General features: G+C 47.0%; 1 protein-coding gene across 1 annotated transcript; it reads left to right on the top strand.

The window, feature by feature from the left end:
* The first annotated feature begins 27,310 nt into the window (after window positions 1-27,310).
* On the top strand, window positions 27,311-50,496 carry LOC146782935 (C-type natriuretic peptide-like). Its single transcript, XM_085638260.1, has 3 exons — window positions 27,311-27,955; window positions 46,676-47,001; window positions 50,291-50,496. Exons 1-2 carry the CDS (start codon window positions 27,860-27,862, stop codon window positions 46,979-46,981), a joined length of 402 nt encoding a protein of 133 aa, XP_085494386.1. The 5' UTR covers window positions 27,311-27,859; the 3' UTR covers window positions 46,982-47,001; window positions 50,291-50,496.
* The last annotated feature ends 21,593 nt before the right edge of the window (window positions 50,497-72,089 follow it).

Genomic DNA, 72,089 nt, shown 5'->3' with positions numbered 1-72,089 from the left:
AGTGTCAGATACCTTATTGTGTTCAAGATATTCTGAGATGGCCTCCGTAATCCTTTTTTATCTTCAGGGTCCGATAGGACATCATTGTTAAACCGCCACCGTTTGGGAGTTTGTTCTCTGTGGCTACCTGTCAGGGTCAGAGAGATGCATGAGTGGTCGAAAATCAATCGTGGAGCAATATTAGAGGACTCAATGAGGTTGGTGTATGCACCGGAGATAAGGATATAGTCGATCCTGGAATAAGAGTTGTGGGGGGGCGAATAGAAAGTATAATCCCTTGAATCTGGGTGTTGGAGTCTCCAGGGATCTTTAAGGTTAAATTTTGAGCAAATAGAGGTGAGCTCAGCATGCGCGCTTGTGGGGTGATATTGGCAAGTGGACTGTCTGTCAATTATCGGGTCCAGGGGAAGATTGAAATCGCCTGCCATTATTATCAAATCTTCTCGAGGGAGACCATCTAGCTTGTCGGAGACGCCTGACCAAAAGGTGGGATCATCTGTGTTGGGCCCGTAAATATTGATCACGTGGAATACGTCTTCGCCCCTTCTCAAGTGAGTAAGCAAGAAACGGCCCTCATCATCGTGTTGGGAGGATTCTAGCGTGATGTTAGCAGATCTCGAGATTAAGGTTAAAACCCCTCGCTTCTTCTTAACTGCCGATGAGCATGCCAATTGCGAAATCCAGCTGCCCTTTACCAGATTATTGTCTACATCGGAGAGCTTAGTCTCCTGTAGGAGAACTATATCACTTTTGGTTTTGGCTAAGTACTCCAGAACCTTACGTCTCTTCACAGGGTGGTTAAGGCCCTTGACATTCAGGGAAGCTATCTTCAGATCATTCAGAAGGATCCCCTGCTTGTTATTGGTCATGCGTAATGTGTCTATATGGTGAATTCAACAAGTATGGATCGTAACATAAGAACAAATGTGAAGGTTCTAATGACACCGGCGCAGGCCCAATGTAGACGCCAATATAAACATACAACCATGACTGTATTCCACATCTGGAGAACGGACATCCCCAACCCGAGCAAAGCATACGGTACATAGGCCACTTGTCATAACTATAGAGTAGGAGGCGCCAGGCAGAAAGAGGAGACAGGCGGAAGGAGAAAAGGGAAGAGAAAAGAAGACAACAGAAAAGTAGAAGGAGAGCAATTGAGGAAGCAACTGTGGAGACCAACAAAATGGTCGTATAAACATGGGCGCTCTCAACCCCATTTCCCCCCACACCCACCCACCCCACCCCACCCTCAAAACCTAGCATGTGGGAGGTGCGACGACAGAAGCGTCCACTCGCCCCCCAGGGGAAACAACATGTCGAAATATATACATAAACATAAACATACCTTCCCAGTATCCCACTTACAAAGAGCCGTTGGTAAGAATGCAGCTCAAGTACAAATAACTATTGACCTATCAGCATGGCAAATCCCACAAAGAAAGATCCATACCACCCATAGGACACAAATACCAAAAGAGCAAATATATCCCTTCGGACCGTCTGGATCAGGCAAGAGGAACAGAGGAGACAGTACATGCGTCACGCCGGGCCCGGTGAGGATTTTCTCTTGCTGGCCATAAGTTGCGACGAGTCCATGTCCTGAGTAGGAGGGACTTCCAAGTAGGAGGCCAGAGCACCAGGGTCAGTGAAAAAGAGGTGTCTCCCCCCCTCGGTGATCTTGAACCTAGCTGGGCCTACAAAGGAGAACAGAATGCCTCTGGATTTTAGTTTGTCTCTCAAGCTTAGGAACCCCCTACGAGTGTCTACAGTAGGTTTCGAAAAGTCTTGGGTGAAGATGATTTTGTTACCCTTCCAGCTGAGGTTGTGATTTTTCCTGGCATGGGCAAGTAATGCTTCTACGTGGCAAAAACGGAGAGGCTTACAAATAATTGGGCGGACACCCTGCCGAGAGGAAGATTTGAATGCAGGGATTCTGTGTGCTCTGTCCAATTCAAAGGGCTGGTCGAACGATATGCCAGTGAACTTAGGAATCCAGTCTTCCAGAAAGGCTAAACAGGAGCCCAGAGGATCCTCTGAACCTTCCGGAATCCCAAGAATTCGAATATTACCCCTACGATTGCGATCCTCCAACTCGGCCGTCTGTCTCAGGAGCATGGAAGATGTGTTCGAGAAGGCTTTCATCTCCTTACTTGATTTGGAAACAATGTCCTCAACATCACTGATTCTCTGTTCAGCAGCGGAAAGTCTGTTATTTACTGCGTTCATGTCTGCTCTGATGGCTGTTATCTCCAGTTGTATAGTGTCAGTAGTTTGTTTGGTCGACTTGGCTAAGTCATGGACGTCGGCCAGCTTTTTCAGAATTAGTTCCAAGGTGCTATTAATATCTGGTTTCATTTTGACAGGAGAGTCTGACTGAGAAGGTTCACCTTTGTTTCTCTTATGCACCAGTTTAGATTCGCGGTCAGCCATTCTGGAGGCCGTGGCAACAAGTGGAGGAGAAACTGTGTAGCTGGCTTGTGAACCCGGTCTGCAATATAGCAATATTGACAGTGTTGGCTATTTTGACAAAGGTGACTGTCGACTTCCAACAGCGCCAAGCACTGGAGAATAGAAAGGCTGATTTTAAGGAAGACGCATGCTATCCGTGAAACCTGCAGACCAAATGACCACAACTCTGCAGACGGTCAACCAGAGACAGGAGCGTTGGAGGGTAAGCTACCAAAAGGCCGTATGACGACGCCTCTGAGGCAGCAGGAGCCTTAATGAGGTGGCCAACTACCCTTAGCAACAGGGCCAAAGTCGCACCCAGTCCGGTGACCCGATCCTACCCTCCGATGTAGTGTGATTGAGTCTCCCCCAGCGCGCATTGGACACGGGACCCAGCGCTGCAAAGGCCGACTCACAGATCCTGCACTCCCCCAGTCTCCAGCCTAAGAGCGTTTCCCAGCTCATGAAACCAGGAGTGGGAGCAGTTGGAGTCTACTTCCGTTGTTGTGCACTGCTGTCTGAAAGCAAAACTGGACAGACAGACATCGATCGTGGTCTGGGATAGACTGGCACCGGGGTCACACTGGCAATTCTGTGAGCAACCCTCTCTATGGCAGGTTTTGTCAGGATAACATTGGCTGAGGTGGTAAAATCCATGCTAGGACTGCTTGTGGTTATTGGGATCGCTCCGTCTCGTCGTCACATCTGCCGCCATTTTAAGGTCAGGCATGTCGACTAGAGACGATCCGCCGTAGAGACAAAGGCGCCTATAAAATCGTGCCAGCAAGGCACCAGCAGTGAGAGCACACAGCCATACAGTCAAAGAAACAAGCAGGGTACTTGCGGCAGACCACGAGTCTATGATCGAGGAGATTTCGCTCGGTTCAGCGGGGAGGCGCCATCTTGTTTGCTTCCCCTCGGCTTTCACCGCGAGGCAGGATGATCCACAACTCGCCAATGCAGGGACCGCGGCTGGCGTCAAAGGGCTCCTCTTGTGCCCGGCATCATGCGCGGCGGGATAAGCTCAACCTGAGCCACAAACAATCCCCACAGGATACGGGAAGGGCAGCATCTTCCCCCGGACCAACGGAGCGTCGGAATCAGGCGGCCATCCCGACTGCCGTCCAAGCCACGCCCCCATAAATACTTTTTTTTTATAAATACCTTGTGTGGTTCTTTTTCACTTAATCTATACTATAAGATTGCATTCTGGTGGAACAAGCTGCTTCACACTCCTTCTGGACTAAGCCTGAAGGCTGCTCTCCACAGTTACCACTTAGAGAGCATTCTAAGGTTGTCTAAGACCTCTTAAATCACCATGAGGGTTGTCTGGACTGGTACAAGGTACCCACTTACATTAGTGGACATCATATACCAGGCCAGCTTCTCACATGTTGTAATTGCATCTATGTAGCACTTACTACGTCTGGGGGAGACGTCGAATTGCTTTTTCGGTGAGTAGCACACTACTCCTGAACCCATAAAGGAATCGTGGTGAATTAGTATAGTGAAATATGAAAGTAATTTGGGTGGAGTTTATGTTAGTCAGTTATGTGGCTTGAGAAGGACAGTGGAGGGATAGAAGCAGAAAAAAAGTTTGCATTTATATATCTGCCAGTTATATGTGAAGTTGTTTGTAGAAACATTTAGTTGAGTCTCTCATCACACCCAAACAATCCTCTGGCAGGACCATTTGCACAACAGTGCACTTTCAGGACTTCAAGTGTACCTATGTCTTTGTGTTCCTAGGATCGTTGCACAGTGCCACATTTCTTCTCCCCAAATGCAATCATGAAAAATGGGCAGGTGGCACTTTTTCCATCACAGGGCCCAAATTATGGAATTTGCTCCCTTTGTCTATGCGCACTGATCCCAATAGTCCAAGCTTTAGAAAACTGCTAAAGACCTTTCTGATTCCAACTAATCCTCCTACCTGACTCATTTAAGATATAAGGTGACTAGAGACTCAATTGATCTCAATTCAATACTTTATTCAACAATTAAGTTGTAAAAGTGACAAAAACAATATACACAAAATTTCAACACATTTTTACATTTAAAAATCGCAATATAAAAAAGCATATGATAAAATAACAGTATGCATGGGTACATTGACGAACCAACCTATAAATATAGCAATCCGGTCAATTTCCACTAAAAATTACTTTGACATTTGATCAATTTAGACCGGATGGCCCACGCCCACTTAATGTATTTTGCCATTGCAATAGAGATTGTCGGGCTTGGATCAGTTGACAAAATTCTCATGGCTACCTCGTATCTTCGGGTTCCCAACAATCGGCAAACAGGTAATACCCATTTCTTACGTGGAACGGTATAGAGCGGACAAAAGAGGACAAAATGGCTCATAGATTCGTGCTTGTCTAAACATTTTGGGCATCTGCTTTCTGACCCCACTACCCAATGAGATGTAAATGATCGCACCGGAAGTGAGCCTATCCTGAACTGGAAAAAAAATTTGCGATCAGAAGGAACTTCTATTAGGCCCCAATACAATTCCAGTCTGGTGTCGGGTTTGAATTCCAGAAATCTGCCAGTTAAAGTAGATGAGCACCCCTTAATATATGATTCTAAGCCAATCATCTCCCAATAGCTATTTTTCAAAAAGTCTTTTGAAGGGAAGTCTGCATTAGAGTGGTCATCCCAAAGATCTCTCAGTCCCATACGATATAATAATGATTTTAGAGATTTCAACCATTCGATCCTATGAGAGGAATCTTTTTCTATGATTTCCTTTAGGCCCATTGCATAATGGCTAAGCTCATCGGTTGTCCATACCCTGCGCCAATATAGCAAAGGACGCAGATAAGCTACGTCCTGCAAGGATTTTAAACCAAGATCGCGAAAAAGTGGTAACAAGGGGGTGCTCTGGGGAACACCAACAGCTTTCCGAATATACTCCTTTTCCATGGTATTCAAACGCTGTGGGTTTTTGCCATACCCCCACAGCTCAGACCCGTATAGAGCCGAACTGCGGATCTTCATCGTATATATTTCTAAAAATGGCTCCATTGGCTGTGACTGCGAGGCTTTAAACCGTTTCATTAGAATACCAGACTGTTGTTGGTGTTTTAGTATCGAGAGTTCTATATGGTTATTCCAGTGCATATTTTTCTGCAATGTTACTCCCAAATATGTAAATGCATCGACCTGTTCTAGTGGGGATCCATTCATAAGGATTGCACCTTTGAATGGTCTATACATTTTATTGGGTCTAGGACCGTTGAGCACCATGAACTTGGTCTTTGCGACATTGATTTCCAGTCCACGCGATAGACAAAACTCTTCAAAGCGCCGCAAGGTTAGCTGGAGGCCAATCGGAGTTTTCGAAACCAACAAAGTGTCATCCGCAAACATGAGGACCGGGACACGAGCCCCAGCCAGAGCTGGGGCATCCGTGGGGACCCTGGAGAGGAACTCTGCCACCCCATTGACGAAGAGTGAGAACAGGGTAGGTGCCAAGACACAACCCTGCCGCACACCCCTCCCAACGGGGAAAGGTTCGGTAACCTCTCCGGGTTTACCCCAGCGTACCCGAGCAAAATTGTCCTCATGTAAGCGGACGACAAGTGCCAGCAACTCCGGCGCCATACCCAGCTCCTTGAGTACTTGCCACAGTTTGCCACGCGGGACCAAATTAAATGCCGCCCGCAGGTCGACAAATACTGCGTACAAGACACCTTTATCTAAAACCACTGTCCTCCAATACAGCATTAGAAATCTAAAAACCTGATCGATAGTACTGGTCTTGGGGCGAAAACCAGCCTGTAGAGGACTCAGGATATTTGCATCCTCCATCCAGGACTGGATTTTCCCCAACACCAGCCGTCCAATAATTTTTTGTATGGCGTCTATTAAGCTAATAGGCATGTAGTTGCTAGCCAAAGACTTGTCCCCTTTTTTATATATAGGGACTATTTCAGCGCCTTTCCAAGATTGTGGTATTGCCATACCCTGAGCGATGGCATTGGCCAGGTAGGCAATATAAAGGCGCCATCTCTGTCTATCATATACAAACACGTCTACAGGGATTAGGTCCATACCTGGAGCCCGGCCTAAGTTTACAGTATCGAGAGCTCTGTCAACCTCTTTAACACTAAAAGGTGATTCGCTATAAAAAATGGGTTCATATACAAACTGACTATCGTCAGTATCCTTAGCATACTGGCTTTTAAAAAACTTTATCCAAGCGTCCTGGGGAACAGAATTATGTGGGCTTTCTATAACTTCCCCCCTTTTCCACTTAAAAATGTCCCAGAACTTCTTTTGATTCTTTCCGCTACACGCGATCTTAAGGTCTTGCCATTCACTCTCCTCCCACTCCTTTCTGGCATTCCATAGTACCCTCTTATAGTTACTTCGTGCCTGCTTTATTTTGCTCAAATCTTTAGATTTGAGCGCAGTTCCTAGTTCTTTCCGTGCTTGCTGACAATTAGTATTAAACCAATTCTCTTGTTTTTTTTTGTAGGACCGTTTTGCAAAAGTTTTTTCGCAGAAATAGTTTTTAAGTTTGGCAAAAAACGTAGTGTATATATTCTCTACAGTTATATCAGATTGGCTAATATTACAATCCGTCCCTATTAGTGACAACACCTCATCCAAACTACTTTTTATTTTGTCGACAAGATCGGGTTGCTGTACAACTTTTTCCCACTTCAGGTGACGTTCGTCATTTGTAAGCCGAACAGGCATACCTTCCATAACACTTACATTTACCATACTTTCTCCCATGCCTGATCTAAAGTAGGCTACTAGTGGGTTATGGTCACTTTCGATTCGAGGTTTTACCATCATATCCTCGAGACCATACCACATCCCAAGATGGACCAAGATATAGTCTATAGTGCTAGACCTAACACCATTATCAAAGGTTTTACACCTCGTTCTGTCAGAGGGTGTCCTGCCATTTGCCGCCCTCAGTTGGTTGGTCAGGCAGAACCCCTTTAGGTATAGGGCAGCCTCAGTCCATTTACTTACTATTTTAGTCTCGAGCTGCGGGATACCCCATCTTATATCCTCCTCTTCCGATAAATGCAAGTCATGGTGACCCAACGGTTCGAAGGTCGTATTGAAGTCACCTGCTACTAGTGGGAATATATTATTAGATCTTGATTCAACAAGAAAGTTAAGTGTAGTTACCACCTCCGACTTTTTACCCCCCGGCAATCCTCTAGCATACACATTATAAATGTCTATGCACGAGTTTGGTGGAAAATTTAATCTTATGCCTAGGATATCGTTATGCTGGTTTTGGAAAGGATGTGTTTTGCACTTTAGAGATTGTTTAATCCATATGACCAAGCCTCCTACTGGACGGCCCTTTGGCCTTTTGACTGCAGGGACATAGAAGTTCAAATAACCTATCCTGAACACTGGCTCTACCGACCATGTCTCCTGGAAGAGGCAAATGTCATGGTCATCGATGAAATCAGTCCATAGAGGTGACGCTAATTTGGATCCTATACCAGCCACATTCCAGGATAAAAATGTTGTATATCCTGCAGCACCAAGGGTTCCTTTAGATTGACCTATATTCGTAACAGATGGCATTACAGCTGGTATGTCCTGTCCAGACACAAGGCATGGGACTTGCTCTACATCTCTAGTAATATCACTTGTTGTAGCAATCATATTTAAATCGCTGTCAGCTCTAGGGTTCACCATTCTCAACATCTCAACCATTTTATTTCTATGGGCTATCTCAGGGGCCACATACTCCTTTACAAGACTAGAGCAACCACTGTTACACTTCTGTCAATCACAATCAGACAGACCAGACAACACATCATATCGATTAAAGGACCTAATGTCCCCCATTGATTGACCCATGCGCATATCTTTCCTTCCAAATGACCTTAACAAAGGTTGGGATGATGGAGCGTAAAAGTAAGACAGTGGCACTGTTCTAACTGGGGATGAAATATCAACGATCTGGGACCATCCACAAATATAATCAACACAGTGTTTATCCCTAAAATTGATAATGACACAGTCGCCCTTAGTTGTCTTAGGTTTGCTGCCCACCCAATTTACCCTCCTGGCGAATAGAATTTCGGCTCGCATATTGTCCGGCAGTGGCCGTTTAGTGTTGAGCCAAAATATACATTTGTTTTTTAAGGCCCAATATGTTTCCCTAATGCCATTTGCCAAAGGTGGGACACCGGTCAGAACGACTACATATGGGGCAGCCTCGGGGGGGAGATGTATATCAATCAAATCTGAGGGGGACTGGGCCAGAGATTGTGCCTGCACGGACTGTTCGACATTGTTTGTTAGGGTGGATAAAGTTCTATTTGTTCCACCATCAGCTGAGTTAGATTTTGGATTAATTTTTCCATTTTGGTGGTTGACTTCTTCCACTGTGTCGCATTGTTCTGTTGGCCTCTGTGTTTCGGTATTTGCAACATCATTGACTTTAACTTGGGTATTCTTAGTGCAATTGGATTTGTTGCATCCAGTTTGGTCATTGACACATCCCAGTTGGCTATTCAAGCCACTTCCGTCAACCCGTTGCCGCGCCGAAGACCATGCCAGTTCCATGCACATGCGTTTTTTAAAATTGTGTCCAGTTTTTTCCAAAAAGCTTTGTCTCCCTGATTCACGGGGGTACCCCCCTCAAGTGACGGGGAATTTTGTCTTCCTTCTCTTATAATAGTTTGAGGACATAAAACAGAATCTGATCCTGAGCTGGCCATAGGACCGGGATTCGCCTTTTTAGCTGCCATAGACTGTTGGCCGCCTCTGCGCTTGTTTTTCCCGGTTAGGCCTGTATACTGTTTAGCACAACCCCCGTTGGCGCTACTTGCGGAGCGGGTCTTAATAGTTGTTAAAGGCTTAGATTGTGATACGGCAATATCTGCAGCTGACCCTTCCGCCGTGACACCCGACGTTTCAGGTAGGGGGGGAGTGGATACTATGGTTACGCTGTTACACACTTCCGTCGCAGGGGATGTTAGCCCCACAGATGTCGGTGTGGCATGCGTGTGACACGGTGGAGATCTGGAGCTCGCGATGGTTCCCAATGATGATCTCTTGTCACATAAAACATCAAGAGACAGTCTTTTTTCTGTTAGCTCTATGTCCTTAGCCAGAACTGACTGTACACGTACGAGAAAGTTATCAAGGGTTCCCATTAAGGCTCCCCCTGTTGAACCCAAAGGCATGCCTTCTCTATTTCCAGTCTTGCTCATTGTATGCTGAGCAAGAATCTACAACAAGGCCAACTGGTTATACAAATCAAGGGACCCCAGCAAGCACGGTCTCACCTTTCAGATCTTCTTCCTCAGATGTTAGGGGGTGGGCCCGGCCCGGCCTCGATCGGTCACGGACGGGCTCAGACGGGCCCGCCCTTGGCCCGGGCTTCGCGCCGGGCTTCGTTCCGCGCGCGTTCCGCTAGCGCGGCGTGAGTGGATGGTATGTATCCAATTAGGTGCAACAGGGGGGAGGGGCCAGGGAAGAGGACCCAGCTGCGCCGATGTGACTCCAGGCGCTGAGGGAGCTGGTCCTCGCAGTCCCACCCTCCTCTGATTCCGATGGTTAGGTGCAGCGTAATGGCAGCAGCAGCGGACAGGTCAGTATTCAAAGCATTTTAGACTAGAGACTCTAAAATGAGTGACTGTTGCGCTTTACAAGTACCTTTAAATAAATGCATAAAAGAGAGAACTTAACTTGTTCTCCTGATGCCTTGGATGGACCTCTTCTCTGTGTGAGTGTAGCTTGTGCTTGTGAAGTCCTGGATCTACCTCTTGTCTGTGTGAGTGAAGCTTGTGCTTGTGATACCTTGGATGTATCTATTCTCTCTATGAGTGAGGTTTGCACTGCTGTTGCCCTGGATGGACCTCTTCTTATGAGTGAAGCTTGCTCTACTGACTCCTTGGATAGACATCTTCTCTGAATGAGTGAAGCTTGTGGTGCTGATGCCCTGGATGGACCTCTTCTCTGTATTAGTGAAGCTTGCGCTGCTGATTACTTGCATGCATCTCTTCTTTGTATGAGTGAAGCTTGCGCTTGTGATGCCTTGGATGCACCTCTTCTCTGAATGAGTGAAGCTTGCACTGCTGATGCCCTGGATGTACCTCTTCTCTGTATGAGTTAGGCTTGCACTGCTGATGCCTTGCATGTACCTCTTGCCTGTATGAGTGAAGCTTGCACTTGTGATGCCTTGGATGCACCTCTTGTCAGTATGAGTGAAGCATGTGCTGCTGGTGCCTTGGATGTACCTCTTCTTTGTATGAGTGAAGCTTGTGCTGCTGATGCCCTGGATGCACCTCTTTTCTGTATGAGTGAAACTTGTGCATGTGATGCCTTGGATGTACCTCTTCTCTGCATGAGTGATGCTTGCACGCTTCTCTGTATGGGAAAAGCTTGCACTTGTGATACCTTGGATTGACCACTTCTCTGTATGAGTGAAGCTTGTGCATGTGATGTGCTGGATCTACCTCTTCTCTGTATGAGTGAAGCTTGCGCATGGGATGCATTGGATGGACCTCTTCTCTTTATGAGTGAAGCTTGTGCTTGTGATACCTTGGATATAACTATTCTTTCTATGAGTGAGGTTTGCACTGCTGTTGCCCCGAAGGACCCATACTGTATCTGTTCTGCATGAGAGGTAAAACTGCATATTAGTATCCCCGGGTGGGTAACTCCGCTCCGCCAGTGCAGGTTGCAGATTTTTGCCTACTCCGCTCTCCGTTGCAAATGCGAAGTTTAGGCAAAACTCCCCTCCATGGCGGAGCGGAGTTAGCCAGCCCCTCCACCCTCCCACATTAATTAAAACTTTAAAAAGAAGGTACTTACCTGCGTGGCTGCCTCCTCTGCCTGACTGCTCTCCTTCCTGCTCCTCGCACACGCAAGACGTACAATGAAAGAGTTTTTTTTTATAGAAGAAGGACGCCGTGGAGCAGGAAGGAGAGCGGACAGGCAGAGGAGGAGGCAGCCACGCAGGTAGGTACCTTCTTTTTAAATTTTAAATTTATATAGGGGAGGGAGGGAGTGGTGCGTATTTCCACTGAGTTGTTTTCAAACTCTGTGGAACTACGCGTAGAGGCACTACGCCAGCTCCACCCGCCCTTACATTTTAGTCAATTTCAGGAGCCACGCAGCTACCCTACCCGAGCCTTATAAGGCCCTGGAGACCCTATCTCACAGGGCAGAGTGATTACTAAAGGGAGGATGGCTCACAGAACCCCTTTCTGAGCCTAATTAGGTGACAGGACCCCATACCTGGGGCCGGCATGTAAGTAAAAAGGGAGGGTGCTGCGTTGCCTCCCTTTCTAAGCCTTTATTGGCCCTGGGGACACCATCCCTTGGGGCCATACCTTTTTAGAAGGGGAGAGGGTCTGCGTGACCCCCAAGCCTATTTTGGCCCCGCGGACCACATCCTCCCGGGCCCATATCAATTATAGGTGGGTGCTCCAGAGCACAACCATGGCACCCACCAACCAACATGTTGAGGGCCACAAAAGAAGCCCCAGGGCCTCTGCTTCCCCAGCTGGTCCTTGCATGGTGCGGGAGCCGGCATTGCTCCCGTCAGGAGGGAGCAGCTATCCATGCTCCCTCTGGAAAGGAGCAATATCGATTCTGTTTCCCTGCCTGCATCAGTGCGGGCAAGGAAGCAGAACACAAGTCTGCTCAAAACTGATGGGAGCATTTTTAAATCTCCTGCCGGCTGGGAGCTGACTTTGTGTTTGTTCCTGTTTGATGTGAGATCTAACAATGCTTCTGCCAGGCGGAAGCAAACACATGCTTCCCTGCCCGTGCTAGTGCAGGCAGGTAAACGACTGTGTCCTGGGGATAGGCTCCCCAGGACACAGTAAGTAAGTCGGCCCCCCGGGATGGGGTCATTGGCCATTAAAGGTTTAGGGAGGTGGGGCCCGAGTGCCCCCTCCCTTTTTCATGTAGGTTACAGGCTTGAGGGGTGGGGTCCCCAGGGCCTTAATGTTAGATTTGAAATTTCATTTCTGTGTTGCTTAGGCCTGAAATGCTTCCCCCTTTGTACTTATAAGCTGTGTACTTTATTATGTTAGCATTGATGGCGCCATTTTTATTGGTGCCATACTGAAGATCGCGCTCTCTGTCTCATGGTGCTTGCCTCAGCGGAGCCGCTGCTCCTGTGCCTTCCTCCACCTCCTGTTCCCAGTGCTGAAATCTTGCTGCCCTAGTCAATGTATTATCTGTTTTGCATACCTTTGCCATTGGATATGTTCGTTCCCACATCTTAGAATGGTAGACCCCAGCAGAGTGGCCTTGGGGTCGAGATAGCCCGTACCCGTCTCTGTTACATGACTCATCCTTGTGGGCCTCTTTTGTTCATACTGGCCTGAACTGGGATTGTCCTGCCTGGGCGGACCCTTGAAGGTGCAGGTTTGGTCTAATTGTTACTCCCAAGTTGGGGGGAGTCAGTCTCTCGGCTGTCCTCCCAGGAGACAGGTCAGATTGGGCTCCATTGCAACGCAATTACCAATAAACTAGTGGTTTGTATTCTCCTCTGTCTGACCGACTCTTCATTATTTGGGATGGCATAGAGGGGGGCCTGAGTGACCTGAATGACCTGTTTTTCTGGTCATTTCCTTCATTAATAAGGCTCTGGAGTGGGGCCGTGCAGCCCCCTCTCCCCTTCATTTTAAGTAATCGGTACCGGAGGATGGGGTCCTAGTGACCATTGAAGGATCAGAGAGGACGTCCACCCCCTCCGCTTTATCGCTTATTTTGGCCCCAGGATGGGCTCCCCCAGGCCTATAATGGCCCAGAGAGGGGGGCACATTCCCCATCACCTTAAATAAAGAAAACAGCCCTGGTCCGCCATTTCTTTTTTTGCTGCGAATCTACAGGAGTTTTGCGGAATCACAGCACAAATTGGCTAATTTGTTCAATTATGGCTTCACGAGGTCCCTCTGGGTCCCCTTCTCTGATACCCTGCCCCCTTAAATTTTGTTTTAAAAAACTCTTTAGGAAATGGGACTAAGTCCCCGAGTCCTGAAACGGCTGCCAGCATCATTTTTCACATGTTGCTGGTAGCCAATCAGAACGCTCTCTCCCATGAAAGTCCGACCCCCACAGGAGTGAATTGGCCCAAAAAAGGATACCTGGGTCAAGTAGAACGTTCTAATAGACCCTCGCAAGCCTCTCGCGGACCTAACCGCTCAGATATACAAATATGTTTTCAAAAACTACAGAATAGATTTACTTCAAATTACAAAAATCACAATCTGCCGACCAAGATCTAGCTTCCTGTAGAATTTGGTGAAATTGCGTTCAGCAGTTTTTGCTGTAGCCCTTCTTGAAGAAGTCTATGGAAAATACATCGGGATTTAGCACTTTGGGGCCCTCTTTTTTTCTTGAACCCCACTTGACTGATCACCTTGAAACTTTCCATGCAGAATTTAGTCAACACACACATATTCACTGAAAAAATACAAAGGCTACAGGGACATTATAGTTAGGAAATAGAATTAAAAAAAATCTTAGAAATTCACTGCAAAAACCAAAGGTTACAGGGACGTTATAGTTAGGCTCAGATTTCACTCAAACAAAACCATAGAAATTCAGCAATTATAGTTACCTGAGCTAACTATAACTTATGCCCTCCCAATGCACTTCTTATGACCTTCACATGTTACATGGTCAGTGACATCACTGATGACATCACTGATGGCATCTCAAATGGCATCACTGATGACATCATCCAGTGAGTGTACGTGTTTGGTAGACGTGTCTGGGACTTAAAGATAGATACTAAGCTACTGCATAAGTTAAATTACTATCTTTCTGTACTACTAATGAGAGTTACTATTTCTAACATATGTCATCTGAGTGGCTGTGTGACTGTCTGTATCAGTGTGTGAGGGGGTGTTTGAGTGGCTGTATGGCTGTGTGATTGGGTTTGTGAGTGGCTCTATGGATCTGTCAGTGGGTGTATGCATGGCTGTATATGTCTGTCAGTGGGTATGTAAGTGGCTGAATGGGTCTGTGAATAGGGTTGTGAGTTGTTTTCTGGGGGTGTGAGTGGCTGTGTGACTGCTTGAATGGGTGTGTGCGTGGTTCTATGGCTTTGTCAGTGGTTATAGGGGTGGGTGTGTGAGTGGTTGTATAGATGTGTGAGTGGATGTCTGAGTGGGTGTTTGGCTGAGTGAGTTGGTGTGTGAGTGGCTGTATTGGAGAGTGAGTGTCTGTGTGAGTGGCTGTATGGGTGAGTGAGTGGCTGTATGAGTGGTTGTATGGATGTGTGAATGGGTATGTAAGTGGTTGTGTGGGTGTATGAATAATCGTATGGGTGAATAGGAAGCTGTGTGAGAGGCTGTATGGATGAGTGAGTGGTTGTATGAGTGAATGAGTGAGTGTAAGTCACCGTATGGATAAGCGAGTGGGTGTGTGAGTAGTTGTAGGGGTCTGTGAATGGGTCTGTCAGTTGTTGGTGGGTGTGTGAGTGTGTGTCTGAGAGGCAGTATGGCGGTGTGAATGAGTGTGTGAGGGGTTCTGTTGATGTTTTCAGTGATGTCATCAGTGATGTCATTTGAGATGTCATCAGTTATCTCATCAGCGGGCTGAAAATAATGACAGAATTGCTCCAACATGCAGGAAGCAGCATTCTTTGCTGCTCTCTATGTGTGGGAGCAATGCCAGCTCCCACTGGAGGCAGGGAGCAGGCAGGGAAACAGATGAAAAGTCCGCTCCCAGTGAGCGGGAGCAGTTTCCTGCTCCCAACCCGCTGGGAGCGGAGTTACTGTATGCTCTCGCTTGGTGGGAGCTGTCAACGCTCCTGCCAAACGAGAGCAAACTGCATGCAATTTTCTCATCCGTTGGATGAAAAGCATCTCTCTACCCAAAAGTCAGGTTAACAAAATTCTAAAAGTGAGGGGTCACTTTGCTTTCTAACTGCCATAATACAAAGAATAGAACCACATACATTTGTGGTAATTATCAGCCTTCTATGATACCAAGTTTAAAACCGTATAGGGTCGCGAGCCACCACCTAGCGTACAGGGATATAGATTTCAGACTTCCATCAGGGAAGTTTGGAATAAGTTATATTTTGCAAACTGAAACTATGCAAAGTCATTTGCAACTGATAAAAATGATTAATATAAAGTGGACTTTTAAATCAATTTTGTATCGTAAAACTGTTTTTTTTTTATTAGAGAATAAAATATGATTATCTTTCATGTACAATGTGAAAACTAGCAATTTTTGCTACTCAAAGCAAAGACTTTTGTTTTTCATATGTGAGAGAAGCTTTCACTGCTGATCTCTGTGGTGGGTTCCCTCTGGATTTGTGTCTATGAGTGTTTTCAGGGTGTATATGTTCTTGTACTGTTTGTGACCAGAACTTACACTGGTTTACTGCAAGGGAAGTGTGTGCTTCTGTTTGCATTATACTAGTGTTGTGTTTGAAGTAAGCTTGCACTGCTGTCACCTGTCTTTTCCTTGTTTAATTGTGAGTGTGAATGAAGCATGCACAGCAGCTCCATATGCTATACTTGTTCTTTGTGTGTGAGGGAAGCCTGCTTTGTTGCTGTGTTAAACTTGTCCGGTATTTTAGAAGCATGCAGTGATAATTCCTATGGATGTATCTGTTCTTACTGCCTGAGTGAGGTTTGAACATCTTCAGTCTGTTTTTGTGGGTGAGAAAAAGAGCAAGTCTGTTTTGTTTATGTAAGCGAAAAGTGATGTACTTATGTTCAAGCATATTTTGTATGAGGGAAGCTTGCACTGCTACAGGTGCTGTACATATTGTTTGTGTGTGATGGATGACTGCACCCTGCTTTTTGTGTTCTGTGTTTCAGGGGAGCTTGCTCTGCGGCTGACTGCTCTTGTTACCTGTATCAGGGAGCCTTGCTCTGCTGCTGGCTGTGTAAGTTACCCATGTGAGGGAAGCTCGCACTGCTACCGGTGCTCTACATATTGTTTGGGTGTAGTTGATGACTGCACCCTGCTGTTTGTGTTCTGTGTTTTAGAGAACCTTGCTCTGCTCCTGGATGCTCTTATTTCCTGTGTGAGGGAAGATTGCACTGCTGCTGGTGCTGTACAAATTGTGTGTAATGGATGCCCGCACCCTGCTGTTTGTGCTTTGTGTTTCAGGGACGTTTGCTCTGCTGCTGGCTGCACTTGCTTCCTGTGTGAGGGAAGCTTGCTTTTCTTCTGGCTGCTCTTGTTTCCTGTGTGAGGAAAGCTTGCTTTGCTGCTGGTTGCCCTTGTTTCCTGTGTGAGGGAAGCTTGCTCTGCTGCTGGTGCTCATGTTTCCTGTCTTAGGGACGCTTGCACTGCTGCAGGTGCTGTAAATATCATTTGTGTGTAATGGATGACTGCACCCTGCTGTTTGTGTTCTGTGTTTCAGGGAAGCTTTCCCTGCTGCTGGTGATCTTATTTCCTGTATAAGGGAAGCGTGCACTGCTGCCGGTGCTGTACATATTGTTTGTGTGTAATGGATGACTGCACCCTGCTGTTTGTGTTTCAGGGAATCTTGCTCTGCTGCTGGCTGCACTTGTTTCCTGTGTGAAGAAAGCTTGCTCCGCTGCTGGTTGCATTTGTGTCCTGTGTGAGGGAAGCTTGCTCTGCTGCTGGTGCTCTTGTTTATTATGTGGGAGAACCTTGCACTGCTGCAGGAGCAGTACATATTGTTTGTGTGTAATGGATGACTGCACCCTGCTGTTTGTGTTCTGCGTCATTCAGGGAAGCATGCTCTGCTGCTGGCTGCCCGTGTTTCCTGTGTGAGGGAAGCTTGCTTTGCTGCTGGCTGCCCTTGTTTCCTGTGTGAGGGAAGCTTGCTTTCCTGCTGGCTGCCCTTGTTTCCTGTGAGAAGGGATGCTTGCTCTGTTGCTGGCTGCTCTTGTTTCCCGTGTGAGAGAAGCTTGCTCTGCTGCTGGTGCTCTTGTTTATTGTGTGAGGGAAGCTTGCTCTGCTGCTGGAGCAGTACATATTGTTAGCGTGTAATGGATGACTGCACCCTGCTGTTTGTGTTCTGGGTCTTTCAGGAAAGCTTGCTCTGCTGCTGGATGCACTTGTTTCCTGTGTGAGAGAAGCTTGCCTTGCTGCTGGCTGCACTTGTTTCCTGTGAGAAGGAAGCTTGCTTTGCTGCTCGCTGCACTTGTTTCGTGTGTGAGGAAACCTTGCTCTGCTGCTGGCTGCACTGGTTTCCTGCGTGAGGGAAGTTTACACTGCTGCAGGTGCTGTACATATTCTTTGTGTGGAATGGATGATTGCACTCTGCTGCTTGTGCTCTACTTGTTCTGTGTTTTTGGGAAGCTTGCTCTGATGCTGGCTGTGTAACTTACCTGTGTGAGGCAAGCTTGCTTTATAGCTGTCTGCCTGTACCTGCCCAGTGTATGAGGGAAGCTTGCTTTGTAGCTGGCTGCCTGTGCTTGTCCATTGCATGAGGGAAGCTTGCTCTGATGCTGGCTGCACTTGTTACCTGTGTGAGGGAAGCTTGCTCCACTGCTGGCTGCACTTGTGCCCTGTGTAAGACAAGCTTGCTTTGCAGCTGTCAGCCAGTACTTGTCCAGTGTGTGAGGAAAGCTTTCTTAGTAGCTGGCTGCCTGGGCTTGTCCACTGTGTGAGAGAAGCTTGCTCTGCTGCTGGCTACCTGTGCTTGTCCATTGTGTGAGGGAAGCTTGTTCTGCTGTTGGCTAAATTGATACATGTGTGAGGGAAGTTTGCTTTGCAGGTGGTTGCCTATGCTTGTGTCATGTCTGGGGGAAGCTTGCTTTGCATGTGGCTGCCTGTATTTGTCCAGTGTCTGATGGAAGTGTGATTTGCAGGCGACTAGTTGTGCTTGTTACCTGTGTGAGGGAAGCTTGCTTTGCAGGTGGGTGGCTGTGCTTGTTTCCAGTGTGAGGGAAGCTTACTCTGATCCTGGCTGTGCTTGCTCCCTCTGTGAGGGAAGCATGCTTTGCAGACAGCTGTCTGCATTTGTTCAGTGTGAGGGAAGCTTGCTTTGTATCTGTCTGCCTGTGCTTGTCCACTGTGTGAGGGAAGCTTGCTCTGCTGCTGGCTGCACTTGTTCCCTGTGTGAGGCAAGCTGGCTTTGCTGATGGCTACCTGTGTGGGTTTCATGTCTGAATTAAGCTTGCTTTGCTGGTGGCTACCTGTGCTTGTGTCATGTCTGCAGATAGCTTGCTTTGCAGGTGGCTGACTGTATTTGTCCAGTGTCTCAGGGAAGATTGTGTTGCAGCTGGCTCCCTGTATTTGTCCATTATCTGAGGGAAGCTGGCTTTGCAGGTGGCTGGCTGTGCTTGTCCAGTGTTTGAGGGAAGATTGCTTTGTACTGGCTGCCTGTGCTTGTCCGCTGTGTGAATGAAGCTTGCTCTGCTGCTGGCTGCCTGTGCTTGTCCATTGTGTGGGGTAAGCCTGCTGTGCTGCTAGCTAAACTTGTTACATGTGTGAAGAAAACTTGCTTTGCTGATGGCTCCCTGTGTGGGTTTCCTGTCTGAAGGAAGCTTGCTTTGCTGGTGGCTACCTGTGCTTGTGTCATGTCTGAAGATAGCTTGCTTTGCAGGTGGCTGACTGTATTTGTCCAGTGTCTCAGGGAAGATTGTGTTGTAGGTGGCTGCCTGTATTTTTCCATTATCTGAGGGAAGCTTGCTTTGCAGGTGGCTGGCTGTGCTTGGCCAGTGTTTGAGGGAAGATTGCTTTGTACTGGCTGCTTGTGCTTGTCCGCTGTGTGAAGGAAGCTTGCTCTGCTGCTGGCTGCCTGTGCTTGTCCATTGTGTGGGGTAAGCTTGCTGTGCTGCTAGCTAAACTTGTTACCTGTGTGAGGAAAACTTGCTTTGCTGATGGCTACCTGTGTGGGTTTCATGTCTGAAGAAAGCTTGCTTTGCTGCTAGCTACCTGTGCTTGTGTCATATCTGAAGATAGCTTGCTTTGCAGGTGGCTGACTGTATTTGTCCAGTGTTTCAGGGAAGATTGTGTTGCAGGTGGCTGCCTGTATTTGTCCATTATCTGAGGGAAGCTTGCTTTGCAGGTGGCTGGCTGTGCTTGTTCCCTGTGCGAGGGAAGCTAGCTTTGAAGACGGCTGCTTATATTAGTCCAGTGTGAGGGAACAATTTGTAGCTGGCTGCCTGTGCTTGTGTCACGTCTGAGGGCAGCTTGCTTTGCAGGTGGTGGCATGTTTTTGTCCAGTGTCTGGAGCAAGCTTACTTTGCAGGTTAATGGCTGTGATTGTTCCCTGTGTGAGGAAAGCTTACTCTGATGCTGGCTGTACCCGTTACCTGTGTTTGGGAAGCTTGCTTTGCAGATGGCTGTCTGTATTTGTCCAGTGTGAGGGCAGTTTGCTTTGTAGCTGTCTGCCTGTGCTTGTTTCCTGTGTGAGGAAAGCTTGCTGGTTGTGCGTATTCCCTGTGCGAGGGACGCTTGCTCTGCTGCTGGCTAGACCTTTTACCTGTGTTGTAGTGTAGTTCCTATATCCCTGATAGGCTCTGCACATTGGAATAACATACACTATGGATTTGACATAGGACTAAGGTCAGTATGTCTCTATCGAGTATATGAAACTTAATTACTTGCATGTGCCAGCTAACTCAGAGGTCACTAGAAACTTCTTGAATATACAAGAAGGGATTAGTCTCTGACAACCGCATAAACATGACAACTTTGTTTCCTTTTAGAATCGGAACAGTCTCAGAATCGTGGAAACAATAGATAACAGTTTCACTCAGTCAATCGTGCATGCTTCGTTTCTACAGAGTTGCACAGAAATAGAGAGACGGGCGTTTCAATAAAAGGGTTTACTGAACAGTCTTATTTCCCATGCAAGAGATATGAATTGCTACAATCGTAAGACAGACTGCGAAGTACAATATGTACAAGGTTAGCAGTAAGATAAAATAATACTACAATAGCATGGTTTGTAGCTATGATATATATTAATCAAAATACATACATAAATAACGTACGCTAAAATGTGATCCTCATCTGATGCTTCTAAATTGTTCGACCCCAGTGTACCTAACCTAAGTACAGTACGAGGTTTGAAGTAGGTGCTATTTCTAAAGTATAGCTAGCTATATTTTAGTTTAGCCAAGAGTTGCCAAAAGTTTCTCTAAGTTCTAGTCAGCTCCATACCTGAGAATGAGAGAGGTTGGAATCTCTTTTCTGGACTCGATAGTCTAACCCCCCATAAGGGAAGTCAGAGAGCACTGGAGCTGGATTCTCTGCGAGGAGGATGACAGCGTCTGGTCAGTGCATCAGGCGGGAACTCGATCTCCTTCCGAACTTGTCGTGGCGAACAGCGTAGTCTGGGTTGGATCGAATCCTCTGGGAACCGCAATTTGCCAGGACAAGTGCTGGTATATTTATACCTTGAAGGTGTCTAGGAATGCCAGTATTGATGTAAAAGTCGGGCATCGGAATGTCATGAATGAACCCCTAAGGAACAGATATTCATGCATACTTAATGAGTTCTTGGAGAAATCAATATTCAAGCTGAGGGAAATTCCTAAAGACTTAAGGGTCTGGTTTTCCAAGAATTCGTTGTGACGTGGATGGACGGATGTAGGTGGCCATGCCTGTATTTGGTTTGTACGGACAATGTCTAAATAAGGGCCAGATTTCTATGTCCAAATAAGGGCAATGTGAATTGTACCTATATAAGGGCATAAATCGGGAAACCTATATACGGAATCTAAATCTGCACACAACAGTGTGAAGGAAGTTTGCTTTGCAGGTGGCTGCCTGTGCTTGTGTCATGTCTACCGGAAGCTGTTTTGCAGGCGGCTGCCTGTATTTGTTCAGTGTCTGAGGGAAGCGTGCTTTGCAGGTGACTGGTTGTGCTTGTGCCCTGTGTGAGTGAAGCTTGCTTTGCAGGTGTGTGGCTGTTTTTGTTCCCCGTGTGAGGGAAGCTTACTCTGATGCTGGTTGTGCTTGTTCCCTGCGAGAGGGAAGCTTATTCTGATGCTGGCTGTACTTATTCCTTCTGTGAGGGAAGCTTGCTCTGCTGCTGGCTGCCTGTGCTTGTCCATTGTGTGAGGGAAGCTTGCTCTGCTGCTGCCTGTGCTCCTTCCCTGAATGAGGGAAACTTGCTCTGCTGCTGCCTGTGCTTGTTCCCTGTGTGAAGGACGCTTGACCTGCTGCTGGCTGTACTTGTTTCATGTGCGAGGGAAGCTTGCTCTGTTGCTGGCTGTGCTTATTACCTGTGTGAGGGACGCTTGCTCTTCTGCTGGCTGTGCTTGTTCCCTATGTGAGGGAAGCTTGCTCTGCTGCTGCCTGTTTGTTCCCTATGTGAGGGATGCTTGCTCTGCTTTTTGCCTGTGCTTGTTCCCTACGTGAGGGAAGCTTGCTGTGTTGCTAGTTACCTGCACTCGCTGCGTGCGAGGCAAGCGAGCTCTTTCACTGCAGTGAACAGAGCTCATCTGATTGACACTGATTTGGAATTTATTTTTTCCAGTAAATCCCAAAGAAAGAAAGAAGGTCACCGCCACCTGCACGTACCACGGAGCCCAAGTACCCCACCGAAATCCTTATGTTGAATAGGAAAGTAAGAAAGGGCTGAGGGACGGAGAGACCCAGTCCCCAGGCAACACCTGTTCGGTCTCGCAACCCTTCCGGCGCCTTCCGGGCCCTGGGATGCTTCTCTGGCCCCCGGCGTTGCCCCTCGTGACGGCGGCGGGAGCGGGTGCAGGTGGACAAAGGCAGACTCTACGGTAGAGGGCCCAGGAGGGGCCCGCTGGGGCGCCACACTCAGGGGAAGGAGGCTGATGGGAAAAGAGGGGCTTCAGGGGGCGCAGGGTGGGGCTGGAGCCCCGCCAGCCCTCGTAAAACACGTGCTGTAAAAAGTGACACATTCCCGGAGCACTTACCCCGGCATAAAGGCGGAGCGAACAAAGGCGCTGGCTCTAGTGAGCAAGGAAGATAGCTGAGGCGGTGAATACACCTGCTACGGAGACTTAAGTGCTGGTTCTAGTGTGTCTAGTGTGCAAGGAAGAGAGCTGAGGAGGTGAGTGCACATGCTGCGGAGGCAAAGGCGCTGGCTCTAGTGACTAAGTAAGATAGCTGAGGCGGCGAATGTGTATGCCGAGGAGACAAAGGCGCTGGCTCTAGTGAGCAAGAAAGATAGCTGAGGCGGCAAATGCACCTGCTGCTGAAACGAAGGCGCTGGCTCTAGTAAGCAAGAAACATAGCTGAGGCGGTGAATGCGCATGCTGCGGAGACAAAGGCGCTGGCTCTAGTGAGCAAGGAAGATAGCTGAGGCGGTGAATGCTCATGCTGCGGAGACAAAGGCGCTGGCTCTAGTGAGTAAGGAAGATAGCCGAAGCGGTGAATGCACCTGCTGCGGACACAGCCAAGGACCTTCCAGGCATCGGGTTCGAATGCTGCTAGGCCTGGATCTAATCTCCCAAGAGCCAGATAATAGCGGCTATGGTTCCAACGTTTGTGGTGTGCGCCTCACAAGTGTTCAGTGTGCAGCGAGTCTGAGGCGGGGAGAATCTGGCAGAAGGTTGCCGTGAAAGTTGACTAAAAATCATGGGCGACCTGTGGAGAAATGCATTATATAGGCTGGATCAAGGCCAGGCTTTCAGGCTAACCACTGGCAAAGGTACTGGAACAGTTGTCGGAGTGGGGGGTGATGTCATCAGTGTTACATCACTAAAGGCGTACGAACTGAGAAAACTCCGAGCGCCACGCAAGGAGCGAGTGTCGCAAATGAAGGATGTACAGGCACATGCATCAAAAGAAAAAGCGGTATTTTTGCATTTGGGATGAATCTTCTCAAATGCAAAAGTCGCAATTTAAGTAATCTCTAAATTGCGATTACTTAAATTGCGATTGTATTTAAGGAATCCCAAATTGAGATTCCTTAAATGCAATGCATTAAAGTTAAAAAAATAGCGATTTCGCTAATAGGGTGCGCAAATTACCACGAAGTTGAACTTCACGGTAATTTGCAAAACATTTGAAAAAAAAACTTTTGTGCATTTTTCAAAGTTTCATGTTGCGCACACATGGGACATGTGTGTGCGCAACATATGTACACAGGTCAATTCCAGGGGTGCTACAGGGTGTCCTTTTGGCACCCTTGCACCCTGATATTGCATGCGCAATTTGCGAGTACCTATTGGTACTCGCAAATTGCGCATGCAATTCCTATTCATTCCTATGGACCTGTAGGCCCATAGGAATGAATGGGAATCTATTCCTTATTTGCGACTCGCAATTTGCGAGTCGCAAATATTGAATGTATAGGAATCGCTATTATTATAGCGATTCCTACATGCATAGGATTTTGTGAGTCCTTAATTGCGAATCCTTAATATTCGGTATTAAGGACTCGCAAAATCCTAGCTTGATGCATGTGCCAGGTAGTTCAGTGACATGAGGAAACCTTGAGTGCCCCCCTGCAAGGGATGGTGAGGGGGCCCCGGGCAGAACCCATGCACTCGAGCTGACAGGCTGAGGGGGCCCCCTTTATGCATAGAAGACTCCCCTCCCCGCACCGAGGGCACTGCATGGGTGTCCCTTACGCCCCTGGTGCTGTATGTAGCCGGGGGTGCAGTTTGAGGCACACTGTCACAAATATATTACTAAAGCATGGTGTGGGGGTGCGCTCACAGTCATTCACAGACAGCAGCTTTTCCATTGAAAGGGCCACTAGATTTGTACAAACATGCAGCTGTGCGGATCAAACTACACACAGCACAAAAGGTAACGCGTGGAAATTGGGTTTCAGCAAAGAGTTATCATTTGGGCGTCAACAAGTAAAGGGTCCAGGTTTGTTTTGACTCTATTGAACTCTTGGGGTCCATCACAGTTCAGAATTACAAAAAAACGCGCTTCATATGTGCTTTCCTAACTGCTAATATATTTTGAAGTGCGTGTAGTTATTTGCAGATATTTACAATTTGTTGCGTGTGAAAAAAATGAAAATGACCATTCTCAGTCTGTCCTTTCAGGGTCCCTGTACACCAGCAAGATTGTCCGATACAGTTCAGGTTACAAACGCCTCTCAATTTGCAGTCAGAGAAAGGAAAGTATATTAAAGATAAGCAGCAACTGACATCAATCTTTGAATAACAAGGCATCTTCATTGCTGACTCACCCTCTGAACCTCAGCATGATTATTTTGGGGGTGCTGCAGCACCCTTAGCACCCCTGCTTCCAGCGCCTGTGACAGCTGGCACTGACTGTGAAAGCCTTTAGGTTCATTGTATGGCAATTTTATCCTACGTGACATACTGAAAATTTAGCTGGTAAAAATCCATCTTTTGAGGACCAGGTAGATACCGCAACAGGGTTTTTGTCTGTCGCTATGGAGAGTGACTGCTGCTTAATATTTTTATTTTTTTTATGAAAACAACAACAAAACCTGTCAGGGCCCAGGATAATTCTGAGACGCCTCCTACAGCTGGCACCATTCACTGCCCTGGCAGTGCCACGAGATGCCACTACTGATGCTACCTGCAAACCATCACACTCCTGTGAAAGTGACAATTTGGTTTATTCCAGGTCACCCCATACTGTTAGAACAGCCTGGGCGCGCTGCTGTTGTTATTATTATTTTTTTTAACATATATTGAATTGCTAAAGATGCTGCTGATTTACTGTTTAAAATCAGACAGTGCCACCATTTGATGGAATGACTGCCATAAAATGGGCATGTGTTAAAGACCAAGGGCAGGTGCTGAGGCCCGGAAAACACCGGCACAAATTAAGCACTGAGAATAACACAGAGAATAACCCTATTTACCACTACGCACTATCTGCTTGCCTGCCTGTCTATTTTTTGTGCTCCCACAGGACAATTTAAGGACTCATAGATTGCAATGGGCCCAGGTGCACGCATGACTTTTTCCCAGTGTCCTATAGAAGATTTTTGTGCCCCAGCGAAGACATATTTTGGGGTCCTCAGTTCAGAAGGACTTTGAATTTTATTATGCGTTTTCTGCTAATTCAAATCCACATGATGCCAAACAAGTGTTCAGTAATGAGGTCACACAAAAACAGCAAAAAAAAAGTCCTTTTGCAGGCCCCGAAAATCACAAGGACCCTGGGCAAAGAGAAACGGAGTCAGAGCTGGAGGTGAGCAGAGGATGTAGCCTAACAGCTAGAACGGTTGACCCCGAAGCTGGGGAACTAAGGGGCATATTTACAAGCTGGCGATAAAAAATTATCGCCGCTTTTGCGGGCGTTTTCGGCCGAAAAGCGGCGATAATTTTATCGCCTAATTAGCAAGGCCACGCTAACGCGTGAAACCTTGCTTTAGCGTTGGGATTCCTAACGCCCAGCTTTGCATCTCTAATGAGATGCAAAGTGGGCGTTCCTGACCTGACATGACAGGAGAAATGTCGCTAAGCGACATTTCTCCTATCATCAAGCCCCACGCTATGAAGCATAGTGACAGGAAAAGTAGCGATAACCCCTGTTATCGCTACTTTCCTTACGCCAGCTTCAGGACTGACTTAGCCATGATATCCTATGGAAGGTGAATATCATGGCTAAGTTTGTGAGTCCCTATCAGCAAGCTAACGCCACACTACGTGAGGTTATCGCTGGGTTTCCAGCGATAATCTCACGTTAGGCAGTTAGCGTGAGGCTTTTTATCGCTGAGGAGATAAGCGTTGCTAATAGCACGCTATCTCAGCGATAAAATTCCACGTTACCCGGCGATAATTATCCTCACGCTAAGAGCGCTGAGCGATAATTATCGCCGGGTGTTGCTGATATGCCCCCTGGTTCAAGTCTCAGCAACGACGCTTAACATCCTGTGATTCTGGGCAAATCACTGAATCTCCCCGTGCCTTTCAAAAATGAATGTGTCCATTTGTAGCGAAACTGGTGCTGGTGTAAAGCGCTCTGATACCTGATTTCTTCAGCTCGAGTTTGCGCTATATAAAACTCTAAACACTTTTTTTTTAAGCAGAAAGAGCGAGAGATGTTGAGATATTGAAAAAGACAGAGAGAAAGTTGACTTTCTCAGGGGGCCCATGGAAGATGGAGGCTTTGGGCAAGTGCCCACCTTGCCCATGCTTTACACCTTCAAGCTGTGGCATTTCAAAAACTAGGCCTATTCCATGCAATGTTTTTAGGTGGGAAAGGGAATTTAGTAGGATTTCTGTGTCAAATGTGTTATTAGGAGATCAGGAATCAAAATGCTTTCCTCGTCACAAGAAAGTGCCAACACCAGACGGTTTTTATTGGACGATAAAATGCTTTAAAGAAGTGATAACACGGCCGCATAGAGGCACATGTGAAAAACAACACCAGTACAGTACGGACATCATTCCGAATACGGAAAATACGACCAGGCGCACCATGTGTGTTGGATAAAACAAAGACCACAGAGTTGTCACATTAACAAATGTTATATGCAGAACTCTGGCGCGGCGCGTTGCAAGATGTTAAACTCCAACTCTTGGACGCCCTCCAGTTCACCTGCCTGAAGAGTGAGACAATCACTCCGACTCTCCTTTAGAAAACATCCCAAATGTTGGCTCCACGGGTACCGATGTCGAGAAAGAGTGAAGTTTTTGGGAATGAATGAAGGCTGGGGTCACCCTGAGACCAGATTCTCAAACTGGGGGCAGTTTGCTACTCCTGGACACCGCCTTTGAGAATATTCTTGGAATCTGCCTCGGACAAAAGCAAGGCAGGAGCTTTATTGAAAAAGGAGGGAGCGCACAATAAGAGCCGTATAATGGCGAGACCCCCGCGCAGCCCCCATGCGCGGACACCCCACCCCACCAATGCTGATGTCAGAAGGGTGGGAGGCAGGATGCCCGTCACAGATCACCCCAGATTAAGATTCTTGGAGGTTCTCGTGGGGTGGGCCTGTTGCTGAGGGTGATGTGACATCACGGTCATCGTCCTCAATAAAATGGGCCACTAGAGCGGGAAAATCAGACAGACCCGTCCTGACACTTCCAGGGCAGACCAAAAGAACGAAACCAAGCGAAGGCATCCAAAATCAACGACAGCACTTACAACGAGCTGGAAACCATTGGTACCCCAGCGAACGACTGACGCCACGGTGACCGACCGAAAGATCCACTCTTCTGAGACTGACCCACAGATTGACTCTGTGACTGACTGAAAGATCCTCTCTGCTGTGACAGACTTCAAGATTGAATCAATTGACCCACAGATTGACTCTGACTGACTGAAAGATCGACTCTACTGAGACAGACTCGAAGATCGACTCAACTGACTCACAGATTGACTCTGTGACTGGCTGAAGGCTCGACTCTTCTGAAACTGACCCACAGATTAGCTCTGTGACTGACTAAAACATCTGCTCTACTGAGATCGGCTGAAAGATCTGCTCTTTAGAGACTGACCGATAGACTGACTCTCTTGTGATCACTCAAACTACCATCTCTACTGCGACGACCAAAAGACCAACACGAGGCTGACCAGAGGGGAGTCCTCCACTTCGGATGCAGTTTTAGGACAATCTCTGGCAGCTATGAAACCCTCTTCGTCCTACGTGGTCCTATGTGTCCTGGCCTCGCTTGCACTGAGCGTCTACACGCGCCCTTCGTCGCAGGTCAAGCACCAGCAGGTGAGTGAGAAGGGTAAGAAGTAATAATACTGACTAGCTTTGTGGCTGTAAGTAACAGGAAATAGCATTACTCAGCTCACGGGTACTTGTCTTATTATCCTTAGAAAGATGATATGCTGAGTCAGCCCCCGAGGATTCGGGGCTGAGACATGCAGTGATGTCTGTGCTGTTACATAGCAGAGTGATGGAGCTGTGTCTCTGTTGTAGTATAGCAGAGGAGATGCAGGCATGCCTGTGCTGTGACTGGGATGAAGAAGTCATGCCTGTGCTGAGGTAATGCAGCCATGTTGTGTTGTGATTGAGATGATGCAGTCATGCCTGTGCTGAAGTGATGCAGTCATGCCTGTGCTGTGATTGAGATGATGCAGTCATGCCTGTGCCGAGGTGATGCACACATGCCTGTGCTGTGATTGAGATGATGCAGTCATGCCTGTGCTGAGGCAATGCAGTCACGTTGTGCTGTGATTGATATGATGCAGTCATGCCTGTGCTGAGGTGATGCAGACATGCCTGTGCTGTGATTGAGATGATGCAGTCATGCCTGTGCAGAGGCAATGCAGTCACATTTGTGCTGTGATTGAGATGATGCAGGCATGCCTGTACTGAGGTGATGCACACATGCCTGTGCTGTGATTGATATGATGCAGTCATGCCTGTGCTGAGGTGATGCAGACATGCATGCCTGTGCTGTGATAGCAGGGTGGATGCAGTCATGCCTGTGCCGAGGCAATGCAGTCACCTTGTGCTGTGATTGATATGATGCAGCCATGCCTGTGCTGAGGCAATGCAGTCACATTTGTGCTGTGATTGAGATGATGCAGGCATGCCTGTGCTGAGGTGATGCAGAGATGCCTGTGCTGTGATTGAGATGATGCAGTCATGCCTGTGCTGAGGTGATGCAGACATGCATGCCTGTGCTGTGATAGCAGGGTGGATGCAGTCATGCCGGTGCTGAGGCAATGCAGTCATGTTGTGCTATGATTGAGATGATGCAGGCATGCCTGTGCTGAGGTGATGCAGGCATGCCTGTGCTGTGATTGAGATGATGCAGGCATGCCTGTACTGAGGTGATGCAGACATGCCTGTGCTGTGATTGAGATGATGCAGTCATGCCTGTGCTGAGGCAATGCAGTCACGTTGTGCTGGGATGGATATGATGCAGCCATGCCTGCGCAGAGGCAATGCAGTCACATTTGTGCTGTGATTGAGATGATGCAGGCATGCCTGTGCTGAGGTGATACAGACATGCATGCCTGTGCTGTGATAGCAGGGTGGATGCAGTCATGCCTGTGCAGAGGCAATGCAGTCACGTTGTGCTGTGATTGAGATGATGCAGGCATGCCTGTGCTGAGGTGATGCAGACATGCATGCCTGTGTTGTGATAGCAGGGTGGATGCAGTCATGCCTGTGCTGAGGCAATGCAGTCACGTTGTGCTGTGATTGATATGATGCAGTCATGCCTGTGCTGAGGTGATGCAGACATGCCTGTGCTGTGATTGAGATGATGCAGTCATGCCTGTGCTGAGGTGATGCAGACATGCCTGTGCTGTGATTGAGATGATGCAGTCATGCCTGTGCTGAGGTGATGCAGACATGCCTGTGCTGTGATTGAGATGATGATGCCATGCCTGTGCTGAGGCAATGCAGTCACGTTGTGCTGTGATTGAGATGATGCAGTCATGCCTGTGCTGAGGTGATGCAGACATGCATGCCTGTGCTGTGATAGCAGGGTGGATGCAGTCATGCCGGTGCTGAGGCAATGCAGTCACGTTGTGTTATGATTGAAATGAAGAAGTCATGCCTGTGCTGAGGCAATGCAGTCACGTTGTGCTGTGATGGATATGATGCAGCCATGCCTGCGCAGAGGCAATGCAGTCACATTTGTGCTGTGATTGAGATGATGCAGGCATGCCTGTGCTGAGGTGATACAGACATGCATGCCTGTGCTGTGATAGCAGGGTGGATGCAGTCATGCCTGTGCAGAGGCAATTCAGTCACGTTGTGCTGTGATTGAGATGATGCAGGCATGCCTGTGCTGAGGTGATGCAGACATGCATGCCTGTGTTGTGATAGCAGGGTGGATGCAGTCATGCCTGTGCTGAGGCAATGCAGTCACGTTGTGCTGTGATTGATATGATGCAGTCATGCCTGTGCTGAGGTGATGCAGACATGCCTGTGCTGTGATTGAGATGATGCAGTCATGCCTGTGCTGAGGTGATGCAGACATGCCTGTGCTGTGATTGAGATGATGCAGTCATGCCTGTGCTGAGGTGATGCAGACATGCCTGTGCTGTGATTGAGATGATGATGCCATGCCTGTGCTGAGGCAATGCAGTCACGTTGTGCTGTGATTGAGATGATGCAGTCATGCCTGTGCTGAGGTGATGCAGACATGCATGCCTGTGCTGTGATAGCAGGGTGGATGCAGACATGCCTGTGCTGTGATTGAGATGATGCAGTCATGCCTGTGCTGTGATTGATATGATGCAGTCATGCCTGTGCTGAGGTGATGCAGACATGCATGCCTGTGCTGTGATAGCAGGGTGGATGCAGTCATGCCGGTGCTGAGGCAATGCAGTCACGTTGTGTTATGATTGAAATGAAGAAGTCATGCCTGTGCTGAGGCAATGCAGTCACGTTGTGCTGTGATTGAGATGATGCAGGCATGCCTGTGCTGAGGTGATGCAGGCATGCCTGTGCTGTGATAGCAGGGGTGATGCAGCCACATCAGTGCTGAATACAGAAACAGCGCTGCCCTGTTGCCTCGGCGCTGTAATGCAGCAGTCCAGTCCTAGTTTGTGCAGTAATGTAGCAAAGGTGATCCGATCTTGTCTGTCGTGTAATATTACAGATGTGTTGCAGTCGTGTCTGAGCTGTAATGCGATAGGTGATGGCGTTGTCTCACTGAGTTGCTACAGAGCAGGGGGGTGTACTCTCGTCTCTGTGCTGTAATAGAGCAGAGGCAAGCCGTGCCTCTAGGCTGCAACGTAGGAGAAACGCTGTGCTGTTGTGTCTGTCCTGTAATACCTTGTGGGAATGGGGTAGTGTCTGAGCTGAAATGTCGCAACGGTGGTGCGGTTGGGCCTGTGCTGTAATACAGCACATACTGTTGTATCTCTTTGCTGCAGTTCAACAGAGATGGTGTGCTTGTGTTTGTGATCTGTAGTACAGCAAAGGTGATGCAGTTGTGTCTCTGTGCTGCATACAGCAGAGGCAGTGTAGTTGTGTCTCAGTGCTGTGGTGCAGCACAGGTGTTGACGTTGTGCCTGCGTGTTGTAGTGCTACACAGGTGTTGTGTCTCAGTGCTGTGGTACAGCACAGGTGTTGTAGTTGTGCATGTGTGCTGTAGTGCAGCACAGGTATTGTACGTGTGTTTGTGTGCTTTAGTGCAGCACAGGTGTTGTAGTTGTGTCTGTGTGCTGTAGTGCAGCACAGGTGTTGTACTTGTGTCTGTGTGCTGTAGTGCAGCACAGGTGTTGTACTTGTGTCTGTGTGCTGTAGTACAGCACAGGTGTTGTACTTGTGTCTCTGTGCTGTAGTGCAGCACAGGTGTACGTGTTTTTGTGTGCTGCAGTGCAGCACAGGTGTTGCAGCGGTGTCTCAGTGCTGTGGTGCAGCACAGGTGTTGTAACTGTGTCTATGTGCTGTAGTGCAGCACAGGGGATGCGTCATGTCTGCCCCCTAGTACAGCTGTGGTGCAGCAGCAGTTTTTCTGTGCTGTATTATAGCAGAAGTGATGTAGACGTGTCAGTGTCTGAGTCAGGGTGAGGCAGCCATGTTGTGCTGTAGCGTGCATTGTGTGTGATTGTGTCTCTGTGCTGTAATACATCGGTTATAACGCAGTTGTGTCTCTGCACAGTGATACAGGAGCGGTGATATGTTGTATGTATGTGCAGTAATATGCACTGTATGTACCGGGAACGGGTATGTGAGGGAGCTGGACTGTAGCGTAGGGGGATTCAGCATCGATGACGCAATCTTGCGCCTGGTCTGCAGTGTAGCACTGACGGTGCACTTGTGCTCCAGTCCCGTAATATTGACGAGGAAATGTAGTAGTGTCTGCACATAATATAGTCCAGGTGGGTATTTCACCACAGTATAGACTCCAGGGGCTGTATTACACAGGTGCCCGGGAACGCAACAGGCGTTTGTGCCCGCTGTGCGTGCCCCATGGGCACATTTGTATTACAGAAAGGGCCGCAGGCGCTTGTGCAGCCCCTTCTGTAATACCAAGAGCGTTGGCGCACAAATAGCGCCAGCGCATCCTCAAGGAGGCGTTAGCTCATTTGCATGGGGCGTGGCCCCATGCAAATGAGGGAATCCCTTTGCCACTGTATTACAGATGCGGGCGCAGAGGCAAAAAACTGTCAGGAGGCGGGCGCACTGACAGTGCACCACCTAGAAGGTGGCGCACTGTCACTGCGCTCCCTGAGAAAAGGCCTCTGGCAGAGGGAAAGAGGGTCACATGGACCCCCAGACAAACCCTAGCAGGTGGGTGCAGGACTGGCCTGCAAGGGGATCTCTAATCGCCCTTAAAAGTGCAGGTGGGTTGCCGCCTGCACAGAGAATCACGGAGCGGCTGCTTTAAAGCCGCGCTGTATTTCACTTGAATACACTGCCGCCGGGCCAGCACGAGTTCGCGGCTGCCCTGGGGCCGCGCATTCTATGTAATAGGGCGCGCTTTCTCTGTTTGCGCCTGACGCACCTGTCTTGAGGTGCGCCGGGCGGAAACAAGGAAAGTGGGCTCTATACACAATAGGGCCCCAGAATGTTGTGCTACTGTAATATCATGGCCAAAGTGTCGACAACAAGAGTAGTGAGATGGCAAGGGTATATTTACAAGTACTGGTTTCCTGTACTTACCTGCACGGTACCGTTACCGGACATTTCACAGCGGAACAAACACCGACACACTTTTGACGCCGGGTTTGTCCTGAAGTGGTTGCTGCTTTTTTCTTGTCATAGTTGTGCCCCTTCCCCCATGCCCATGCTACCCTTCCCACTTTGCCCACAGGCATTTGTCATCTACAACTGCAGGACTGTTTTATTAAATGGTGCAGTACAGGTGGTGGGATGTCCGTCGGCACAATAAACGCAGGCCAGAGTCCGCATACCATACATTCACAATGTGTATATCTACAAGGGAGTTAGGAATGGTAAACCTGCCCTTACCCTACACATACTGGTGCATATCTACAAGGGACGTGGATGTGGAGTAAGGAATAGTACATCTGCCCTTACCCTACACATACTTGTGTATATCTTAAAGGTACGTAGATGTGGAGTTAGGCATAGTACATCTGCCCTTACCCTACACATACTTGTGTATATCTTAAAGGTACGTAGATGTGGAGTTAGGCATAGTACATCTGCCCTTACTCTACACATACTTGTGCATATCTACAAGGGAAGTAGATGTGGAGATAGGAATAGTAAATCTGCCCTTATTCTCCATGTACTTGTGTATATCTTAAAGGTACGTAGATGTGGAGTTAGGCATAGTACATCTGCCCTTACCCTACATATACTTCTGTATATCTTAAAGGTACGTAGATGTGGAGTTAGGAAAAGTAAATCTGCCCTTACCCTACATATACTTGTGTATATCTTAAAGGTACGTAGATGTGGAGTTAGGAAAAGTAAATCTGCCCTTACCCTACATATACTTGTGTATATCTTAAAGGTACGTAGATGTGGAGTTAGGCATAGTACATCTGCCCTTACCCTACATATACTTGTGTATATCTTAAAGGTACGTAGATGTGGAGTTAGGCATAGTACATCTGCCCTTACTCTACACATACTTGTGTACATCTTCAAGGGACGTAGATGTGGAGTTAGGAAAAGTAAATCTGCCCTTACCCTACATATACTTCTGTATATCTTAAAGGTACGTAGATGTGGAGTTAGGAAAAGTAAATCTGCTCTTACTCTACATATGGTGAACAACCTTTACAACGCAACTTTTACACCGCACTACCATTACAACGAAACTATTACAACGCGAAATCTGTTACAACGCATGCCATTACAACGCATGCCATTACAACGAAATGCACTAGATGGCGTGCTAACATTAGAAATAGTGTAGTTTTACTATCCAAACACCTTCCCTACTGCAACGTGGACTGGAGTTAGAATAGTAAATTATACATTTCTAATGTCAGCACTCCATCTAGTGTACGTCGTTGTAAAAGCATGCGTTGTAAAGGCTGGCGTTGTAACAGATCTTGCGGTGTAAAAAATGCGTTGTAACGGCATGCGGTGTAAAAGCATGCGTTGTAACGTCATACATCCTCTACATATACTTGCGTATATCTTCAAGGGACGTAGATGTGGAGTTAGGAATAGTAAATCTACCCTTACCCTACATATACTTGTGTATATCTTCAAGGTACGTACATGTGGAGTTAGGAAAAGTAAATCTGCTCTTACTCTACATATACTTGTGTATATCTTCAAGGTACATAGATGTGGAGTTAGGAATAGTAAATCTGCTCTTACTCTACATATACTTGTGTATATCTTCCAGGTACGTAGATGTGGAGTTAGGCATAGTACATCTGCCCTTACCCTACACATACTTGTGTATATCTTAAAGGTACATAGATGTGGAGTTAGGCATAGTACATCTGCCCTTACCCTACACATACTTGTGTATATCTTAAAGGTACGTAGATGTGGAGTTAGGCATAGTACATCTGCCCTTACTCTACACATACTTGTGCATATCTACAAGGGAAGTAGATGTGGAGATAGGAATAGTAAATCTGCCCTTATTCTCCATGTACTTGTGTATATCTTAAAGGTACGTAGATGTGGAGTTAGGCATAGTACATCTGCCCTTACCCTACATATACTTGTGTATATCTTCAAGGGACGTAGATGTGGAGTTCGGCATAGTACATCTGCCCTTACCCTACATATACTTGTGTATATCTACAAGGGAAGTAGATGTGGAGTTAGGAAAAGTAAATCTGCCCTTACCCTACAAATACTTCTGTATATCTTAAAGGTACGTAGATGTGGAGTTAGGAAAAGTAAATCTGCCCTTACCCTACATATACTTGTGTATATCTTAAAGGTAGGTAGATGTGGAGTTAGGCATAGTACATCTGCCCTTACTCTACACATACTTGTGTACATCTTCAAGGGACGTAGATGTGGAGTTAGGAAAAGTAAATCTGCCCTTACCCTACACATACTTGTGTATATCTTCAAGGTACGTAGATGTGGAGTTAGGCATAGTACATCTGCCCTTACCCACATATACGTGTGAATATCTTCAAGGTACGTAGATGTGGAGTTAGGAATAGAAAATCTGTCTTTACCCTACATATACTTGTGTATATCCTCAAGGTACGTAGATGTGGAGTTAGGAATAGTAAATCTGCCCTTACCCTACACATACTTGTGTATATCTTCAAGGGACGTAGATGTGGAGTTAGGAATAGTAAATCTACCCTTACCCTACATATACTTGTGTATATCTTCAAGGGACGTAGATGTGGAGTTAGGAATAGTAAATCTGTTCTTACTCTACATATACTTGTGTATATCTTCAAGGTACGTAGATGTGGAGTTAGGAATAGTAAATCTGTTCTTACTCTACATATACTTGTGTATATCTTCAAGGTACGTAGATGTGGAGTTAGGAATAGTAAATCTACCCTTACCCTACACATACTTGTGTATATCCTCAAGGTACGTAGATGTGGAGTTAGGAATAGTAAATCTGTTCTTACCCTACATATACTTGTGTATATCTTCAAGGTACGTAGATGTGGAGTTAGGAATAGTAAATCTACCCTTACCCTACACATACTTGTGTATATCCTCAAGGGATGTAGATGTGGAGTTAGGAATAGTAAATCTGCCCTTACCCTACACATACTTGCGTATATCTTCAAGGGACGTAGATGTGGAGTTAGGAATAGTAAATCTACCCTTACCCTACATATACTTGTGTATATCTTCAAGGTACGTAGATGTGGAGTTAGGAATAGTAAATCTGCTCTTACCCTACATATACTTGTGTATATCTTCAAGGTACGTAGATGTGGAGTTAGGAATAGTAAATCTACCCTTACCCTACATATACTTGTGTATATATTCAAGGTACGTAGATGTGGTGTTAGGAATAGTAAATCTACCCTTACCCTACATATACTTGTGTATATCTTCAAGGTACGTAGATGTGGAGTTAGGAATAGTAAATCTGCTCTTACTCTACATATACTTGTGTATATCTTCAAGGTACGTAGATGTGGAGTTAGGAATAGTAAATCTACCCTTACCCTACCTATACTTGTGTACATCTTCAAGGTACGTAGATGTGGAGTTAGGAATAGTAAATCTACCCTTACCCTACATATACTTGTGTATATCTTCAAGGCACGTAGATGTGGAGTTAGGAATAGCAAGTCTGTACTTACGCTACATATACTTGTGTATATCTTCAAGGTACGTAGATGTGGAGTTAGGAATAGTAAATCTACCCTTACCCTACATATACTTGTGTATATCTTCAAGGCACATAGATGTGGAGTTAGGAATAGTAAGTCTGTACTTACGCTACATATACTTGTGTATATCTTCAAGGTACGTACATGTGGAGTTAGGAATAGTAAATCTGCTCTTACTCTACATATACTTGTGTATATCTTCAAGGTACATAGATGTGGAGTTAGGAATAGTAAATCTGCTCTTACTCTACATATACTTGTGTATATCTTCAAGGTACGTAGATGTGGAGTTCGGAATAGTAAATCTACCCTTACCCTACATATACTTGTGTATATCTTCAAGGTACGTACATGTGGAGTTAGGAAAAGTAAATCTGCTCTTACTCTACATATACTTGTGTATATCTTCAAGGTACATAGATGTGGAGTTGGGAATAGTAAATCTGCTCTTATTCTCCATGTACTTGTGTATATCTTAAAGGTACGTAGATGTGGAGTTAGGCATAGTACATCTGCCCTTACCCTACATATACTTGTGTATATCTTCAAGGGACGTAGATGTGGAGTTCGGCATAGTACATCTGCCCTTACCCTACATATACTTCTGTATATCTTAAAGGTACGTAGATGTGGAGTTAGGAAAAGTAAATCTGCCCTTACCCTACATATACTTGTGTATATCTTAAAGGTAGGTAGATGTGGAGTTAGGCATAGTACATCTGCCCTTACTCTACACATACTTGTGTACATCTTCAAGGGATGTAGATGTGGAGTTAGGAAAAGTAAATCTGCCCTTACCCTACACATACTTGTGTATATCTTCAAGGTACGCAGATGTGGAGTTAGGCATAGTACATCTGCCCTTACCCACATATACGTGTGAATATCTTCAAGGTACGTAGATGTGGAGTTAGGAATAGAAAATCTGTCTTTACCCTACATATACTTGTGTATATCCTCAAGGTACGTAGATGTGGAGTTAGGAATAGTAAATCTGCCCTTACCCTACACATACTTGTGTATATCTTCAAGGGACGTAGATGTGGAGTTAGGAATAGTAAATCTACCCTTACCCTACATATACTTGTGTATATCTTCAAGGGACGTAGATGTGGAGTTAGGAATAGTAAATCTGTTCTTACTCTACATATACTTGTGTATATCTTCAAGGTACGTAGATGTGGAGTTAGGAATAGTAAATCTGTTCTTACTCTACATATACTTGTGTATATCTTCAAGGTACGTAGATGTGGAGTTAGGAATAGTAAATCTGCTCTTACCCTACATATACTTGTGTATATCTTCAAGGTACGTAGATGTGGAGTTAGGAATAGTAAATCTACCCTTACCCTACATATACTTGTGTATATATTCAAGGTACGTAGATGTGGTGTTAGGAATAGTAAATCTACCCTTACCCTACATATACTTGTGTATATCTTCAAGGTACGTAGATGTGGAGTTAGGAATAGTAAATCTGCTCTTACTCTACATATACTTGTGTATATCTTCAAGGTACGTAGATGTGGAGTTAGGAATAGTAAATCTACCCTTACCCTACCTATACTTGTGTATATCTTCAAGGTACGTAGATGTGGAGTTAGGAATAGTAAATCTACCCTTACCCTACATATACTTGTGTATATCTTCAAGGTACGTAGATGTGGAGTTAGGAATAGTAAATCTGCTCTTACTCTACATATACTTGTGTATATCTTCAAGGCACGTAGATGTGGAGTTAGGAATAGCAAGTCTGTACTTACGCTACATATACTTGTGTATATCTTCAAGGTACGTAGATGTGGAGTTAGGAATAGTAAATCTACCCTTACCCTACATATACTTGTGTATATCTTCAAGGCACATAGATGTGGAGTTAGGAATAGTAAGTCTGTACTTACGCTACATATACTTGTGTATATCTTCAAGGTATGTACATGTGGAGTTAGGAATAGTAAATCTGCTCTTACTCTACATATACTTGTGTATATCTTCAAGGTACATAGATGTGGAGTTAGGAATAGTAAATCTGCTCTTACTCTACATATACTTGTGTATATCTTCAAGGTACGTAGATGTGGAGTTCGGAATAGTAAATCTACCCTTACCCTACATATACTTGTGTATATCTTCAAGGCACATAGATGTGGAGTTAGGAATAGTAAGTCTGTACTTACGCTACATATACTTGTGTATATCTTCAAGGTACGTACATGTGGAGTTAGGAATAGTAAATCTGCTCTTACTCTACATATACTTGTGTATATCTTCAAGGTACATAGATGTGGAGTTAGGAATAGTAAATCTGCTCTACCCTACATATACTTGTGTATATCTTCAAGGTACGTAGATGTGGAGTTAGGAATAGTAAATCTACCCTTACCCTACATATACTTGTGTATATATTCAAGGTACGTAGATGTGGTGTTAGGAATAGTAAATCTACCCTTACCCTACATATACTTGTGTATATCTTCAAGGTACGTAGATGTGGAGTTAGGAATAGTAAATCTGCTCTTACTCTACATATACTTGTGTATATCTTCAAGGTACGTAGATGTGGAGTTAGGAATAGTAAATCTACCCTTACCCTACCTATACTTGTGTATATCTTCAAGGTACGTAGATGTGGAGTTAGGAATAGTAAATCTGCTCTTACTCTACATATGCTTGTGTATATCTTCAAGGCACGTAGATGTGGAGTTAGGAATAGCAAGTCTGTACTTACGCTACATATACTTGTGTATATCTTCAAGGTACGTAGATGTGGAGTTAGGAATAGTAAATCTACCCTTACCCTACACATACTTGCGTATATCTTCAAGGGACATAGATGTGGAGTTAGGAATAGTAAATCTACCCTTACCCTACATATACTTGTGTATATCTTCAAGGTACGTAGATGTGGAGTTAGGAATAGTAAATCTGCTCTTACCCTACGTATACTTGTGTATATCTTCAAGGTACGTAGATGTGGAGTTAGGAATAGTAAATCTACCCTTACCCTACATATACTTGTGTATATATTCAAGGTACGTAGATGTGGTGTTAGGAATAGTAAATCTACCCTTACCCTACATATACTTGTGTATATCTTCAAGGTACGTAGATGTGGAGTTAGGAATAGTAAATCTGCTCTTACTCTACATATACTTGTGTATATCTTCAAGGTACGTAGATGTGGAGTTAGGAATAGTAAATCTACCCTTACCCTACCTATACTTGTGTATATCTTCAAGGTACGTAGATGTGGAGTTAGGAATAGTAAATCTACCCTTACCCTACATATACTTGTGTATATCTTCAAGGTACGTAGATGTGGAGTTAGGAATAGTAAATCTGCTCTTACTCTACATATACTTGTGTATATCTTCAAGGCACGTAGATGTGGAGTTAGGAATAGCAAGTCTGTACTTACGCTACATATACTTGTGTATATCTTCAAGGTACGTAGATGTGGAGTTAGGAATAGTAAATCTACCCTTACCCTACATATACTTGTGTATATCTTCAAGGCACATAGATGTGGAGTTAGGAATAGTAAGTCTGTACTTACGCTACATATACTTGTGTATATCTTCAAGGTACGTACATGTGGAGTTAGGAATAGTAAATCTGCTCTTACTCTACATATACTTGTGTATATCTTCAAGGTACATAGATGTGGAGTTAGGAATAGTAAATCTGCTCTTACTCTACATATACTTGTGTATATCTTCAAGGTACGTAGATGTGGAGTTCGGAATAGTAAATCTACCCTTACCCTACATATACTTGTGTATATCTTCAAGGCACATAGATGTGGAGTTAGGAATAGTAAGTCTGTACTTACGCTACATATACTTGTGTATATCTTCAAGGTACGTACATGTGGAGTTAGGAATAGTAAATCTGCTCTTACTCTACATATACTTGTGTATATCTTCAAGGTACATAGATGTGGAGTTAGGAATAGTAAATCTGCTCTTACCCTACATATACTTGTGTATATCTTCAAGGTACGTAGATGTGGAGTTAGGAATAGTAAATCTACCCTTACCCTACATATACTTGTGTATATATTCAAGGTACGTAGATGTGGTGTTAGGAATAGTAAATCTACCCTTACCCTACATATACTTGTGTATATCTTCAAGGTACGTAGATGTGGAGTTAGGAATAGTAAATCTGCTCTTACTCTACATATACTTGTGTATATCTTCAAGGTACGTAGATGTGGAGTTAGGAATAGTAAATCTACCCTTACCCTACCTATACTTGTGTATATCTTCAAGGTACGTAGATGTGGAGTTAGGAATAGTAAATCTACCCTTACCCTACATATACTTGTGTATATCTTCAAGGTACGTAGATGTGGAGTTAGGAATAGTAAATCTGCTCTTACTCTACATATACTTGTGTATATCTTCAAGGCACGTAGATGTGGAGTTAGGAATAGCAAGTCTGTACTTACGCTACATATACTTGTGTATATCTTCAAGGTACGTAGATGTGGAGTTAGGAATAGTAAATCTACCCTTACCCTACATATACTTGTGTATATCTTCAAGGCACATAGATGTGGAGTTAGGAATAGTAAGTCTGTACTTACGCTACATATACTTGTGTATATCTTCAAGGTACGTACATGTGGAGTTAGGAATAGTAAATCTGCTCTTACTCTACATATACTTGTGTATATCTTCAAGGTACATAGATGTGGAGTTAGGAATAGTAAATCTGCTCTTACTCTACATATACTTGTGTATATCTTCAAGGTACGTAGATGTGGAGTTCGGAATAGTAAATCTACCCTTACCCTACATATACTTGTGTATATCTTCAAGGTACATAGATGTGGAGTTAGGAATAGTAAATCTACCCTTACCCTACATATACTTGTGTATATCTTCAAGGTACGTACATGTGGAGTTAGGAATAGTAAATCTGCTCTTACTCTACATATACTTGTGTATATCTTCAAGGTACATAGATGTGGAGTTAGGAATAGTAAATCTGCTCTTACTCTACATATACTTGTGTATATCTTCAAGGTACGTAGATGTGGAGTTAGGAATAGTAAATCTACCCTTACCCTACATATACTTGTGTATATCTTCAAGGTACATAGATGTGGAGTTAGGCATAGTACATCTGCCCTTACCCTACATATACTTGTGTATATCTTCAAGGTACGTAGATGTGGAGTTAGGAATAGTAAATCTACCCTTACCCTACATATACTTGTGTATATCTTCAAGGCACATAGATGTGGAGTTAGGAATAGTAAATCTGCTCTTACTCTACATATACTTGTGTATATCTTCAAGGTACGTAGATGTGGAGTTAGGAATAGTATCTCTGCTCTTACTTTACATATACTTATGTATATTTTCAAGGTAGGTAGATGTGGGGTTAGGAATAGTAAATCTGCTCTTACTCTACATATACTTGTGTATATCTTCAAGGTACGTAGATGTGGAGTTAGGAATAGTAAATCTACCCTTACCCTACATATACTTGTGTATATCTTCAAGGTACGTAGATGTGGAGTGAGGAATAGTAAACCTGCCCTTACTCTACACATACTTGTGTATATCCTCAAGGTACGTAGATGTGGAGTGAGGAATAGTAAACCTGCCCTTACTCTACACATACTTGTGTATATCCTCAAGGTATGTATTTGTGGAGTTAGGAATAGTAAATCTGCTCTTACCCTACATATACTTGTGTATATCTTCAAGGTACGTAGATGTGGAGTTAGGAATAGTAAATCTACCCTTACCCTACATATACTTGTGTATATATTCAAGGTACGTAGATGTGGAGTTAGGAATAGTAAATCTACCCTTACCCTACATATACTTGTGTATATATTCAAGGTACGTAGATGTGGAGTTAGGAATAGTAAATCTACCCTTACCCTACATATACTTGTGTATATCTTCAAGGCACATAGATGTGGAGTTAGGAATAGTAAATCTGCTCTTACTCTACATATACTTGTGTATATCTTCAAGGTACGTAGATGTGGAGTTAGGAATAGTATCTCTGCTCTTACTTTACATATACTTATGTATATTTTCAAGGTAGGTAGATGTGGGGTTAGGAATAGTAAATCTGCTCTTACTCTACATATACTTGTGTATATCTTCAAGGTACGTAGATGTGGAGTGAGGAATAGTAAACCTGCCCTTACTCTACACATACTTGTGTATATCCTCAAGGTATGTATTTGTGGAGTTAGGAATAGTAAATCTGCTCTTACCCTACATATACTTGTGTATATCTTCAAGGTACGTAGATGTGGAGTTAGGAATAGTAAATCTACCCTTACCCTACATATACTTGTGTATATATTCAAGGTACGTAGATGTGGAGTTAGGAATAGTAAATCTACCCTTACCCTACATATACTTGTGTATATATTCAAGGTACGTAGATGTGGAGTTAGGAATAGTAAATCTACCCTTACCCTACATATACTTGTGTATATCTTCAAGGCACATAGATGTGGAGTTAGGAATAGTAAATCTGCTCTTACTCTACATATACTTATGTATATCTTCAAGGTACGTAGATGTGGAGTTAGGAATAGTATCTCTGCTCTTACTTTACATATACTTATGTATATTTTCAAGGTAGGTAGATGTGGGGTTAGGAATAGTAAATCTGCTCTTACTCTACATATACTTGTGTATATCTTCAAGGTACGTAGATGTGGAGTGAGGAATAGTAAACCTGCCCTTACTCTACACATACTTGTGTATATCCTCAAGGTATGTATTTGTGGAGTTAGGAATAGTAAATCTGCTCTTACCCTACATATACTTGTGTATATCTTCAAGGTACGTAGATGTGGAGTTAGGAATAGTAAATCTACCCTTACCCTACATATACTTGTGTATATATTCAAGGTACGTAGATGTGGAGTTAGGAATAGTAAATCTACCCTTACCCTACATATACTTGTGTATATATTCAAGGTACGTAGATGTGGAGTTAGGAATAGTAAATCTACCCTTACCCTACATATACTTGTGTATATCTTCAAGGCACATAGATGTGGAGTTAGGAATAGTAAATCTGCTCTTACTCTACATATACTTGTGTATATCTTCAAGGTACGTAGATGTGGAGTTAGGAATAGTATCTCTGCTCTTACTTTACATATACTTATGTATATTTTCAAGGTAGGTAGATGTGGGGTTAGGAATAGTAAATCTGCTCTTACTCTACATATACTTGTGTATATCTTCAAGGTACGTAGATGTGGAGTGAGGAATAGTAAACCTGCCCTTACTCTACACATACTTGTGTATATCCTCAAGGTATGTATTTGTGGAGTTAGGAATAGTAAATCTGCTCTTACTCTACATATACTTGCATTCCCGATATTTTGGTGCTGGAAGTTTTGGGCAGATAGTGAGTTTGCTCTATGTTCATGTAGCCGATATTCTGCCATACAACTGTCATGGCCTGGCTGTCTTGTCACTGTGCTGTAATACAGCAGTGTGAGCCAGTTAGATCAGTACCGTAATAGATCCGAGGTGAGGGAGTCGTGGTTGTGCTGTAACACGTGTTGATAATGGAGTTATGTCTCTGTGCTGTATTATAGCGCTGATGTAGCTTCTGCTCCATGCTAATACATCAGGGGTAAAGCCGCCATATGCGGCTGTAATACTGCTGAATTGATGTAGTGTTTTGTACTGTAATACAGCAGAGGTGATTCATCCTCCACTCTGTTCTAATACATCAGGGGTAATGCAGTTGTGCCTGCCTGTAATACCACAGAAATAATGTAGTCTTCTGTGTGTGCTGCAATGTAGCAGAGGTGTTACGGCAGCACCAGATTTGGAAGTACCGTACCCCTGCGGCGCCCCACTTGCAAAAAGTAAAAGGATAATGATAATAATGCAATGTTATTATCATTTTATTATTTCGACTGTGCCAGTTTAGTGTTTAGTACTGGGCGAGGCGGGGCTGGGCTTTGTCATGGGGAGGAGTGGTTGATGCACCATAAGTGGGCATGGCGGTTTGGCTGGCCGCTTTGAGCCGACCAAACCATCATGCGCACTTTAGCATTTCTCCACCCGGCTGTGTTGTAGAGCCGGGTGGAGAACTGTCCCAGGCTCCCAGTCCCTGTTTAAGCGGCGAAGCACGCCGCTCAGACCAATCACGACACTGCTGTCATGCTGCTGACAGCAGCATCGTGACTGGCTAGGGGAGTCTGGGAGCCTGTGTGCTTCCGGCTTCTCTGCGACAGGGACAGAAGCAGCGGCTGGTAAGTGAATTTTTATTTTGTTTCCTACCCTCCCCGCCACCGCCCCCAGCCCCACCCGTACTATTCAGTAGCAGCCGCTACTGCCGTACCAGCAATAAGTGTTGCAGTGGTTCAAGGCATGTGCATCAATCAGAGGCGCGGCACACGTGCCACGTGACCGCATGCACAGTGGGGGCTCGGCTTGGGATAAGTCACAAGGACAGCATCCTATAGCTGCACACGTGTGTGGGGAGATGCAGCGAAAGAGAGTTGGAGGAGACCCCATTCTCGTTCAGTGACAGCATTGTGGGAAACAACCTGCTCTGGAGGTTTGAGACAGGGTAGAAGATCTCCCCGGAAGGTGCCACCCCAAACTTTAGATACGCCTAACAAGCCTTTCTTTGCAGAAAAATGGCCAGGTGTACTAAACCCCTGTGTGGTTGTGAAGCTTGTGACCGCAGAAAGCTGGATAAATGCTAGAGCGTAAGCTGCAATGTTGTATTTGCTCTGAATACTGGTTACAGAAATATCGTCCCATTGGGTGTAGATTTTGTATTATTGACTCCCATTGGATGTAGATTTTGTATTATTGACTCCCATTGGGTGTAGATTTTGTATTATTGACTCCAATCGGCGATATTTCTGCAGGCGCAATATTTATGCCACAAGGTATTCTGACAGCGATACTGTGGTACCACAGTGTGTGAAAGGTTCTAACCACAATCATTGAGCTGATGCCCACTCCCTAAAGGGATGGTGTGTGTCCCCTTTGCAAAGCGAAAGCTGTCCCTGTAAGACTCGTGAATGTGTGTGTCTGGCATTGGGGGAGCAGACAATGGTCCCGGGGACCCCCACATTCTCCTCTTATGTCTTTCACCAAATGCCATCTGCTGATGTTGAAAGCTGCCCCTGTCTCTTTAAAGAACGCAGGTGCTTTAAAAAAAAAAATGGGTATTCAGTGAATGCCAATGCAGAGTCAAGGGGCCCAATTGGCAAAGGTAAAGTTAAACTTTTGGTCTAAGTTTAGACAAAAAGACTAACTTTGCTACTGTTCGATATTCACAAAGGTCCACCCCGGGTGCGGATGTAAAGATACTACTCATAAGTTACCTTTGTAAATACTGAAAGTGATAAACTTAGACTTTTGGTCAAGTATCACTTAGTTGGGTAACGATAAACCCAAGTCCATGCATGGCGTGCTGCTCTGTTATAGGTTTTTCCTTTGAATTCTGGAACTTGTAGTCTTGTTTATTCCATTATAAAACAGAACTACAAGTCCCAAGGGAAACAAAAAACCTAGACTAGAACAGCACACCACGCTTGGACTTGGGAAACTGGACAGCTATCCTAGTGGAAACACCGGTTTCTGATCTAGCATTCTGAGGAAGGACATCCCCAGCCCTTCTAGCTCAGCAGCTTGGTGGCATAGGTGCAGCCTGGGTCACAACAGAGTTTGCGTGTCTGTGCATCACTCGCTTGGCTGCCTGTGGGTGAGAAAGAAACTGCAAGTTGGTCTGGGACTCCCTGTCATAGTTTTGGGGCAGTAATGGGACTTGCCATCTGAATCATGATTCTGGGTAATGGTAATTCTGAGTTGAAGTTACCACTTGGTGGGTACCGCCAGCTTGTGACCAGGGCCCAATCCTGTAGCAGCAAGGCAGCAAAAAAGTGTGCAGAGCTGAGCTACAGACACAGGTTGGAAGGAAGGATTACTGCACTCAGAAATGTAGTATTCTGGCAGAGAACAAAGTCTCCTGTGCTGCAGCCGGTACTCCTGCAGATTGTCTAGTATGTGGTTAATGCACAGGAGTAAGTTTATAGTAGTAGGAGTAAGCATGGAATAAATCATTGCCTCTTTTCTTGCATTTAAATCAGTGGTTTTGCTGTGCTTAAGTCCCCAAGGCCAGGAAGCCTTCTATAACAGTGACCTTTAGAAATAGAACTATAACTCACTGTAATCCCACCCTTTTCTTTAGCCTTGACGCCATCTTTATTTTCCATCCCGCTCTACAGACTCTGGCTGACCTTCTTGGTGAAGAGATCACGGCTTTGCTGTCGGCGGAGGAGCGCGTTGATGCGGCAGCTGACGACACCAGCATTAGCAGCAGTTCGGCTGAGCTCCGCTTCCCGCCGGCCTATCGACCTCTGCGTGACGCAGCCGACTCAGCCCAGCAGACTCCCAACCGCACCTGGCTGCGCTACTTCAGCGACTTCATGAACAACCAGAAGAAGTTCCGGGGCCGGACGAAGAAGACGTCGCAAGGGTGCTTCGGCTTCAAGCTGGACCGCATCGGAAGCTTCAGCGGTTTGGGGTGCTAGGCCGCCCGCCGCGGGACATGGTAAGACCTCCTATTTGGTGCACCCTCACTGGGGGGAGATGACGCACCATTATCCAATCTTTTATTATCAATTGGACATTCAGTTTCCAATTTTATACAAAGTATTCAATTTATATGCTAATTATAAGTCGGGCAGGCATTGTTAAGTAAACACTAGCTGGCACATGCATCAATATTGGCTGTTGCGGTTCCTTAATTGCGATTTTTAAGGAATCGCAAAAGCCTATGCATGTAGAAATCGCTTGAAAAATAGCGATTTCTAAACATTCCTTAATTGCGACTCGCAAATTGCGACTCGCAATTAAGGAATACCTCCCCATTCATTCCTATGGGCCAACAGGCCCATAGGAATCAATGGGAAGACATTCTCAATTTGCGATTCTCAATTAGAGAATCGCAAATTGAGAATGCAGTTTCAAGGGTGCAAGGGTGTCAAGAAGATACCCTTTGCACCCCTGAAATCGATCTGTGCACAAATGTTACACACACACATGTCCTTGTGTAACCTACGACTTTGAAAAATGCACTTTAGTGCATTTTTCAAAGTTTTGCGCAATTTACTATGTGGTATGATTCCACGATAAATAGCGGGCCCAAATAGCGAAATCGCAATTTTTAAAGGCACCTTGCATTGCAGTTAAGGAATCGCAATTTGCGATTCCTTAAATGCAATCGCAATTTAAGAAATCACAAAAATTTGCGAATTCTTAAAATGCGAGTGGCAAGTTGTTTCATGCATCACAAAAGCTATTTTTGCGATCGCAAACGGCCGATTTTTGCGAATCGCTCCGTTTGCGATCGCAAAAAGCTTTGATGCATGTGCCTGTAGGGGTGTGCGAAATTCGCATCATTTGCAATGCGTAATCACGTGAAATGTCTTAAAAAGTACCAAAATTGCACTGAATTATATGAAAAGCAAAACTGACATTTGGTGCTGGATTTTAGAGAGGTGTGTCCCTTCGGCCTTTAGGGTGCACTTTGTGCCATAAATAGAGCAAAAAACACAAGCACTGAATACAGAAGCCGCGCGCGTTCTGCTTGTTCGCATTGTTCCAGTGTGGTTGTGCTATGTATGCCCTGAACGGCGAACAATTATGGGATGTGTGAAATAGCGTGATTTAACTTTGCATAACAGGTGTAACTCAAAATTTCACGAGATTACATTTGCGTAACGAAAATTCCACCCAGGTCTAGTAAGCCTAGTTGAAATTGAATTCTTTAGCACACTTGTGTGCATTGCAATAAAGAAGCTTTGTGGCATTAAATAACTTTGTGAGTGCCAAATGAGGGGATCCCAGTTTAATGACAGTTCTGAACCCCCTTGCAAACTGCTGAAAGGGAGTGCAAAGCACATACATCTACAAGGCAGTTAATACCACCACTGCACCATACCTGGTGACCAAGATCACACAGTGTCAGTCACATACATCTACACGGGAAGTTAATACCACCACTGCACCATACCTGGTGACCAAGATCACACAGTGTCAGTCACATACATCTACAAGGCAGTTTATACCACCACTGAATCATACCTGGTGACTAAGATCACACTGTGTCAGTCACATACATCTACACGGGAAGTTAATACCACCACTGCACCATACCTGGTGACCAAGATCACACAGTGTCAGTCACATACATCTACAAGGCAGTTAATACCACCACTGCACCATACCTGGTGACCAAGATCACGGTCACATACATCTACAAGGCAGTTTATACCACCACTGAATCATACCTGGTGACTAAGATCACACTGTGTCAGTCACATACATCTACACGGGAAGTTAATACACCACTGCACCATACCTGGTGACCAAGATCACACAGTGTCAGTCACATACATCTACAAGGCAGTTTATACCACCACTGAATCATACCTGGTGACTAAGATCACACTGTGTCAGTCACATACATCTACACGGGAAGTTAATACCACGGCACCACCGCACCATACATGGTGACCAAGATCACACTATATAAATCACATGCATCTGCAAGACAGTAAACGCCCTCCTTACCTGCAGACCAAGATCACTTTTGCCGACAACCCACCCCACCTGCAATAGAAGACATGCTGCACGCGCCTCTCAGAATTGCGAGTGGCACCAGGACCGCCGCTGCTGAACAGCAATGCGCTGTGATTTGGTGGCGGGGCTTCTCTGGGGTGCGCAGGTGAGTGGCCGCCATTGACCCGCTCCTGCTCCGGGTGAGAGTAGGCCTGAGCAGCGGCGCGTCAATGGCCTCCACTCAAGACCCAATATTGCCCCTCTGTTCGCAGCTGTAACCAGGCGCTTATTGCGTACCTGTCAACCTCTTGCCTCAAAAATGTAAGAGGGTGGTGTCATCAAGGTGACGAACGAACACTTTTTCGGCAGGTGATAAAGGTTTGAAAAGTGGGTGACCCCATTTAAGCCATAGGAGGCGTTGTGTTTGCTAAGTGGGTGACTAGAAGTAAAAGGAGAGCGGCGCATCCTAAATGTGGGTGAGTTGGAAGGCATGCTATCGACCCCCAACAGCCGGATCCTCTGCCCATCGTTTCTGGCTTCCGGCTGCAAAAACATTGTCCCTTCCGAGGGCTGGGCGGTCTTCATTTACCTTGGGAGGAGTTCGCCCGACTTCGGAAAGGGTGAGCTTTCAGTAACTTGATTTCCCCCAACATCAGGGGGAAAAGTTTCAAATGTGCCTTCACCTAACCAGCACACACAGGGTAATGTGTCAAGCTGCAACACAGAGACACGGTTGTGGCGTGCAGCGCCCTGTGTGTGTGTGTGTGTGCGTGCAGGCGTGCGTGCGTGCGTATATATATATATATATATATATATATATATATATAGAGAGAGAGACAGACAGAGATCTATATCCATCCATCCATCCATCCATCCAACCATCCATCCATCCATCCATCCATCCAATCAATCAATCAATCAATCAATCAATCAATCAATCAATCAATCAATCAATCAATCAATCAATCAATCTATCTATCTATCTATCTATCTATCTATCTATCTATCTATCTATCTATCTATCTATCTATCTATCTATCTATCTATCTATCTATCTATCTATCTATCTATCTATCTATCTATCTATCTATCTATCTATTGACTGACTGACTGACTGACTGACTGACTGACTGACTGACTGACTGACTGACTGACTGACTGACTGACTGACTGATAGATAGATAGATACGCGCTTCCTATCCCTGAATAGGTCAAGAAGCGCTACGGTTTTAACAGCATTATTCCTACATCTAACCTGTTGCTCTTTCTCTCTCTAGAAACGCCCTAAACGACGCCTACTTGGCCGGAAGTGACAAATGGAAGATATTCCAGCAGAACCACTCGACGCTGGCCCCCAATTGGGTCAAAGAAAATTACATGTCTTGTGTGTTATATGCAGTTTTACCCCCACGTGAGCCCCCTCCCCACGAACCCCTAACCCTCCCCCCCCCCCCGTCCAATGTCAAACAAACTGTGAACGTTTTCTGGGGCTTCTCTGTATTTCATGGCAATGTTTCCTAATTTATATAAATATATAACTATATATAAACGTATATTTCTATATCAATGCAAAATGGGCTGTCGGCCCGGTGCCTATTTACGATGACGTTTTTGTACAGTTTTGATTCTGTTTTTTTGTGTTTGTTGAAAGTCCTCCCAGCAACAAGAAGGAAAAAACACACCAACCGGCTCTCTCTTTATTCAAAGTAAACACAACCAGAGGCGATCCGCAGCTGAGTGTATAAAAATGTGGCATTATCTGGTCAACAGTGGCGCACACTGCGTCAGGTCTACTGCATGAGTGTGGAAATAATTCACTTCGAGTTGCCCGTTATTTCTGCGGTAAAACCGTGGCCGGTAAACACCGATACTGCGGGTGGATTACGTACTGAGTGGCTGTGAGTTCTGCACCTCGGAATGGGGGATAACACGGAAAAACTGCACGCGTTCCCCATTCTGAGGTTTGATACTTTAAATAGTTGTTTATTTTCTCAACACAATTCCTCCAGGGAAAATTATATGGCGGAAAACCTGTGCTTAATTTGTAAAAAACATAAGTGCCAGGACCTTCATCAGGAGACCACTGCAGCTTGCACCACCCACTGCCCCTCCCAGCGCTGCCAGTGACAGCACCAACACAGCTACACTGCGACAACTCCGAATATCCAGGCCCTCACAGCTGTGAGAGAGGCTTGAGGACAGGTATTAGTCTCAATAAAAGTAATTGACAACTGTTGTGCTCATCTCTAAATTAGACAAACAGCGCCACCATGTGGCTGACTGCAATAAGTGCCGGTGTTGACATTTAAGTGCCTTTGCTGAGCATCGGAAACCACTGGCTCAAATTAAACACTGCCTGTAAGTGACTTAAGTTCAATGTAAGAGAGGGTGTGCCACAGAGGTTACACCAAGGATAGGGAAGTAGAAAGAAAATCTCCACGGCTAACTTTAGAGCCTTTCAGTTTCAATCTTCATCTATCATCTCCAAAGATCTTCTCACAATCGTGAAGGAATTCTGCCCTCCTTCATCTTCCAAGTCAGAGGCACCTTCCCTTCCTCAGATACTCTCCGATGGTCTCATTTTTTCTGCCAATATCATCAAGATGAATTAGGAAGTTTAGGTTCTGGGAGGTTGCACCCTCATTCCCATCAGGGAACTGGGATACATTGCCCTGGTTTCCCTCTCAGAATAACTCCCCCCATTGAGTCATAACAAGCTTAACGTCATCTTATCAGGCCTCAGTCCCTTTTCTCTGGAGGCCCCTGCTCTATGTCCCTGCTCAAAACCTCCTCCCTGTAGTAGGAGCACCAATTCAATTGGTTATCAATGGTTCCTCAGCTCCTTAGCAAAGAGTTTGTAACTTCATCTATTGAGAAAGCAGGGCTGGAGCCCTCAGTGCTAAAAAACAACACTACTCATTACACTACTCCTTGCTGCGGACAAGACCACAGATAAACACCTAGCACGTTGGCTAGTTAACCATCTTGAAAGATGGAACCTTCTAGATAAGGGCCTCACCGGATTCCTCCCGGGTCAGGTGCGGAATCTGCCTTAGAAGCCACTCTCAGTCAGCTGTGTACTTGAAGGAAAGGGGAACAGTGTAGAGGAACCCCGCTCCCGGATCACTCAGCCGTAGGTGATCTGGTCAACCACGGAGTCTAGTTTCACCGCCTAGAAGCTGTTAGTTGGCAGATGTGAGACTAGTTCACTTCTTTTATTACACACAGGTCTCAGGGCCAGATTTAGATCTCATGGACAGGTTACTCCATCACAATGGTGACGCATATTTAGTCCACCGAAATATATATCCCATAATCACCTTTTGGATTTATATTTTTGTGGACGGGATATCCGTCACTGTTGTGATGGAGTAACCCGTCCGTCGAAATCTAAATCCGGCCCTCAGTTTGTCTTGCTACCTTCTTACGGCTCCAACGACATCTCTTTGGATTGTACCACTGAATATTGACCCCCAGAATAAGGTGATACAAGAATATCAAGCAGAGAATATCGAAAGGGAAGCGCGTACAGGGAAGCATCGATTTACAATTTCTAACTCTACATCTACCTACCTTGAAGATATATGGACCCCGTAAGTGCATACATGTGGAGTTGGGTAAAGAACATCTAGACTTACTTACCCACTGATAGGTTGTCCTTGGTATTGTGTCCCATATATATTCTGGGGTTTGATATCCAGGGTGCGCCCCACTTCTTGCCATGCTCTCGCCAGTCCTGTTCAACATTTGCATCAGACCCCTCTGCAGTTTGATCAGCTTTCTACTAACCCGATTGGATATCTGCAAACTGATTGGCAGGGATTCAGCGATGGACGTCATGTTAATTCCTTAAAATAAAAAGACACAAAACTGAGATATTTATCAAGAGCGGGGATTCTGAAACTCAGGGGCATATCATCAAGGACAATATCGCTGCTATAGCGGCACTTTTTGCCGCTAAAGCGGCAATATTTTTATCGCCCTATCAGCAAGCTGTTGCTAACAGCTGTTAGCGACAGTTTACTGTCAATAGCGCTCCTTGTCAGCACGCCTCCCATCACATTGCTACTGAGATGCAAAGGAGGCGTGCCTGACAAGACTCCCTTGGGAAAATATTGCTAACCCAGCTTCGCCATATTGACAAGGAGGGTTAGCGATATTTAAAATCACGTTAAGTATGCCTTAACGCAGGATTTTAACGTCTGTTAAATTCCTGACTAAGGCATGCCTAACATGGGGGGTGGATTTTGTGGCTAAGACCCCAGGCCCTATCATCAAGGATATCGCCGTTTTCCACCATGGAGAACGGCGATATCCCCACTCTCTCTGGAATTTTAATCGCCTTGGCGATGCGCGTTGTTGATAACGCGCTAACCGGCGATAAATTCCAGAGATAGCCGTCGATAAATATGTAAGTGCTAAGCGAGCTTTGCGATATTTATCACCGGGCCTTGATAGTATGCCCCTCGGTCTTCTGACTTCTGTTATGTTATCACAATTTATTGAGTGCACGTATACCAGATGTGTCTTGGCGCTAGCTGTCCTGAGCAAAAAAAAACGACCTAGCCCTAGTTAATAAATAACCAGGTTTTTTAAAGATCCTTCCTGAAGGCCATTAAACTAGGCAGGGTCTTTTTGTGGCTCGGAGGCTATTCCAAGTCTGTGCGATCCTGATGTGAAGCTTCCACCACCCCAGTTTGCCTTTCGGATTCTGGGAAGCAGCATAGGTTTGCCCCTGCAGAGTGAAGGGGTCTGTTGGGGGAGTCACCATTTGAAGGACTGACTCGGAAACTGCGGGCCTGTGCTATGTAGAGCCTTGTAGGTGAGACAGAGGCCTTACATTTGATGTGGCTTCTTACCGGAAGCCAGTGCAGATCTTGAATTTCCTTAGCTGCAGATTGGATTTTGGGAGCGCCTAGGAGCAGCCTGGCTGCTGTGTTCTGCACAGTCTGAAGCTCATTAGGGTGTTTTTCCTGCATATTCAAGTACAGCAAAAACCAAAGGAAATGATGGACGGAGTGTTGAACATTGCAAGCACTCACACCCAGTCAACAGATCCGGGTTTGATCCATCACCGTTCTTTAGCCCACTCTGCCACCCCAGTTCAGACATGGCCATATGCAAATCAGTCTTGACCCTGTGCCTCATGGGAACAGTCCAGCCCGAACTGCCAAGCCATGCCTTCCCTGGACCGGAAACAAGCTTCCTAGGACCGGTTTCTGGCATTTCAGCCGTCTTCAGCCAGGCTGCCCAAAGTTTAGTTTTCCAGCACTTATCACTCCTAAGTTTTTCGCCTTGTCACCGGGCTAGGTAGGGGGCCCAGTTTGTCCAGCCACCAGGCTGGAGACCATATAGGGGAGATGTTTTCAAACAGGACTACCTCGGTCTTTCCTGAGTTCAGTTTCAGGCAGTGCATACTCATCCAGGAGCCGACAGTCTGCAGGCAGTCATGACATTAAGCAGTCTTGGTGCCATTTTTGAAGGCTGACTGGACGATTTGAGTGTCCTCAGCATAAGAAGTCAAAGAACGGCCCAAGGATCTGATTAGATTGGCCAGTTCTGTAACGTATATATTGATTAGGGTAGGGCTGATAGATGAACCTTGCGGTACCCCGCATGGAAGTGTCAAGGGGGAGGGCTCATATGGGCCCAAGACCCCTGATTGTTGTTTTCCTAAAAGGAAGGACGTGATTCATGTTAGAGCTTTCTCTTCGATTCATAAGGAACTCAAGCGGCTGATCAGCAGTTTGTGGTCGACCGTGTCGAATGCTGCCGACAGATCAAGAAGGATGAGCGCTGCCGCTTCCCCACCTCCAGTGCTGCCCTGGTTTCCTCTGTGGCTTTGATCAGGGCCTTTTCAGTACTATGCCCCGACCAGAAGCTGAACTGAGTCTCGTCAAGAAGATGACTCTCTATTAGACAGTTGGCCAGCTGAGTGTTCATCACTTTCTCCACTCCTTTAGCACAGAAGTGGGAGACGCGAGACTGGTCGGTAGCTGTTGGGTTCTGCCAGGACCAGTTTGTGTTCATTAGCAGAGGTGATACAGGGGCTTTTTTCATATAGAAGGGAAAACTCAGGTGTTAAACATGGAATTAAAGATGGAAAAGAGACCGATGCCGATGATTTCAGGGACCTGTTCGAGAACCGAAGGAGGACAAGGGTCGTGGGGGGAGCCAGACTTGGCCAGATTTGCCATACTGGCCGTCTGGACTCTGGTATCTGAGGCTAGCAGCGTACCTCTCACCACACCAGTGGAGGTGATCATGGATCTGGGATGTCTCTTTGACCAGAAACAGCTCTTCTCACCCCAGATCCAGAAAGTCTGGGCTTGGTGATGTGCTGAGCATAAAATCCTAAAGAAGAGCTGCGGTTTATCCCCTGTGAAAGGATTGGCCGCACGGTTGTGTGTTCTGTCCCTCCTGCATCACTGCGCTCTTTCTGGGCTTCCCCTGACTTTCTAGGCTGCAGGAGCTGCAGGATGAGTTCATGAGATTTGTTGAGAGCCTCAGGAAATTTAGCCATTTGGCAACGGGTTAACTTATGTGTCCTTTTGGTAAAAGAAAGGCGACATCTTCACAGGGCCTGGTTTGCTATCTTACATAGTGGCTCCTAACCCCACCCCTCCAACACCAACACCCCCCACCCCGGTGGCACTAGGTGTAGTGCTTTAAACGGCCTCGTTGAGGCGCTAGAGCCCTCCTTACTCAAGGACACAGACTTTGTCCTGATCTCCTCAGGGCAGACAGAATTCTAGTCGTGTTTGGGGTCTTTGTAGCTCATGTTTGGTGTTTTTAGTTCTGCCCTGGTTCCATGTGTTGTTACTTTTTTAAGTCACTTTTGCCTGTTTTCTGTTCCTAGCGCCAAGATGCCCGTTGTACATGTGCTAAATTAATAATGATAATAATAATAATAATAATAATAATAATAATAATAATAATAATAATAATAACAGCTACAAATCTTGGAAAACCGATTCTGGTGAGAGCTCCTTTTTGAGTCCAAATCAGGGTTTCGGCGACATGCAGAATGAGGGCTCGAGCGGTACAGAGGGCATCAACCAACAGCACAGATAACACTGCACGAAGTGGGGAGAAAGCGGACATGGGGTTCTCGCTTGTGTCTGCGAGGCCACAAACCTTTTCCAACAGCCCTGGCTAGTTGGTCTGAGGGCATGAGCCCACAAACCTTACTGACACTCCTGCTAGCTGAACTGCAGGAACGAGTCCACGAAGCTTACCAAGACTCTTGGCAACTGGTCTGTGGGAACGCGCCCACAAACCTTTCGAACACTCCTGGCTAGCTGGTCTGCAGGAACGCACCCACAAACCTTATCGACACTCCTGGCTAGCTGGCCTGCGGGAATGCACCCACTAACCTTAGCGAAACTCCTGACTAGCTGGTCTGCAGGGGGAACAACCTTTACAACGCATTTTTTACAACGCATAATCCTTTACAACGCATGACATTACAACGCATGACACTACAACGCATTTTTAAAAACTACCTTTACAACGCATTCCATTACAACGCATACTACCATTACAACGCATACCATTACAACGCATAATATTACACTACACTATCCAACACTTACCCTACTGTTGCACCCCCTGGAGTTAGAATAGTAATTTTTACCCCTATACTATCCAACACTTACCCTACTGTTGCACCCCCTGGAGTTAGAATAGTAATTTGTACTCCTATACTATCCAACACTTACCCTACTGTTGCACCCCCTGGAGTTAGAATAGTAATTTTTACCCCTATACTATCCAACACTTACCCTACTGTTGCACCCCCTGGAGTTAGAATAGTAATTTTTACCCCTATACTATCCAACACTTACCCTACTGTTGCAACCCCTGGAGTTAGAATAGTAATTTTTACCCCTATACTATCCAACACTTACCCTACTGTTGCACCCCCTGGAGTTAGAATAGTAATTTTTACCCCTATACTATCCAACACTTACCCTACTGTTGCACCCCCTGGAGTTAGAATAGTAATTTTTACCCCTATACTATCAAACACTTACCCTACTGTTGCACCCCCTGGAGTTTGAATAGTAATTTTTACCCCTATACTATCCAACACTTACCCTACTGTTGCACCCCCTGGAGTTAGAATAGTAATTTTTACCCCTATACTATCCAACACTTACCCTACTGTTGCACCCCCTGGAGTTAGAATAGTAATTTTTACCCCTATACTATCCAACACTTACCCTACTGTTGCACCCCCTGGAGTTTGACTAGTAATTTTTACCCCTATACTATCCAACATTTACCCTACTGTTGCACCCCCTGGAGTTAGAAAAGTAATTTTAACCCCTATACTATCTAATACTTACCTTAAATGCAATTTAATATTATGCGTTGTAATGGTATGCGTTATAAAGGTAGTATGCGTTGTAATGGAAATGCGTTGTAAAGGTATTTTTTAAAAATGCGTTGTAGTGTCCTGCGTTGTAATGTCATGCGTTGTAATGGATTATGCGTTGTAAAAAATGCGTTGTTAGTGCATGCGTTGTAAAAGTGTGCGTTGTAACGTCATACATCCGGTCTGCAGGAATGCACCCACAAACCCTAACAACACTCCTAGGAAGCTGGTCTGCAGGAACGCACCGACCAACCTTAACAATACTCCTGGCTAGCTGGTCTGTGGGAACGTACCCACAAACCTTTCCAACAGTCCTGGTTAGCTGGTCTGTGGTTATACACCCACAAACCTTTCCAAAACACTCCTGGTTAGCTGGTCTGTGGGAATGCGCCCACAAACCTTACCGACACTCCTGGCTAGCTGGTCTGTGGGAACGTACCCACAAACCTTTCCAACAGTCCTGGCTAGCTGGTCTTTAGGAAAGCACCCACAAACCTTAACAACACTCCTGGCTAGCTGGTCTGTGGGAACTCACCAACCAACCTTCTGCTCTGCGGGAACGCACCCACAGACCTTACTTGCACACACCTGGCTAGCTGGTTTGTGGGAATGCATCAACAATCCTTACCAACACTGTTGGCTAGCTGATCTGCGGGAACGCACCCACAAACCTCAGCGACACTCCTGGCTAGCTGCTCTGCAGGAACGCACCCACAAACCTCAGCGACACTCCTGGCTAGCTGCTCTGCAGGAACCCACCCACAAACCTTAGCGACACTCCTGGCTAGCTGATCTGTGGAAACGTACCCACAAACCTTAGCGACACTCCTGGCTAGCTGCTCTGCAGGAACGCACCCACAAACCTCAGCGACACTCCTGGCTAGCTGCGCTGCAGGAACGCACCCACAAACCTCACCGACACTCCTGGCTAGCTGCGCTGCAGGAACGCACCCACAAACCTCAGCGACACTCCTGGCTAGCTGCTCTGCAGGAATGCACCCACAAACCTTAGCGACACTCCTGGCTAGCTGATCTGTGGAAACGTACCCACAAACCTTAGCGACACTCCTGGCTAGCTGATCTGTGGAAACGTACCCACAAACCTTAGCGACACTCCTGGCTAGCTGCTCTGCAGGAACGCACCCACAAACCTCAGCGACACTCCTGGCTAGCTGCGCTGCAGGAACACACCCACAAACCTCAGCGACACTCCTGGCTAGCTGCACTGCAGGAACACACCCACAAACCTTAGCGACACTCCTGGCTAGCTGATCTGTGGAAACGTACCCACAAACCTTAGCGACACTCCTGGCTAGCTGCTCTGCAGGAACGCACCCACAAACCTCAGCGACACTCCTGGCTAGCTGCTCTGCAGGAACGCTCCCACAAACCTCAGCGACACTCCTGGCTAGCTGCGCTGCAGGAACGCACCCACAAACCTCAGCGACACTCCTGGCTAGCTGCGCTGCTCGCTTGCCTCCTGGTTTGGTGCTTCTTCGTGGTCTCTTTGTACCTCCTGAAGTTATCTCTCCACAGAGGTGCCTTGGACGTGGCTCTCTTGTGGTTTCTGGAGTTTCCAAGATTCCCCTCAGCCATCTCTGTGAAGTGTTGTTCTTCCACAACTGTCACGCTTGGTTTGTGAAGTTCACATTGCAAGTAGAAAGTTCAGCAGAAAAAAGAGTTTGTGGAAGAAAACACTTCAGCAGAAACTCAATTTGATTGGAATTTTTTTTTATTTAAAGAAAAAAAAAAGTCTTTTCACCTTTTTTCAAGACTTTTCTCCCATAACAAAAATTCTGGGAAGCCTTCTCTGCAGCTGTCCCAGTCAGCAAAGAAAGTTTAGATGAGGAATTCTTGGGAAACACGAACATGCGCAGGACCCCACTGCAAAGAATACAATCATTATTTGCTGTAACGAGTTTCAGCATGTTAATGAACCTTTTAAGAAACATATCCACCTTCCTCCTGGAAGAAATGGTGGTGAGTGGATTGACTCAGTACCAGCTCCACCAGCCTGGCATACAGTGTGGATGTAAAGGAGCGCAGAGACTTCACCCAATACACCGATGTCTTCCTTGCCAAATTCTAAACGGATGGTCTCTTCGGCAGTACCCCAGCGTCATCTAAATAAACTGCCCAAAAGAGAGGCCTCAAAAATGTCAAATTCATTACTTCATTTCTCTACATTGCTGGCTGGGCGATAATGCACCTGCTGGATGTATGACGTTACAACGCATACATTTACATCGCGGTACACTACATCGCGGTTTTGACTACGCAAGTCGTTACAACGACTTGCGCTAGATGGCGCTCTAGGACAAGGAATAGGACTTAGGAGTAGTATAATTTACTATTCCAACTCCAGTCTACGTACAGTAGGGAAGGTGTTGGATAGTAAATTATACTATTCCTTGTCCTAGAGCGCCATCTAGCGCAAGTCGTTGTAACGACTTGCGTTGTAAAAACCGCGATGTAATGGCATCGCGATGTAATCCCCGCGTTGTAAACGATGTTTCCCCACCTGCTTATCATCAAATTCAATTTTGAGACCATTTTTGTTATAAGACAGAGACATAACTTCCAGGGAGCGCTGACGTCCTACGGGAGCGCCTAGAGTCCAGGGCCACACTTTTTAAGATCAGTTTGTTCTCTGACAAGCTCACCCTGCTGCCCTCCCTTGCACCAGTGAGTCAGTGTTTTACGTCTTCAGTACCTGTTGTCTTTGGGAATGCCCTTGACTGTGCTTCAGAAGGCTTTACTCCTGCCCTGGATGCAAGTGCCTTATCATCTCTGCCTCTGCAGCCGCCACTGGGACGCGTGAGCCCTCAGTACGAGTTCTGGGCAGAATCCCAGCCCCTGTGCAAATAGGTGTGCACACGGGATCGGAATTACGAGTTGTGTGATGGTTATTACACCTATGCAGTTTTTTCTGATACATTGAGGCATGTCGGGAAACAGCCACTACAAAGCAGGCATCACATCGCGATGCCATTACAACGTGGTCATTACAACGACAGCGTTGTTACCACGCAATGCCATTACTACACAAGTTATTACATCGACTTGCAGTAGATGGCGTGCTAACATTAGAAATAGTATAGTTTACTATTCCAACACCTTCCCTACTGTTACGTAGGCTGGAGTTGGAATAGTAAATTATGCATTTCTAATGTCAAGGCGCCGTCTACTGCAAGTCGATTTAATGACTTGCGTAGTAACGGCTTTGCGTAGTAGCAACGCGGTCGTTGAAGCGACCACGTTGTAACGGCACGCATTGTGATGACTCGCGTTGTAACGAGTCATATTCGGCAGGTCAAACCTGCCAACTTCTTGGGAAAAGTCCTGGAAAAAAGGCAACATTTGAGGAATGTGGTCTGTTGAAAACCAGTTCTGCATGCTGTACCTCATTTTCCTGTTAAAAACTCTTAACAGGAGTTGTAGGAGGTATTTACCACACGTAGTAAAAGCCTCATCCTTGGTAGTGGTATGTACCACGTGTAGCAAATACCACACTCTATTCCGTTAAACTTGTAATGAGGGCCATAGTGTAGCTATCTTTGTGTTTTTCCATAACATTACAATAGGATACTGCACCACGGCGAGAATTATCTGCAGGGTTACAACAGAAACACTGCACTAGGGGCCCTCCTCACCAGGGCCGGACTGGGAACCAAAACCGGCCCTGACAAAGTGCTCGGCCGCCCCTCCCCCCCTAGGGGGTTGGGGGTGCGGCCGAGCTCTTTGCCAGGGTCGGTTTTCGGCCGATTTTGTTACAGTGGCGATTTTGCAGCTATGCTGCAAAAACGGCCTTGTAACAAAAACGGCCCCCAGGGGCCCAAAACTGACCCCACCCAAGCGGCGCACCGGGGGATGGCCGAGTGCCCGCAAGCTTCTCTGTGACGAATGTTACCGGCCCCGTCCGACTCATAAGGTCCAGGGAAACACAGCAGATCCTGTGTCTTTCACCACTCTTGGCAAACACAACAAGATGGCGGACGGAGTGCTGAAACCTTTCAACCACTCACCCCCAGTCACAGATCTGGGTTTAATCCATCCTTCTTTTGCTCACTGTACCACCCCAGTTTAGACCCAGCCATACGCAAATCAGTTGTGACATGACTAGCAAAATACAGATGGATTAAACCCAGATCTGTGACTGGGGGTGAGTGTTTGAAAAGTTTCAACACTCAGTCCATCATTTTATTTTGTCACGTTTTACCACTCTTCATTAGTAACTCTGATTGCAATTAAGTGGTAATGAAGTGCCAGATTCATGAAAAAACGGCAGATCCTGTGTGTTTCACCACTTTTCACTAGTCTCTCTGTGATTGTGATTCAGAGCTAAAGAATGTGACTAGCCTTTTCGGAATTACAAGATCCATGGAAATACCGTGGATCATGTGTATTTCACCACTCTTCACAAGAGTGACTGCGATTGCGATTCAGTGGTAACGAATGTTACCAACCTGTTTGGAATCACAAGAGCCACAGAAAGACCATGGATCCTGTGAGTTTTACCACTCTTCACATGAGTGTCTGTGTAAGACCTGGGGTCACCAAGCCCTAAGGGGGTAACGTGACTCGAGCGGCTGGGCACCCAAAGGCTTTTGTGTAAAGCGACCATACAACACACACCCCCTCTGAAGCAGGGAACGCACACAATAAGGGACGCCACACTGTAGGGTTTATGTAAACAACTCAAGTTTATCTACGCAGTTATACGTCAATACAGTTCCTCATATGTAAATGCAATTCATTAGATGTAAACGCAGTTCATTAGATGTAAATGCAGTTCATTAGATGTAAATGCAGTTCATTAGATAGGTTAGCATCTGTTGCATCAATCATACATAACGGTGCTGTAGGCAGTACCTGGTGACCTCAGGGCTATATCCACCAGCAATTCCCTCTGAGGCCCTAGGCCACACTCGTATACCTTAACATCCGCTGTACGGACTGGGAATCGTAGCGCCACCCCTGGGGTCTAGTGGAGGCTCAGGGCCGACTTCGCGGGCTTCCCGCCCCTCTGGTACCCTTAGCGCCTCAGTGGGCGGTTCCCGCGCTACTCGCAATAATTGCACCGTGAATCCTTGTGAGCAGCGCCTGCGAACATAGCGTTACTCGTAATACTTGAGCATCGAACACTTCAGAGCAAAGCCTACCAACACAGCGTTACTCGTAATAACTGGGCATTGAACATTTCAGAGCAAAGCCTACCAACACAGCGTTACTCGTAATAATTGAGCATTGAACACTTTAGAGTTAAGCCTGCGAACGTAGCGTTACTCGTAATAAATGAGCATTGGACACTTCAGAGCAAAGCTTACCAACACAGCGTTACTCGTAATAATTGAGCATTGAGCACTTCAGAGCAAAGCCTGTGAACATAGCGTTACTCGTAATAATTGAGCATTGAACACTTCAGTGCAAAGCCTGCAAACACAGCGTTACTCGTAATAATTGAGCATTGAACACTTCAGCGCAAAGCCTACCAACACAGCGTTACTCGTAATAATGGAGCATTGAACACTTCAGAGCAAAGCCTGCGAACATAGCGCTACTCGTACTAATCAAGCTTCAAATACTTCTGTGCAGTTCGTGGGGCACAACGCTGCTCGACAGTCTTGGAGGAGAGGGGCAATCCCTCGGCGGGGTGTCACAGTCTTGGGTGAGCGGGGGGAACTCCCACGGAGGGGGAATCCGGGTGTCAGGGTGAGGTGCCGCTCCCGGTCTGTAGGGGGCGCACCGGGTCCGTCCCAAGCCTCCCGGCTTACCTCGATCTCGACGTCTGGAGGCGTCCGACTCAGCTCCGTACTCCGCAGTAGATCCTTCCGCGACGGGGCAGGCCACGGCCTTACACACCTCTGCATGAAACTGCCACGGCAGCGACGGGGCCCCGGGCTTCTTCGCGGGCCACGCTGGGGTGATGATGCACACTTCAGGCTTCCGGGCCGCAGCGGTGAGCGCGCTCTGGTCCCCGCACACCAAGGGGGGGGGGTCAAATTAAGCGGGAGAGCTCTGCGCTCAACGGGGGTTGATGCAGGGGATCCCAGGCCAGGTCAGGGAGCGCAGGGGTCTCAGTGCTAGTACCTGGTTGATCCCCGGCCGTTCCGCAATCAGCTTTAGTGTAAAGTCTCAGTGTTCAGGTTTGACATGAGGTCTCAGCATTCAGTGTCAGCATGCAGTCGTGACATGAGGTCTCAGCATTCAGTGTCAGCATTCAGGTTCAGCATGCAGTCGTGACACGAGGTCTCAGCATTCAGTTTCAGCATTCAGGATCACCTGAACTCCTGATGGCGCAGATATTTCCGGCGCCCTTGGGGGGTTCTGTTCCTAGGGGGTAGGGATTGAGTTGGCGACTAGGTCCTTCCTAGTCAGGTAGGCAGAGGGTCCCTGGGTCCTCCTACTGCTGGGGAAGATCAGTGGGCTATACAGGATCCCTCACTCACTTAAGAGGCAGCACCTAACTCCTGTCACTCTCAGAGGCATAAGTCCCTGGCTAGGCCCTACCGCCTAAAACTCCTGCATGGATTCTCCAGCTCTGCTCTACCCCACAAGCCAACTGACTAGAAAAAGTTCCCTCCCTCTGTTAAGTATCCCTAGGTCAGGTGACCTCTATCCAAGGCGGCAAAAGTAAAAACCACACCTCCCTTCTAGAAGGTTCCAGCACCTTCCAGGAGCTTCCCCATTCTACCTATGGGACAAAAAAGACGGGCTGGTGTCGCAACATTGTTGTGGGGTCCCAGCCAGCTCCTGGCAGCTAGGGTGCTACTAATGAAGATCACTCTGCAGTAGCAGGGGCCTGTGGCAGCCATCTTGGGAGAAGGGAGCACCTGCACCTTAACACTGATTGGCAATGAAAAGGTGCCCGGAGACCTAAGTCCAACATAAAAATGAGGGTGGAAAAAATGAGGCACGATCAAAAACAGATGGGGAGACCACCCCAGGGCTGACAGGTCCAACACGCGTCCCCCCAGCTGAGAGAGGGGAGAGCTACCCAACCTCTAGGGAGTTCTCATCCCTAAGGCGGAAAAACCTGGAGAGACCGTCAGCATTGGCGTGGTCAACTCCGGGCCGATGTTCCACCCGAAAGTCCATCCCCTGTAGGGAAATGGACCACCTCAACAACTTGGGGTTTTCGCCTCTCATCTGCATGAGCCAGCGAAGGGGGCGGTGGTCAGTCTGAATTAGGAAGTGAGTTCAAAAGAGATATGGCCTCAACTTCTTCAGAGCCCATACCACCGCGAAGGCTTCTCTCTCAATGGTGCTCCATCGCCGTTCCCGAGGGAGGAGTCTTCTGGAGATGAAGGCCACAGGTTGGTCTTGGCCCTCGGTGTTGAGTTGCGAGAGCACCGCACCTATGCCGTGCTCTGAGGCGTCTGTCTGTACAATGAATTCCTTACTGAAATCTGGAGTTGCGGGTACTGGAGCGGTACACATCGCATGTTTCAGCGTGTCAAATGCCTCCTGGCAAGCAGCTGTCCATATAACCTTGCGAGGCTGCTTCTACGAGGTTAATTCCGTCAAGGGGGTTACGATGGTACCAAATCCCTTGACGAACCGGCGGTAATACCCAGTGAGACCGAGGAAAGCTCGGACCTCTGTTTGGGTCTTGGGGGGCTCCCAAGCCAAGATGGTTTCTATTTTGGCCTGGAGGGGTTGCACCTTACCTCCGCCCACCAGGTGTCCCAGGTACACGACAGATCCCTGTCCAATCTGGCACTTGCTGGCTTTAATGGTTAGGCCAGCGCGTTGCAGCGCCTGCAATACCTCCTGGAGGTGCTGCAGATGGTCCTCCCAGGTGCTGCTGAAGACAGCTATGTCATCCAGGTATGCCACTGAGAAGGATTCCAGACCAGATAGTACCTGATTCACTAACCGCTGGAATGTGGCCGGAGCATTTTTGAGCTCAAAGGGCATCACTCGGAACTGAAAGTGGCCCTCGGGGGTGGAGAATGCTGTCTTCTCCCTTGCTCCATCGGCCATGGCAATCTGCCAATATCTGGATGTTAGATCAATGGTGCTGAGGTACCGGGCTGCTCCCAGCCGGTCCACCAGCTCGTCCGCTCGTGGGATGGGGTGAGCATCTGTCTTCGTGACAGAGTTCAACCCCCTGTAGTCCACACAAAACCAAAGTTCCGGTGTAGTACCCGGTGGGGCCGCTTTCGGCACCAACACCACCGGACTAGCCCACGGGCTGCTGGAAGGTTCTATCACCCCCAGCTCCACCATCTTGGCTACCTCACGCTGGATGCTATCCTTCACTCGGTCAGAGAGCCGGTAAGACTTGTTCTTCACCGGGGGGCTGTCCCCTGTGTCCACATCATGGGTACACAGATGAGTGATTCCAGGCGTGAGGGAGAACAACGAGGCGAACTGTCCCAGGACATGGCGGCAGTCCCTCTGTTGCTCTGGGGTCAAGGATGGGGAAAGGACTACCCCTTCTACCGAGCCATCCTTCTCCTGTACCGCTAGAAGGTCAGGAAGAGCTTCACTCTCTTCCTCTTCGCTCCCATCCGTCACCATAAGGAGAGCAAGCTCTGATCGCTCATGGTGTGGCTTCAGGCGGTTGACGTGGAATACCCTCAGGGGCTGTCGGGGGGTCTTTAGATCCACTACGTATGTGGTCTGGCCTCGTCGCTCCACAATGTCATACGGACCAGTCCACCGGTCCTGGAGGGCACAAAGCTCCCCAGGTTCCATGACCCACACCTTCTGTCCAACGTCCAACTCGACCGTCCGAGCGTTGCGGTCGTACCACTCCTTCATAACGGTCTGGCTAGCCTCTAGTTTCTCTGATGCCGCCTTCCACAGCTTGGCCATCTGGCTGCGGAACGCCAGCATGTAGCTGACAATGTCACGGGGAAGCTTCTGCGAAGTCTTCTCCCACCCCTCCTTCACTAAACTGAGGGGACCCCTAATGGGATGGCCATAGAGCAACTCAAACGGGCTGAACCCGACTCCCTTCTGCGGTACCTCCCGGTAGGAGAACAACAAGCAGGGGAGGAGGATGTCCCATTTACGCCTCAAGCGCTCTGGCAGGCTCCGGATCATTCCCTTCAAGGTTTTGTTGAAGCGCTCTACGAGCCTGTTAGTCTGGGGGTGGTAAGGAGTGGAGAACCGGTAGGTCACCCCACACTCCTTCCACATGGCCTGCATATAGGCCGACATGAAGTTCGTGCCTCTGTCCGACACCACGACCTTGGGGAATCCCACTCGGGTAAAAATCCCCAACAGTGCCGCGCCACCACCGGTGCAGTGATGGTCCTCAGAGGAATAGCCTCTGGGTACCGAGTGGCGTGGTCCACCAAGACCAGAATGAACCGGTGTCCCGCTGCGGTTGGAGGGTCCAATGGCCCAACAATGTCTATGCCGACCCTCTCAAAAGGGGTCCCGACCACCGGGAGCGGTTCCAAAGGGACCTTCAATTTAGTCCCAGTCTTGCCACTTGCCTGACAAGACTTACAGGTCTTACAAAAGGTGTCTGAGGCGATCCTCATCCTGGGCCAATAAAAATGTGGGACCAACCGCGCAAAGGTTTTGTCCTGGCCCAGATGTCCGGCTAAGGGTATCTCGTGCGCTAACTCCAGCAGGAAGGCCCGGTAACACTGGGGGACCACTATGGCCCTCGAAGATCCATGTACCGGCACCTTAGGCTCACTGTACAGGAGACCATCCTCCCAATACACATGATATCCGCCTGTCTCCTGACTGGCCACTTGGGCTTCGGCCTGTCGCCGCATGCCTTCAAGCATGGGGCACGCCCTTTGTGCCTGACAAAATTCATCCCGGGTAGGCCCTCCTTCCACATGCCAGTCAGCAAGGGTCGGCAAGTCCCCCACGGGAACGACATCCACCTCCACGGACTCCGTGGCCACCAATGTGGCCTCCCCATCCATCTCACGGGGCGTGTCCTCTACCACCTTCTTCTTTCCACTCTTGGCGTTGGGTTGGGCCATGATTCCAGGCTCCAACCCGGGGTGAGTTCCATGCCGGGCAGCCATGGACCGCGTGACTACGCAAGTCCACCCTGGTAATCCCAGCATCTCGGTATGCGCTCGAAACTCGACATCTTTCCACTTGGTGTGCTCCAGGTCGTTCCCTAGAAAGCACCCCACAGGCAAGGCAGGGCTCACCGCAACTCTCAGTAGGCCTTTGACTCCTCCCCACTCAAATGGAACACTAGCCACTGGATAGTGACTCACACTGCCGTCAGCCAATACGGCCGGATGGAACTCCTGGGGGACTACTTGGTCTGGGGACACCAGCCGCCTCACTACAGTGGTCATGCTGGCTCCTGTGTCCCTCAGAGCCTCCACCTCCTCCCCGTTAACTTTCACCCTCTGCTGATATTTAGCAGTGTTCGGGGGCAGGGACACTACGGGGACCACCTCTCTATCCCCGAGTGAAACCAGGGTCAGGCCTGTCCACTCCCCTTCCCTATCTAAGGGCAACTCCACCCCAAGTGCTACACTACTTACCCCGGGGCTCTTCCCGCCCGGTGGGGCTGGGGGTCGCTTGCGACACTTGGGATCTCCTTTGTAGTGTCCAATCTCCCCACATTCGTTGCACCTCACAATCCTTGGCTGCTGACTCCTGTCAGGGTAAGTGGGTTTTGGGGAATTGGACGGGGATGAGGTTCCTACTCCTTTCCCAAACTTATTTTGGGGGCCTTTTGAGAACTCCACCTTTTTATCTCCCCTCTCTCTTCTGGGGGAAACCCTGTCCGCCTTTCGAGCCATCTCCCCCGGGGCCCTTGTGAGACACCCGGGTGCTCACCCAAATATCTGCCTCCTCCGCAAGCTCACGGGGATCCGTTAACTTGCGGTCCACCAGATGTTGGCGCAGCTCCGGAAAGCACTTATCCAAGAGGTGCTCCCGTAAAAAAAGATTGAACACCCCTTGATAGTCCTGCACCTCGCTGCCACGCACCCAACCATCTAGTGCCTTGCGGGCATAGTCAAAAAAATCCACCCACGTCTGTGTGGACAGCTTATGGCAGCCACGGAATTTTTGCCTGTACCTCTCGGGGTTGAGACCAAATTTTGAGTAAGGCCTCTTTCATCGGGGCATACCTGACCTGATCCGCCTTGGTTAAGTATAACAGGGTGTCCCTGACATTGGGAGGTATATAGCGATACAGGCCCCCTCCCCAATTGCTCTCGGGAACCCCATGGGCAGTCAAGGCCACCTTGCTTCCAACCTTGCTTCCAACCACTTGGCAATATCATCCCCCACTGTGTAGCTGGCAATGACTTCTTTGAGTAGGTAAAATTTTGACTCATGGGACTCTCTTGGTACGCTGCCACCGTTGTCCTTATTGGACGCGTTTAACTGGAGGGCGCGCAGCTCCAACTCCTTCAGCTGAAGCTCGTGCGCCAGCTTCTTTTCCTCCGTTGCCCATCTCTTGTTTTCTTTTTCTCTTTCTCTCTCATGTTCCAATTTCGCTAGCTCCCACTTCAACTGCCTCTCCTCCCTCCTGTCCTCATACTCCTCTGGAGACGCGCTCCTCCTAGACCCTGTCCTACTACTGGCCCCAGAACGTCTCCCTGGGGGCACATTTTCAGACACATCTACATTTAGTATGTCTAGTACTTCCTGGGCGCTCTTCTCCTGAGGTGCATCTGGCGCCTCCTGTCCCTCATCCTCTCTCCCTTCTGGGTGGGCCTCTACCCATGCCCTTAAGGCGGTACGGAGTTCCGGTCCTTTGGCCCTCCGCACCCCAGGCACCCCCATACCCTGCCCGAATTCCCTCGAGGTCGGCTAACCGGAACTCCATCGTGACAGGTGGGGACCTAGATACTAAGGAAAACGAAAACATTCTAGGGAATGGGTGACAGTTGCAAGCTAACCAAGATTTCTACACCCTCAGTCTGGACAGTGGAATGTAATCAGTGCAGCAATAACAGTTGCAGAGCTCAAATACAATAGGCGTTTAATTGTGGCGCCCTCCGCTTCACGGGAGGGTGCTGTATGGTCACAGGTCCTAATCCCACTGCTCGCCAACAATGTAAGACCTGGGGTCACCAAGCCCTAAGGGGGTAACGTGACTCGAGCGGCTGGGCACCCAAAGGCTTTTGTGTAAAGCGACCATACAACACACACCCCCTCTGAAGCAGGGAACGCACACAATAAGGGACGCCACACTGTAGGGTTTATGTAAACAACTCAAGTTTATCTACGCAGTTATACGTCAATACAGTTCCTCATATGTAAATGCAATTCATTAGATGTAAACGCAGTTCATTAGATGTAAATGCAGTTCATTAGATGTAAATGCAGTTCATTAGATAGGTTAGCATCTGTTGCATCAATCATACATAACGGTGCTGTAGGCAGTACCTGGTGACCTCAGGGCTATATTCACCAGCAAATCCCTCTGAGGCCCTAGGCCACACTCGTATACCTTAACATCCGCTGTACGGACTGGGAATCGTAGCGCCACCCCTGGGGTCTAGTGGAGGCTCAGGGCCGACTTTGCGGGCTTCCTGCCCCTCTGGTACCAACACAGCGTTACTCGTAATAACTGGGCATTGAACATTTCAGAGCAAAGCCTACCAACACAGCGTTACTCGTAATAATTGAGCATTGAACACTTTAGAGTTAAGCCTGCGAACGTAGCGTTACTCGTAATAAATGAGCATTGGACACTTCAGAGCAAAGCTTACCAACACAGCGTTACTCGTAATAATTGAGCATTGAACACTTCAGAGCAAAGCCTGTGAACATAGCGTTACTCGTAATAATTGAGCATTGAACACTTCAGCGCAAAGCCTACCAACATAGCGTTACTTGTAATAATTGAGCATTGAACACTTCAGCGCAAAGCCTACCAACACAGCGTTACTCGTAATAATGGAGCATTGAACACTTCAGAGCAAAGCCTGCGAACATAGCGCTACTCGTACTAATCAAGCTTCAAATACTTCTGTGCAGTTCGTGGGGCACAACGCTGCTCGACAGTCTCGGAGGAGAGGGGCAATCCCTCGGCGGAGTGTTACAGTCTTGGGTGAGCGGGGGGAACTCCCACGGAGGGGGAATCCGGGTGTCAGGGTGCGGTGCCGCTCCCGGTCTGTAGGGGGCGCACCGGGTCCGTCCCAAGCCTCCCGGCTTACCTCGATCTCGACGTCTGGAGGGGTCCGACTCAGCTCCGTACTCCGCAGTAGATCCTTCCGCGACGGGGCAGGCCACGGCCTTACACACCTCTGCATGCAACTGCCACGGCAGCGACGGGGCCCCGGGCTTCTCCGCGGGCCACGCTGGGGTGATGATGCACACTTCAGGCTTCCGGGCTGCAGCGGTGAGCGCGCTCTGGTCCCCGCACACCAAGGGGGGGGGGTCAAATTAAGCGGGAGAGCTCCGCGCTTAACGGGGGTTGATGCAGGGGATCCCAGGCCAGGTCAGGGAGCGCAGGGGTCTCAGCGCTAGTACCTGGTTGATCCCCGGCCGTTCCGCAATCAGCTTTAGCGTGAAGTCTCAGTGTTCAGGTTTGACATGAGGTCTCAGCATTCAGTGTCAGCATGCAGTTGTGACATGAGGTCTCAGCATTCAGTGTCAGCATTCAGGTTCAGCATGCAGTCGTGACACGAGGTCTCAGCATTCAGTTTAAGCATTCAGAGTCACCTGAAGTCCTGATGGCGCAGATATTTCCGGCGCCCTTGGGGGGTTCTGTTCCTGGGGGGTAGGGATTGAGTTGGCGACTAGGTCCTTCCTAGTCAGGTAGGCAGAGGGTCCCTGGGTCCTCCTACTGCTGGGCAAGATCAGTGGGCTTTACAGGATCCCTCACTCACTTAAGAGGCAGCACCTAAATCCTGTCAATCTCAGAGGCATAAGTCCCTGGCTAGGCCCTACAGCCTAAAACTCCTGCGTGGATTCTCCAGCTCTGCTCTACCCCACTGGCCAACTGACTAGAAAAAGTTCCCTCCCTCTGATAAGTATCCCTAGGTCAGGTGACCTCTATCCAAGGCGGCAAAAGTAAAAACCACACCTCCCTTCTAGAAGGTTCCAGCACCTTCCAGGAGCTTCCCCATTCTACCTATGGGACAAAATAGGCGGGCTGGTGTCGCAACATTGTTGTGGGGTCACAGCCAGCTCCTGGCAGCTAGGGTGCTACTAATGAAGACCACTCTGCAGTAGCAGGGGCCTGTGGCAGCCATCTTGGGAGAAGGGAGCACCTGCACCTTAACACTGATTGGCAATGAAAAGGTGCCCGGAGACCTAAGTCCAACATAAAAATGAGGGTGGAAAAAATGAGGCACGATCAAAAATAGATGTGGAGACCACCCTAGGGCTGACAGGTCCAACAGTCTGTGATCGCGATTCAGTGGTAACGAATGTTACCAACCAGTTTGGAATCACAAGAGCCATAGAAACACCATGGGTCCTGTGTGTTTCACCACTCTTCACAAGTCTGTCTGTGATTGTGAATCAAAGGGAACAACTTTATCCTGTGTGTTTCACAACGCATCACTAGTTTTTCAGTGATTGTGATTTAGTGGTAACAAATGTTACCAGCCTCTTTGGAATTACAAGAGCAACAGAAACTCATCAGATACTGTGAGTTCACCACTCTTCACAAGAGTGTCTGTGATCGCGATTTAGTGGTAACGAATGTTACTAACGTGTTTGGAATCACAAGAGCCATAGAAACACCATGGATCCTGTGAGTTTTACCACTCTTCACATGAGAGTCTGTG

This window comes from Triturus cristatus, chromosome 12, assembly GCF_964204655.1.
Source record: "Triturus cristatus chromosome 12, aTriCri1.1, whole genome shotgun sequence".
Classification (NCBI taxonomy): domain Eukaryota; kingdom Metazoa; phylum Chordata; class Amphibia; order Caudata; family Salamandridae; genus Triturus; species Triturus cristatus.
This window is presented reverse-complemented; position numbering and strand designations above follow the sequence as displayed.

Excerpts from the sequence above, each read along its gene's own strand:
- LOC146782935 (XM_085638260.1), top strand. The coding sequence starts at position 27,860 with ATGAAACCCTCTTCGTCCTACGTGGTCCTATGTGTCCTGGCCTCGCTT. Across the intron at positions 27,956-46,675 it reads CGCAGGTCAAGCACCAGCAG|ACTCTGGCTGACCTTCTTGG; the intron begins GTGAGTGAGAAG and ends CCCGCTCTACAG.